The sequence below is a fragment of the Nothobranchius furzeri genome, chromosome 5, assembly GCF_043380555.1.
Source record: "Nothobranchius furzeri strain GRZ-AD chromosome 5, NfurGRZ-RIMD1, whole genome shotgun sequence".
Classification (NCBI taxonomy): Eukaryota; Metazoa; Chordata; class Actinopteri; order Cyprinodontiformes; family Nothobranchiidae; genus Nothobranchius; species Nothobranchius furzeri.
The window spans coordinates 44,324,410-44,385,627 of NC_091745.1; the positions used below are offsets into that span (position 1 = coordinate 44,324,410).

The 61,218-nt window shown below is 41.3% G+C and overlaps 1 long non-coding RNA gene across 1 annotated transcript; it reads left to right on the forward strand.

Moving 5' to 3' along the window:
* The first annotated feature begins 43,088 nt into the window (after positions 1–43,088).
* Positions 43,089–43,812, forward strand: LOC129163320 (uncharacterized). Its single transcript, XR_008563188.2, has 3 exons — positions 43,089–43,202; positions 43,386–43,479; positions 43,601–43,812. It is a non-coding gene; the product is annotated as an uncharacterized lncRNA (long non-coding RNA).
* The last annotated feature ends 17,406 nt before the right edge of the window (positions 43,813–61,218 follow it).

Here is a 61,218-nt window from a genome sequence, read left to right on the forward strand (position 1 = left end):
GGTTTCCAGTATGACATGGGAGCTTAGAGAGGGAGGCAAGTCAGGTTTGGCTGAGCGAGATGATCTGCGGGTGGAGGCGAGTGCTGGGAGCTGAGCACCAGGAGTCCAAGAGTTGAGCAGGCAGGTGAGCGTTGGAGAGCAGGCAGTCAGGGGAAGCGGCGTGGCTGGCAGACAGAGAGATCCAGAAGTTCCTTATTTCCTTGTGGTGAGCAGTCAGACGAACGAGGGTACCTGGGAGGAGGTCGGAGGAACAGGACAGGTGAGTACAAGCCTTAGCAGGCAGATCAGGAGGTAACAAGTTAGAAACTGGTCTAGAGCTGGCGAGATACTACCCAGTAAGAGCAATCATTCGACGCTGTTGAATTGTCACACCGCTCCTTAAATCCCCTGACCACTGATGAGGAGATCCGCAGCAGCTGCTCTCTGGGACACGCCCACCTGCAAACAGAAAAACTCAGGAGATGGAGGTTAGCTCAGCACAGACCATGACACTGCTCTTCAATCTCAACATGCCCCCCCTTGGGCCAGGTCATATAAAATAAAACACATTTCCTATCATAGTTATGCAGATGACACCCAGAGCTACCTAGCTCAATCACCTACTGACTGTGGTCCCCTAGACTCACTCTATCAGTGTTTGGAGCAAGTTAAGGATGGGATGTTGTCAAACTTCCTCCAGTTAAACAAAGACTGAAGTTATTGTCTTTGGGAAAAAGAAGGATAGGATGCAGGTTGTTACTCATCTTGGCTCCAGAGGTATAACGACAAAAACCCAGGTTAGAAATCTTAGTGTAATAAATTATTCAGACCTGAGCTTCACTGGTCCCATCAAGGCTATAACTATCTCAGCATTTTATCATCTTCATCAAATAGCAAGACTAAGAGGTCTCATGTCCAGACAAGACCTGGAGAAACTCCTTCACGCGTTCACCTACAGCCGGCTAGACTATTGCTACTGTTTATGACTGGTCTTCCCATAAAAGCTTTAAAGCAACTGTAGGTAATTCAGACTGCAGCTGCAAGGGCCAACATCTATATTTAGATATTTCTACACACATCAAAAACGATTGTGGTGTGCCTTTTCACAGACTCTTAGTTTTATGGGCTTTCCCCCAATCAGTCGTCAGAGATCAAGCTAATCAAAGTTTGCGCCATGGCGCCATTCCACCACTCAGCGCTATGACGATATTGGTGTGTCTGCAGAACCAGAAAACTGCTCGGTCTCCTCTCGTGTTTGCGGTCACATCTCTAAAACTAACAATGCTAGGTTTATGAAACTCTCACATCACAAGTTTGACTAGTTGTGCTAAATAAGGATACATGTGTTGTAAATGTTAAATTTGATGAAGTTGGTGACACCTTAGCGTGAAAATCAAAGCTGCCTTAACTGAACACGCCCTGAACAAGTAAAGAAATTATGAATATTTTTAGGTAAATTCTACTGTTTTTAGACATAATCTTAATGTTCATGGTAAAAATGATGATAACAATTATGATATAAATGATGTTGATTGTTCAAGAAAATTTCTAAAATATTTGTCAGGAATCTGTTTTCATAAAAAATATACTGTAATTTTTGTAGACTACTTTTGATTTATTTTGCATTAATCTAAAGTGATATAATCTTCTAAAATTAACTAGATTTTAATTCTAATGTGTCTTAAAATGATCTACAGTAATCAAAAATAATGTTTATTTAACATCATGCCTTTTATTTTTGGATTTCTTTTACCAGAACAAGGCCAGCGTCCATACATGAGCACTTCCTTTTCTCAGATTTTCTCTATGAAAATACATATTTTAGAAAATTGTAACAACAGAAGAATACTTTTGTTATAACCCACAACCCACTGGGGTTGAGATTTTACATTAGAAACTACTTCAATGAGTGTCCTATAACAGGTTAACAAGAACCAAGAGAGCCAAGCACATCACCCCGTTATTAAATCTCTACACTGGTCACCGGTACACCACAGACTGCGTCTACTAGTATATAAATCACTCAATGGCATGGGGCCAAAAACGTAATGTACTGTAACTGCTAAGGCTTTAACTGTGTCTTTTTATTTAATATTTATTTATATAATATTTTATTATTTTTACTGAATTTAGCATAACTTTATTTGTGTATCTCATTTTGAATATTTTAATTATAATTTTAAAATATGCTGTTTTGTTTTTACACTGATTTTAAAATGTGATGAATGTTTTCTGTTTTTGCTGTCCTCTTGCACCTAAAAAGCACATTGAATAGCCTCTGTGTATGGAATGTTCTATATAAATAAATCATTTTATTTTTTACTGTTTTTTTACCAACATTTATTCCATCAGCATATTTCTGTATATTAGAATCTAAATTTCCAAGAACTTTTTTTACATGGAAAGTTTTAAGTAATTGAATAAATTAAGTTTTGTTTAGTTACACTCGCCGACGGTGTCTGTTCATGATTAAAAAGAGCAGTAGCAATTTATTTTCAAAGCATTACACTGAGAAACTTATCATGCAAATCTGTGTGACAGATCTCTTCATAGAGGCAGAACAACAACACAGCAAACAAAACAAAGCTTATCAGAAACACAGCTTGTGAAGATGACATTCTGTCGCTAATTGAATGTGATGGCAGGACAGAAATAGAGGAATGTTGATCATTTGTCATACAAAAACAACTGTTATTATACATAATTCACTTTACACTCATTTTGTTATCGAGATTCAAACCGTATTACTCTCAGCATTATGCTTCTGAATATGCAAGAGTTGTCAATAATTTAACACGCCCGTGTTTATTTTCACCACGCCACAGCAAAAATGAATTTGTTTGAATTTTGTCTCAGTTTTGTTTATTTCTTCTTTGATTTTGTGAGTTTTCTTCTTCATGTTGAAAGTGTGTCATGTGGGGGGAAAAAACTCTTATTTGATCTTTTAAAAAACCAACATTTTTCCTGAGTGGAAATCAGAACGCATTTGGCTCGGAAATATCAAGCATCTTTTCTTAATAAACAACTTTTACTCCTGTAATACGAACCGTGGCACACCTGTTTAGCAGAGAAAACATGGGTTTGCCTCAAGATGGTAACATATTATACATAAGCAGACAAATGTGTATTTACCCTTACGGCTCATTAAAACAATGCTTCCTTTCACCTGGAAACTGGTTCAACCAAAAACTAGTCTATACCAGCATGCTTCTATTATGTATATATGGCAACTGCAGAGAGACTCTTAATCATTGCATTATGATCATACTTCAAACTAAGAGTTGAACTAGGGGGTTATAAAGCTTTTCATCAGCCCACCTAAGAGAAACAAGCATGTTACTGGTAGTTTGGTAACACGGTGTGTACCCAGGGGCGTCGGACTGGGGGGGAAAGGGTACTGTTTACCCAGGGCCCACTGCAGGGAGGGGCCCTGAGACAGCTTTGAATAAAAATGTTTTATTGTTGTTGTTTTTCCCCCCAACTTACTTAATGTCTTAATAAACTTCCCTTTACCTGGATAAAGAGGTTAAGAAACAGAATTTTGCCTTAAAAATAATAACTGAATAATCTCTGAGGCATCTATCACCCCTTAAAAATGTGCAAAGTGGTTTAGTCCACACCAGCGGCCAGGGGCTGCACAGCTGCATGTACAGCTAATGAGACATCGCAGATGCCGACAGCCAGAGCTGGAGGCAGGAGAGTCCGTCATGTATTTTCCCAAGAAAGGGAAATCTGGCTTCCAGAAAAGAAAAGAAAAGAAAAGAAGGAGAAGGAGGAAAAGTTAATTGAACAGAAGCAAGTAGAAGGATGGTGAGCAGCAGCAGCAGAACACAGTTTTAGCTGATACTAGCTAGCTCTCAGAAGCTGCATTCATGGTAGGTGTTCAGTGTTAAACGCCTTTAGTTTCACCATCAAGATCAAATATAAATTAATTAGTGTTATCAGTGAAAACACTAATTTATATATATATATATATATATATATATATATATATATATATATATATATATATATATATATATATTAATCAGAATTATTATCGCGGGCGGACGCCGCCAATTAATTCGCGGATCTCGCAGTAAAAACAGGTTCACTCTGTGTGGATATTTCAGCTCCTTCCCAGTCATGGACCAGGACAAACTTGGTATTGATGGATTTGTAGTAATCTCAGGAATGTGAAGCTGCCACTGTTTTTCGTATAGCAAGATGACACTGGTGTTAGAAGATTGTTATTGACTTGGTTAGATTTTTTAAGCCTATTTTAAATTTCTTTATATTTGATCTTGAAAACGGACAATCAGGCTGATAATTCAGGGATTATAAAATTTAGAGTACATTACATTCACAGAGAGAACCTGGTTTATTTCATGTCATATGTATTTAATATATCAATAGCAAAGCTTAACATCATGAACCATGACAGACATGACTGAAGAGCAGATGAAGATATCATGCCAGGCACTGATGAGAAAATATCACAAGGATCTCACAGCTGAATTTGAGAATGAGATGCTACACCTGAGAACAATAAATGGTGCCACATTTCCACACATTCGGTCTCCTCTTGAGCTGCTTAATGCCATCTATACGGGATGCAATTACAGAGCATTTTTGGAGAAGTTTGTATTGGACTGAGGATATTTTGCACACTACCTGTGACTGTTGCTGGGGGTGAACAGGCTTTTAGCAAACTGAAACTGATGAAAAATTATTTGAGATCAACAATGTCCCAGGATAGACTGAACAGCCTAGCTCTTCTTTCTATTGAAAGCCAATTAGCCAAAGGATTGGACTTTAAAGATCTCATAAGTGATTTTGCTAACATGAAGACCCGTCAGTGGGCATTTACTGGAAAATAAATTCCAGGATTTTTGTTTGAACACATTGTTGGCAAATAAAAATAATTATATGTGAAGTCTGGGCATTTCACTTTTATTATGCTGGCATTTGTATTTGCTCAATATAGAGGTTAAACTAAGATCATATTTATTATCTTGTCTTATAGCATGACAAAAAATGTGTAAGAGAGATATTAAGTAATTGAGCATGGGGGCCCACCTAGAAGACTTGTACCTAGGGCCCAGAATTTGGTGCTACGCCCCTGTGTGTACCACAGTGAACATGGACCAGAGAAATCAAAGGCAGAGGAGGAGTTCTCCACGCAACGTGATGTTTCTGTGTTTATTGTTACCAATATTACTTTAAAATGTACTAAGTTGAAGGGACAACTACAGCCAACCTTCCAATGTGTGGAATGAGAGGAAATGCAACCCCTGGTTGAGACGAAGGATGTTGGAGACGGCAGAGACAGTGCAAAGTGAAACCATCCGAAGCCATTCAAGCAGAACCCCAAGGTCAAGGTGCATTGCTTTTTTGACTGCACCATCTGTCACGTTTTAAACACATGGAGGAAAGAAGACTGTGGACAGAATAAAAAGCCGGACCAAGACTTGTCAACAAGCATTTTAGTGAATTACAAAGTTTCTCAGGGAATTTTCTTTGGACCGATCAGACAGAACTGGAGCTTGTAGCCAAATGAGATCAGCTCAATGTTCTCTAATGGAAAAGTCATTATTTAAAAGTAAAGGTTAGTCTTTTGTTATACAACATGAGAAACTTTAAATCCGTTTGATGAATTGACAGGACTTTAGATTTTAGGAGCCAGAGCTCAGCATCAGTCCCAGATCATGGGACCTCCAAACAGCCCAGTAGCAGCTAAAACGTGTCCCTCATGAGCCCAGATGTTGACCGAAGATAAAAGCAAGGATCTGTGAGTTGCTGTTGGGAGATTGTGCTCTTGAAACCTGAGACAACTTGAGAAATGTATTTTAAAAAAGTGTGCTAAAATACCTGCTGGAAATGGCAAACATCAGATTATGATCTTACAAATCACCTGTAGGTGGTTATTATTGCACAAGGTTCTGCCAGAAAGTGGAAAATTAGGGGTTCCCTGCTTCTGGTCCATGCCACCATCATTTATGTGAAATATTAAGCTGAATCAGTTATCAACAGAAAAGTCTGATTTGCATTAAATATAGAATAAACCACAAGGGATGCTTGGCCTTCATTTGGTTGAAGTGTGTCAACAGATTTGTCCATTTCTGTTTGTGGCCACATTGCTTGACTCATACTCTACCCTTATGCATCTGACACAAACCTCAGCGATCCACCAAACAACAGAAGGTGTATTGTTCTTCCACTGTACTCTGCCTGCTTCCAGTGATAACATCCAGCACACGCTAAGTTTAACTTGTTCGTTAGAACCTCAAAGCCTGACACATTTTACACACTAACTCAAACACTCCTTCACATCACTCTCCTTTTCCATCAAATGAAACAAGAAGTAGACATAGACTTGATAGCATCTGCCATGCAGCCACAGGTGGGCCCTGCTTGTTTTAGCACAAGGCCACATTTGTTTCCTGAATCGTGTGAAGCAGAGAGCAGGAGCTACCACAATGCAAACTCTTGTGTATTGTGGGTGTTTGCTGCATGGAGATGCATGTGTGCAGTGGATCTATGAAAGTGTTGCACCACGTCTGTGTTTGTTTAGCTGTTATGAGCCAGGGTGTTTTCAACACTCTGAAAATAAATAAGAAAGTTTTGCCTTTGTAGACATTTATGCTGAAACCTCTGCACTTTTAGATATGACTGATTACCTTGCTTCACAATCCATGACCTTCACAAATTTACATAACATTTCAGGACCAGAGCAAACCACCTTCAGTGAGACGGTGTCGGTACCAGATCTGCTCGGAGTCCTGTGCCTGCTGATGACATCACATTACGCCAAATCCACTCGGCTTTCACACATAAGTTGTGGAAATACATCATCAGTTGTGTTAATAAATCCATGTTTGTTAACTCCTAAATGTTTTCTTTATAATTGTAATTTGTTAATAAAACACCATATTATCTTTGTTTTGTAAAGAGTGTGTGCCATGGATTTTATCAAAATGTTTATCAACAACCCATTTCCTATAATGAAGAGAGAAGGAGACAATGAGCAGACAAGTCAGACATTTATAACTTTGCCAAAATGCACCGAACATCCGGTCACAGAGTTTATTTATAGAGAGGGGGGGGGAGAGAGAGAGATTGTGTGTGTGTGTGTGTGTGTGTGTGTGTGTGTGTGTGTGTGTGTGTGTGTGTGTGTGTGTGTGTGTGTGTGTGAGTGAGTGGCTTGTGTGGGTGTATCTGAATGAGTGAGCATGATCAAAGTGACATAGAGCAATACATTTACATTTAGTTGATTGAGTCAATGATCAAGAATTAATAAACATAAATTGTTCCATAACATTCCCTCCTGTTTATCCAAGTAGGATAACCAAACATAAGGAAGCAACAAAACAAAACAAAACCAAACGAGGAAAATAAAAATAAGTTAAATAATAAGGAATATTATACACTTCCATAACTTGTCATCATTAACTATGACAGCTACATCAATCACAAATCAAGTAACTCAAGACAAAAATGATAAGCATCAAAACAAGAAAAATAATAAGTAAAGTGATAAACACTACGATCAGATATGAAAGGTTCAGAATCAACACGATAAGGCAAACACAGCATGAGGTGCTGCAATCATATGTCTATTGCGGGTCGTAATCTCAATCCTGTTTACTTGTCCAAAGAATCATTCCATACATAGTGCAATACAAAAATCTGCAAAATAATAAGAACAAATAAGGTAATAAACACAATAATGTAAACACAACTGACAATTATATCTTACATCAGTTCACAGAGATAGAAAATTGAACCAGCTAAATCAACACAATTATAAACTTAAGAAAAACTATTTCATACATATTGAAATTAATTTACTGTGATGCACAATTCTACAATTTATGACAGTTCCTGTAAGGAGATTGGGAAAGGGTTAGCAAAACCATATAATACACAGAAAACATCAGTTTGGTGTATTGAAACATCAGGTGAATTTAGTTTAAAGCTCCAACTTGCAGGCCAATCTTTCTGTGAATGAGGAAAAATGAAGGTGTAATATTAAATTACGCAGCTCTAACTACGACAGAGCTGAGGCAAACCAGGCGTTCTTCATCAAAGGGCTTGTCCATGGACTGAGTCCCAGTTGGAGAATAGGGTTGAAAGTCAGAGACCTCTTCCGTTGATCAGGATGGTTTCAGTCTTACGCTGTTAAGTATCTTGAAGTCCAGGTCCGGAGCATAATAACGTAGTTTGGAACATGAAGCGCAAAGTTCAACTTCTCAATATGGAGACACCAGGGTCCTTCCGTGGCGTGTCGAGGCGGTTGTCCAATTGTCAGGGAGCTGATCTTGTCCCCGAAAAGTCCTACAGGTCCGTGGCCATGAAACCAGGCCTGAGATTTGGGTGCAGGTGCTTGAAGTGATTATCCTTTTCCAGCGTCTCTTCTTCACTGTATCCTGTTGTAGTTGTGTCCAAGGGGTCGTCAGCCAAGGTGGATGCAGGTTACGTTGTCCTGTAGGTGCGTGGTCAGGGAGAAGCCCCAATCCGTCATTTCAGTTCCAGTTCTAGTACCCCCTCAAATGCTGCTGTCTCAGTTGTTCCACCAGGTGCTGAGAGGCGGCCCAAGTGCAGGGCCATGAGTGCAGCCACCAACATCAACAATGTGGTGAACCCAGCAAGCTTGAAGCAGATCTTATCCTATCTTATCTTGATCTTATATTCACTGGTTTGAGAGAAGGCACCCTATGGTCCACCCCTTTGTAACCGGACTTCGTTGCTGCGCTAAAGCGGTTGGTTGATAAGCTTGCAGTGGGATAGATGAGTCCAAGTTGGCCTCTCAGCAATTTTCACAGCAGTGGGAGTGATGAGGAGTACTTCGAATGGACCTCTGGCTGCCCCATATGTTTCGCTTCAGCACCTTCATCAAAACCCAATTTCCTGGTTTCACGACCTGTGGCGAAAAAGCAAAAGAAAATTCTGGGAGATCGCTGTTGGTCTTAATTGTTTTCTGCAAAAATCCTTATCATCTAATATTTAAGGTAATTCCATCCAGGCAGTGTAATAATGTGAGGAAATCATCATCAGCCTTCCCTCCTCTTGAAGCATGAGGCAACTCAGGGCTCACCAGAAACAAAACATAAACAAAAGGGTCTGATACTGGCAAGCATTGTGCCAACCCGATGTTAAAAGTGGACGTCACATACATGTGAAAAAGTGATTTACATCACATAGGAGTAACAGGATAAATTGTAGGAAAAGAACTGTAGCATGAATTGTAATCTAATGAGATCAAAAGAATCAACCCATCTGGGTTGATTCTTTTGATCTTCATAAAAAGTAACTAATCACAAAGTAGACGTTACCGAAATCATGGACACAAAAGTAAGTCTAGGTAACTTCAACCATTAATGGGGAGATTTGCTTATAAGATTCATTTGTTAGGAATGTTCCAAAGTTATAAATGGACTAAACACGTGGTTCGTGTAGGAGCCTGACCTTTAAGAAGTTCAATGTCATATGATAACAGCAAACTAGATAAAGCATTGTATCTAGAAATCTCAAATGGATAATGTTTATAAAGATATTGGATAGTCTCTAATGGATAATGTTCAAAAATCTGCTCAAGGCAAGCGAACCAGATCAAGGTCCAAGATACAATAATGTAAAAAGACACAATCAGTACTTTTGAAAGTTCAGGACGTCATACATTATTCCATAATTTCCTAAGGATATGGTAATTTAGGTTAAAAAACAAAACATTTAACCGTCACTCATGCCTGTGGCATTCCATTACAGTTCGTATGATCTCCTATCAGGGGCAACTTGTACATTCTGCTTAAATATTATTTTGGTTTACTCTTATGGTCAAGGTATCATTGTTAGTCAGCAGACGCAATAGCATCAGATAGTTGGCATGACGTGGAGAAGGGTCAGGCCCCACTCTGTGTGTGAATAGGTCAGCGTAGCCTCCTTCTGTTTGGGTTATGGTAAGGAGACAGCGAAGTTCAGCTCAACAATCGAATCAACAAAACAATTGAAGCTCAACAATTAATTCACATTTATAAAATAAATTTAGGTGTGTAACAAGGATTTTTTAAACTATATCATGTTTTCTGAAATCAGAGTTATGAACGTAGGTAATTTCATACCGTCTGCCCTTAAAAAAAAGAAATATTTGGTCATTGACTAAATTTACTCAATTCAAATTTACATACATTTATTTGATGTGTTCAGCAATAAATATGTTCATTAAGTTATTTAAAATCTACCAACATATAAATGTTTCAGTCTGAAACTGCAAAATTTATTTCTCCCAATTCTAAAGTGAGCAAGGTCGGCCGAACATACTGTGTCAGCAGTATCCTACTCTTATCTCTACTGGTTCTGAAAGCATGAGCCGATGTTGGTGTTTACATTCCAAAGAGGACAGAAACCCTCAAATCAACTGTCCAACTGCTTCACACGTAGTTTCAAGTGTACAAACTCTGTTTTTAATTTAAAGCATTTAGTTTTTTTGTTTTATATTTTCATTCAGCAGTTATTTCTCAAAACCTTACTGATTTCTGCTTCAGCCTCTTGGCTGATAGAATATTGTCTTACTTGAGACCAAGGTCTGTTATCATATGTATGTTTTTCTGATACGACCTTGCTGTTTAACCCAGACACAGAGGAACGTGAAATTCCGTGTCAAAGCATTTAAAAGTTCCCAAGCTGGGAATACATGAATAATTAAACCAATTTAAAATTTTAAATGTGAATTCCCTACAACAGCTTTAATCTGCTGTCACATTTAATTTTACTTCCAAACTGTTTCTCCCCTTGTTCTGATCACAAAGCCCGCTAATTGGAGATCTGAACAAGTTCCTACATTGGACAGACGCCAGGAGATTCAGTTCATGACAACCAATATTTTAGTGTTCAAAATGCAGATTTTGAAATCAACAGGTACTGCCCACCAGATCACTTCCACCCGGGTGCGATTGTCGTCCACTGAACTCCCTTGTCTTGACTTTAAACGTCAGAAACGAAGATTTAAAACAAAAATAAGGAGATAAAATGCCATTTGACAATAGTCATTAGTTTTAGTTGGTCTTGGATTACTGTTTTGACCAAAATATACACTCTTAGCTTTTACTTGGGCACTCATTTACTACAAAGTTCTGATAAACAGTCAATGTATCAAATTGAGGGATTCCAGTAAACCGCTTCACTGCCAGCCACTAAAAGTGACACAGTTTATAGTTCAAATTGCGTTAACCACCAGAATACCAGGAATTAAATATTTGGCCAGTGCTTAACCTTTTAATGCATGGATTATGAAATCTTCAACCATGATTATTTAACAATTATTCTCATTCATCTTGGGGTGTGAATGAAACAAATTTACACAAATATTGTTTGTAACATTTAATAATTTGCAAATAATTTTTCTACATATTCACCTTAGTGGACAGCGTAAAGGGACTCAAGTGCAATAAAGTCTTCAGCAGCTGTGCTTAACAGCAAAAACAAATACATAACAATTATGATAATCTGTTCAAATTATGTTTTTAATTTTTATTCTCTAGCTGTACCCTTCAGGCCGCCTTGGTGGCTCAGACTCAGAGCACAGCTGCGGTTGTTTTGATTCTTTAGGCAGGCCTTGCCTCCTCTCTGTTTCACATTTTCAACCTTTTTTTTTCTCTCCACCATTCTGTGCTTCCTCGTAAGCATAATACATTTGTGACACGTCAGCGGTTATCAAAATCACGTTGTCCATCAATCCTCTTATAATCTTCAGATCATTTCCACATTTCCTGGACTTACATTTCCATCAGTGTACAATATTAACACAAAAAATATTTTGTGAGTTCTTTTTTCCCCATATAGATACCACACCATCTCTACTTCGGCATGAGGTCAAGATTCAGGCTTACGAATCCGTCCTCCAACTGTGTATCTACCCACAGCGGGACTCACTTATCAGCCAACCAGTTTAAAAGTCTGACCACCAACTTGAGACATGTGCAAATGAGTTGCAATATCCTTCTTTCTACAAGAATAAGCAAGTCCAGACACTCTCTCATCCATTCAAACAACAATTAAAGAAGACAACATCTAAGAACAAACAACAACACAGATAACTAGAACACATTTCTAATTCTCCGGCTAAAATGCTCAAAAACCCAAGCCAAATTACAGCATTCCCAGAATCTGTTTATCTTTCTCTCTGACCAAAACAGCATTCAAGGAACCTGTCAAAACCATCCTTTTCAAGGCGGACGTCACCATAATTTGAATCGCAACAGTTATCATACCGGTTTACAAAACCATCCTATTCACGGCGGACGACACCATCTATTTCTTACACCAGAGTTGTGTTTCTAATTTCGGCTAAAATGCAGAAAACCAAGCCAATATAGACAGCATTCAAAAGAACCCGTCAAAACCATCCTATTCACAGCCGACGGCACCACTTTATACTCTGGTCACCTAGGATTTTCTCTCGGTGCCACAAAGACAAACAACAAACTTGTCTTACCGAATCTCTCCACTCCGGTCTTGAGTAGTTTGTGGATACCCCCCCCCCCCCCCCCCCCCAGCAACGTCAAGATCCTCACACCGACCCCCCAGTGAAAGCACAGCACCGAAGGAGATTTAGGTTGTCGACAGTTTTCCGGCGTTAGCTCCTGGCGCCGCGAGGCGTTGGGACCCCAGCTTTCGAAGGACCAAATTATGTCATGGATTTTATCAATAGGTTTATCAATAACCCATTTCCTATAGCAAAGAGAGAAGGAGACCATGAGCAAAGTCAAACAGTTATAACTGTGGCAAAATGCACGAGGCAAAATGCACCGAACATCTTTTCACAGAGTTTATTTATAGAGAGGGGGAGCGAGAGAGAGAGAGAGGTTGTGTGTGTGTGTGTGTGTGTGTGTGTGTGTGTGTGTGTGTGTGTGTGTGTGGCTTGTGTGGGTGTGTCTGAATGAGTGAGCAAGATTAAAGAGGCATAGAGCAATACATTAACATTCAGTTGATTGAGTCAATAATGAAGAAATAATAAACATACATTTTTCCATAACAGTGTGAAACTACATAAAACCATCAGACTGCCAAAGATAACAGTTCTTATATGTGAAGCCATATTGCTGTGTATTCATGTGGAATTGGTCTGCAAATTTCCTTATTTGTTATGTAGATACATTCATTCATTCATTCATTCTTTTCAATAAAGTTATAATAATAATTATAAAGTTAAAATTTGTGGAAGTAAAACATCAGCAGTCAGCGGTTGAGTCGCATTGCTGTTATCCAGTCCGAGGCGTCTAAATATCTGGAAATAAAACTCCAAATCCTGTCGTCTGAATCTAATTTCTCCTCCAGCTGAAGTCTCCGTGCGGATACCAGCGCTTTTTAATATTGCTGGGTACAAAATACCAGGACAACATACAGAAATTTGAAAGTTATTTGTTTATTTATTTAGGGGGTGGGGGGTTAGACTTGACCATAATTGTAACATGTGAGTTTTGGACCTTAGGGTCTCATAGAAATGTCCACACACTCATGACAGCTGGATCTAGTGACTACATTTTGACTTCTTTACACCTGTTGCAGTATTGAAGGCTGGGGAACTACAGCGTGGTGAAACAAGCATGTTGTTAGATTGCCAGACTTACTATGGATTTGCTGTCACTGGGTCATGCATGGGGTCTGACTGACGGACCTGCTGGGGCCCGGGTAGGAGGCAGGGATGGGTGCTAAATGATATCTTGATTGCTGGATTTTTTTCATCTGCTTCTTTGTTTTTTTCTCTTCCCTATTTTACACACACACACACACACACACTCATATGCAAACCCACTTACAGAAATCACATTTAGAGGCTTCAGTGGGAAACGATGACATGATGGATTGGTTGTGTCAGAGTCAGAGCAGTTGGTATCAGCTTGGTGATGATAAGCTGCTCCGCTCCAGACCTTCCTGAGTCTTCTGCCTCTAACCCCACCTTGTAGCTTCTCTCCTGTTTTACCCCTCACACACTTTGTCAGTAACAGTGTGTGTCTTTCACACATGCTTTTGGGAGGAGTTGGAACTTTAATATGGACTCGCATATCTTCAAAGAGGGGGAATAGAATAAATGACAAAAGAAAACTGTCCTCCACGGTTACTTTGTGTTTGTATAAAATGTGTCTACATTCATGGTTAAAACAACTTCCGTCACCTAGAACACTCTGGGTCAACCTTAAGTTGAGTTACCTGCAAGAACTTGCCACTTGTCATCTGATATCCATCACATGACGTGACACCCTTGGTTTGGTTATTGATGGTGTTTATGCCAATCCTGCATTTATCTCTTTCGTGATCAGGAAGTCGATACCGCAGATGAGAAAAAGGGGTTGAAGTCAAATTTATTCAGTTACGCTTATGAGTGGCTTCATCTGTCTTTCAGGGTTGGTCTGAAAAAGTAGTCATATCACAACCATCACCTACAAACTTAAAGGCGTCTCCGCCCACTTCAGGTGCTCAAAAGTGATTATTTATTTTACAGAAAAATACTTTTTTTTTTTTTTGGGAGCCAGATTGTGTGCGCTCAGGATGTTCTGTACTGCTTCACACATGACTGTGATGGTTTTTAATGCAAAATTGATAATTGATGACATTTGAAAAAAAATGCATGGAACATTGGGAAGAGAAGTATGTGAATTGAAATTAAATTACACCTATATATATATATATATATATATATATATATATATATATATATATATATATATATATATATACATATATATATATATATATTTGTGTGTGTGTGTGTGTGTGTGCGTGTGCACGAAGATTATTTTATGAATAGTGTTATTGTTTACTCCGTCTGTTTACATGGAGGGGTGAAACTTAAAACATCTACTGGAACCAGCCTCCAGGGCTAAAATAAGTTCTCTCTGGCTACATATTTGTCTAAAACCTTTATTTCTGTGTATTTGCTGCTACTCTGAGTAAAGTTTATAATGACTGTTTTTTATTATTATTTTACAGTTGTACATGTGTCCTCCTCTTAGGTTCTCAGTTGTTCAGGTATCCATCTGAGTAAAAATGTACAGGCCTTTGTAAATAAATTAAGTAAGTTTGCCTGGTATTGTTTTCTCATTTGCCCAATTAGACTAGGAGTACTGTGCTCTCCCTAGATGCTAACTTGCTAAATGGGAAATTGCACCATAAAGATAAGGAAGTGACGGAGGATGTCTAGGGTCTCAGAGAGTTGTTTTCAGTAACGCTGTGCAACATCGCCTGAACAGAATTAATGAAGCCTCAGTGGCGAGGCCCTGATGCATTTTTAAACAGCTCCTTTTCATTTCTGCAATGACATTTTGATTGCCTTTGTTTCAGCAGCAACTATGAGAGCGAGAAAGGATGATAGATACAATGAAAAAGAGGAGAGAGCTGGAGCGATCACATCCCCTAAAAATAAACACATCAGTGTTCTGACAAACTCATTCCAACATCAGCTGTAAAGACACGCAACGGTTCTTGTGAGGATGAGGACAACACGTTTTGCAGAGAACTTTAAATTAACAGCAACTGATTAAATGATGCACAATGATTTCAAAGTTCCTCACTTGAGATTCAGATCCTCACACTATGTTTGTGGATTTTTCCAGGTTCCAGACAACCACAGCATAAATTCACTTACAGTAATTTCTGACTGAGAATGTGTTGGAGACCAAGTTGCTAATACATGAGGAAAATACAATTCAATTGTGACAGTTAAGACACACGGTGACAAGAAAATTTGTTTTATGGTTAAAAATTCTCTGCAGTTGTGTCATTTATAACAATTACTTTAAATATGGTGTTTGTTCCAGCAGGCAGAACCCTATGAGGTACCTATGAGATTTAATGCATTCAATCATAGAATGGGAGGCAGATCTTTTAGCTATCAGGCTCCTCTCTTGTGGAACCAGCTCCCAGTTTTTGTCCGTGAGGCAGACACTTTGTCTACTTTTAAGACTAGGCTTAAAACATTTTTATTTGATAGGGCCCATGGTTAAAATCTGATGTTAGCCCAGATCTGGACGAGTGGGGGAGTAGAGGGAGGTGGACAATACAGTCAGTAAGGACGGCTCTCCAACATGTCTCCATCTAAAAGGCTAGGTTATCCAGAGTTATCTGTAGTTATGCTGCTATAGGCTTAGACTGCTGTAGGACATACAGTCCACACTCTGCTACTTTCTTCTACCACTTCTCTCTAATTGCATTACTTCCTGCTATTTCAGCAGTTAGTTTTATTTTCTCTCTGTTTGTCTCCTCAGAAGAAGCTACAATGCTGCTGAGTTATGGTGCTGTCATGGTGGGGGCCATCGCCAAGCGCACTGCTGCTAACCACTCAAACATTCTCCCTTTCCTGATAATAACATTTTACTTTCTTTGACATTAAATGTGCTACTACTAGTTCACCTGTTTGATCATAGATTCACTAGGATAAAGACAATAAAGTTTATCTCTCACTAAATAGAATATTTACTAACAAACCACAATGTAACCGTAGAAACACTAATTGGTAGGGATGTCCCAATCAGTTTTTTTTGCCCTCGAGTCCGAGTCCGAGTCACTTGATTTTGAGATTCTGCCGATACCGAGTCCCGATCCGATACTTTTGATACATCAAAATAAAATAAAGAAAAGGAATAACCTGTTCTAGAATGTCCCTTATTTTTATTTAATTACCTTTTTATTTTAATGCTTGTGTCACCATTTCGTCGGACCAACCTAAAAGAACCATTTCCCGTTCCAGTAGGGTCGCTGGGTGGGACTTTTGGTTTACTAATGCTGACTGATTATAACTCAGCAGGAAATCATTATTTATATTATATATTAATCATAATTTAGCTGTATTAATAATTATATCAACAGACATTGCAATAAAGAACAGCATTTTTAAAATTGTAAAAGTTGCTGGTGAAATAAAATTGGAAAAAATTATCTGTCCACGCTACTGTATTTCACTCAGCTCCGTAGTCTCTTATAGAGCTTCATAAACTCTGTTGCTTTTTACGTCACACAGACGCTCTCCAGACCAGTAAAGTACATAGTGAAATACACAGGAAAATATGGCCTACTTTGACTGAAGTTAACATGTAAAATATTACATGCCTTTTGGCATTGACCAGAGACACCACTGTGATATGCTGACGTCTTAGGTGAGTCTTGAAAGAAGAAGATGAAGAAGAAGAAAAAATATTTTCTATAGTGCCTCTCAAGATAAAAATCACGAGGCATTTCTCAAAAACAAAAAAATGTAAAAATAGAAAAAATAATTTAGAAAAATGACTAAAAATATATTTAAAATGAGCAAAAAATAGACAATTGTGATTAAAAACTGTACCGAAAGAGAGTGAGTGAATAGATTGGAGGGAAATCAGAGGCAAATTCAGAATTAAAATATCTCAAAAAACAATCGTACAAAAAAAACTTTTTTTTTCCTCGTGTCCTGTCTGGCTGCGAAGCAAACAGATTTAATGTTTTGTTATTCCAACATTGTTGGGGGGGTTCCACAAAAATAAACAATCAATGATGAACAAGAGTCTGCTTCTAGAGCTGCAGTAAGCGAAAAACAGAAAGGGACACACAACGATACAACAGGAGCGAGCAATCACTGCGTCAACTTGATGAAGAAATATAAAATCAACATTGTTTTACTGAACAATCACACGATAATAAATCACAATACATTTAGTGCCAACCATAGCCTTAAGACGTGTTGAACGTGTCCAAGTCCATACTTATGAGAGCACCATGTGAGCACCTGTGTGTGTACACGCACTTATTTATGTAAGGTTTCTCTATAGGAGCATCCAATAGAGAGTGTGAGGGGCCACAGATCTACCCCCAAAAATGTGTAGGAGATGGAGGGACCTCCAAGCCCCAGAGATCCAGGAGCTGCCCCAGAGCGCAGGGAACCCAGGGAGACTGCAACCAGAAAAGCCCCTGCCCCCCTCGAGAGGCGCAGAGGACTGCCCAAGGGGGCCACAACCAGCAGCCAGCAGAGTCCCGGGAGATATCAGCGGCAAGCCCACAGGCCCACCCGCAGCCTCCCACCCACAAGCCGGCCGAGCCCAGAACTCAGCGACCCTGGACCCAGGGGTGACCAACCCCTCTGAGGACCCTACAGAGCCCAGGGACCCAGATCCCACGTGGAAGCCACCGGGATCGATCAGACAGATGCCAGAAATCTTAAACCTCTATAAGATGAAAACATCTTTCTGAATATTTCTGTAAAACCGTCCCAATACTATTCTGTTATAAAATAATCCATTCAAAACCATAGAATACCATTTGGCAATGCACATTGTGAATGGTCCAATGACCTACCCAATAAAAAGACACAGCTAAAGTAGATTTAGAGGACCCGTTGCCAGTGATATTTTAAAAGAAAAACAGAAGAGAAAATAAAGCTAAGGTCACTGATATTGCTGGGCACCAGTGAATAACAAGCACCGCAATCTCTGGTTACACATTGTTTTTACATTTTTTAATTGCATTTTCCCAGCTCTCATCAGGGGTGGCGACCTCAGAAAGCAGAGTAGGAGGTCAGTCTCCAGCAGCAGACTTTGAAGCCTGGGCACCTACCTCCCTCTCTCGCTCCATCCCCCACTACTTCACGAGGCCTTGAATTGCAAATTGTTTTAAAATACGCATAATGAGCATGGTGGCAAAATGTTGAGGCTCTTTGTATTTCCCTCACTCAGCCTTTAGCACAACTAAATGAGTTAAGATGGCTCAATTGAATTACAAACGATTATTTTCTTACTTGTAACCGGCGCATACATAATGAAAGAGAGAAAGACTGAGCAGAGGTTCCAGTGATTGTGACAGTGAGCATTGTGAACAGCCAGGCCCGTTCATCTGAATACACGTTATGATGCTACCTGAGATGATTGCTGAGTAAACTGCCAGCAAGTATGCAAGATGACAAAATACTTTAGTACTTGTTTCTTTGATAAGTGGCTTCTGTGAACACAATTTTTACATTTTAGTTTCTAAATTACTTCCAGATGTAAATACAACCGGTTTCTAAACCGTTGGATGTATTTAAAGGTATTGAACACTGGTTTAATCGTACATTTGCAGTGGTCTCTAGTAGGAATGAATGACTTGTAAGTCGTACTCGGGGGTGGGGCGGCAGATGAACCAGGAAGTACAAGTCAGCCAGAGGTGAAAGTGACACTTTTTAGAAGTCACACCATGCTGGCAAATCAGTGTAAAACTGCGACATGGCATTGTGACTCTACCACTGACTCTGTTGCTTTGCGACGTGGATGTTTTACCTCCACAAATAAGACGGAGGGAGGGATTCTGCTGTGTGGTGGAGTTGCTAATGCTAATGCTTAGCATCTGCTTGTCGACACGTTCTCTGCTGTTTCCTGGACGTTAAACCAACAACAGCCTTCCCTGTCGTGAGACAGGATGGGTGAGTCCATGAATGTTAAGTGACAGTGTGACGTAGATCGGTCAGGATTTTCTAATCCTAGAGTTTCACCGTCTGTTTTCTGTCAGAAGCTGATGCAGGAGATAGGTGTAGGAGACTATTTCCATGTTCAGCCTGCATGAAAAACTCAGTGACTGAAATAATAATTTAAAAGATGTTTTTCCAGTGTTCCACAGCTTTAAACTGAGGACATGAACTCATATTTTGTACCATTAAGGCTACATCATATTTAAATGAACAGACTCTTTCTTGATTTTCGTATTTGTTCTTCAAATACATAAAAGCAAAGCCATAGATTCCCATTTACACGGCCATGGTGTTTCAATGGCAGCAATCCAGTATGTTGTACAACGAAAATAAATAATATTTTTTTTATCTTTACCTTCAGACAATGGTCAGTAAGGTTTGCTTTCACAAAAAAATGTGCTTAAGATTTAATTAGATTTTAAGTTAAGGAGAAAACCAATCATAAGTGTGGGAATCATGCATCCAAAGAGCTGTAAATCTTCCACTCAAAGGCAACAAAGTCTAACTGAAACATGTGACAGCTGACCCTGGATAGACTGACTCGTTCCACAATCAGGAAATTTGAAAAATGCATATCCCAGCTTCCACAAAAAGCAGAACGAAAACTGGATAACACACATTTCTATTCAGAAATCACTCAGGTAACCACTCTTCCACCATGCTTGCAGATTTATCAATAAAACCAAACAGAGCCACATAAACCAAGCAGGTCAAACCCCTGTCACTGCAAGCTTATTGTCTGCTCTCCAGTTTTTTCCAAGTCTGCAGTAACAATGTCCTGCCGTTATCAGGGACTGACTCAACGCTCCCTTTGACACAAACACACTGGACAAGTTGGCTACACACTATTCAGAGAAGTGATTAAGCCGGTCTTTGGGAAAGCCACAGCAACATCATTGGTGGTTCAAAAGCCTTCTCTAAACCAAAAAGAGCATTAGAATACATTTCATGCTTGGCTCACTGAAAAGTGCAGAGCTGAAATTTACACCTTATTTGATGTCCGTCTCCCTGCTGTTAATTGGTAAAAGGATCCCTGACCCTTTTGATCTCCTCCACAATCCCCTAAATGCCCAAGTCTGCTAAACTGTTCAGCAGGAGATATACCCCGCAGTTGCCCAGCAATGTAAAGACTGTCTCTCGGTCCCTCTCTGTCCCTTCTTGCTTTTTTGAAAAACTCCATCCTATTCAGTTTTCTTGCCTTTGGTTTACATCCAGGCTGAGGAGAAATAAGAGATGACAGTTGTTACAGATATGCCGGTTTAATTACTTGTCAGCTTAAAGTCCATATCTCTGCTGCCCAACGCTGAAGCTTAACTTTTTTTCCCTAGTAGCTTAAAGCATGACCAGCCTCCAGTGCTTTAGTATTTAGCCATAAAACCCGGGAAATCTGAAAGATAAAAAAAACACGAACAGCTTTTCTAATTTTATGGGGGAGAGTGGGCAGTTTTCTATCACTGTTGGAACCGGCTTTCTCTCTGTTCCCCTCTGTGCAACGCTGACAGAAGAAGAGGGGGAAGAAGAGAGAATCTTGTAGAGAATGAAAGTACATCACATGAAGGGGTACATTGGTGTAGGATAAGCAGAATCTTTCTCATGGCTGCCGTGCCAAAGTTGACACTTTTAAGTCTGTTTGCAAATTGATAGATGCACTCAAGGCTGATTTTTCTCTCCCTTGGGAGGAGGGACTTCTGAAACTCAAATCCAGTTAAGGCTATTTAGGGAACAGGGTGCTTACTTTGCAAGCCTATCCCCTTATGTGACCATTCAGTCAACGGCTGGTCCAGTTTACCAAATCTAACACCTGCTGGATTATTATTAATGTAGGTGTGCCTGCAGACCAGCTGTAACCTCACAAATCTTTCTAGATGCACCATCAGACTAAAAAGAAATTACTTCACCAGTAATTTTCAGAAAGCAATGCCGTCAAAACCAGGGAGCCGTAGTCATGCATTTATGATTATTTATTTGGAACAGCAGTACTTCAGGAGGTTAGAGCGGGTTGTCCAGGAATCAGACGGTTGCAGGTTCGACCCGGCTCCGGCCAGGGAATGCTGCTGTTGTGTCCTTGGGCAAGATAATTAACCCACCTTGCCTGCTGTTGGTGGTCGGAGGGACCGGTGACGCCGTGTTCAGCAGGCCGCGCCTCTGTCAGTGCACCCCAGGGCAGCTGTGGCTACATCGCAGCTCATCCCCACCAGCGTATGAACGGGTGAATGACTAATTGTGTTGTGAAGCGCTTTGGGGGGTTGTAGAACCGCTATCCAATTACAGGCCATTAACCATTTATAATTGGCCAGGACGTGTCGTGTCCTTTTTACAAAAGATGCTATGATAGCGGTGCAGTTTTTGGTGGTCTGACCTCCGGCTCTGATGGAGAGAAGCTCTGCATCGCTCCAGTTTATCATCTCCACTGATTCTGTTTCCAAAAGCCAAACTTACTGCCCATGTTTACTTTCACTTTCAATATGAAAGCTGGCCGGAGCTCGGCAGTAACTCCCCACATGATCATGACACCACCCCCTGTTGCACCAAGGCGTAACATGCATTCACAAATCCAGCATTGCGGTAATATTGCATGGCGACATGAATGCCACAAAATTCCTGCAAGGCCGTGCCACCACGTTGCATTCACAAGACACTGTGGTGGCAGTATTTCGCTGATTGGCCAGCATGGTGTCACGTCCTCACCCCTCAGCCACCTCGCCGCCTGCAGAACCGCAGGCGGCGAGGTGGCTGAGGGGTGAGGACGTGACACCTCGCCACCTCGCCGCCTGCAGAACCGCAGGCTAAAACTCCATCTCCCAGCATTCTTCATTTCACACAGTTCCCACCACGTCATCATCATCACCCTCAAAAGCCAGAAGAAGACAACACACCAAACTCAGTCATCGATTCTTCAATCCATGTTCGAGCTTTGACGCTCCACTGCCTAACCACCTTAGTCCATCCACATAAAAGTAAGCCTTTTCCCTTACTTTCTGGGACACTATCACACCCCCGCTCTCCATCGGGCTTGCGCCAGTGTTCCTAGATTAACTGCGTGACATCAGCTCCCAACACTCTTCCATGTCTGAGTTCTCTAATCACGCTCTATCCCCGCAAATGCCACCGTTTGCCTGTGTGGCTCTCCTCTTATTACACATGGTGTGTCGTTTAAAAAGGGCTTTTGATTGGGTGCAACTGACTCTTGCTGCACTTTTATGTAAATAACAAGTTAGACCCTTTTCTAGGTCCTAAATCAGTGTTAAATATAAGTCAGATTGTGGGTCGTGTTTTTAGGGTCGTCGGTTGTGTAAGATAAAGCTGTTGGCTCATCACAGAGTGGCCTAGCGGCAGGGTGCCTGCCCTGGACTAGGAGATTGGGATTCAAATCCTGGTTAAGTCATACCAAATAGTTTAAAAGAGCAACCAAATGCCTCCCTGCCAAAGGGGTCGGATTGGGGGGTTAAATCACCAAATAGTTCCCGAGCGCAGCCACTGCTGCAGCTCACCCATCCCCACAGAGATGGGTCAAATGCGGAGAGGAATTTCACAAGTGTGTGATGACGACTAATGGGACTTAGTCTCAAATTGTTGATGTCACTTATTTATCCTATTCCTAATGCTGTTGTCACCTTTACAATTATAGGCTTAGTAAGTTTAAAACGGCATCATGATCACAAACAGTTAAATTATAACTACTTAAAAGAAGTCCACCATGTCTGTTCTAGACAGGAAGAATGTGGTGGAGGTTCTGCTGCAAACCCAACACACACGAGTGGGAAATGTGACCATTTGTCCTAAGAAGAATTACATTTAAGATATCTGAAGTGTTCACTGCGAGTAGTAAAAATGTTATTGTGGATATCTGGAGTATTAAAATGTATTTCCAACAACAGATTCATAGATATCTGCAACAAACATTCAATCTACCTGATAAACGTTAAAATGTCCACCTTGGTTTTGTTAAGGTTCTCAAATAAGTGCAGTTGTTGGAAACTACTAACTACTACTAACAAAATACCTGTTGGTATCTGTATTTTCAATTTGACTGGTAATAATACTATTGCTGGGGTGAATTAAATCATTACTTTGTAAAATAGGGTCATAACGAAGAGGTGTGGTATTTATATGGTCAACAGGAATAAAGACACATTCAGCATTTTATTGGAAGTTTCTATTTTTTAGTGTTCTAGTATTTCCTGCATTGAACAGCCAGAGGTTTGTGGTGAACAAATAGTTACTGAAATCCTAGAGCCAGAATCAGAAGATAATGCAGCAGATAGAGGTAGGAGACTATTTTCATGTTCAGCCTACTTGTTAAATACGGAGTCATATATCATTTTCAAAAATGAATAAGTAAAAATGGTTTCTCAGTGAGTCCGCTCTCTGTAATGTCTGTTGTGTTGTTAATCCAAAAAACTTGAAGAATGAAGGGATGAAATGTTTTTTTTTATCTGTACAGCGCCAAAAATACATGTCAGTATCTGTCTCTGGTTGCTAATAAGAGTATTATGATATTAGTAGAACAGCTGAAAAAAAGCACATTTGTTAACTGAAATATTGTAAAAACGTATCTGAAAACAGCTAAAATGAAACAAGTAAAACAAAAAGCGAGACTCGTCCACAAGCAGGAGGCTCTGTTACCCGAAGCATTAAGTTGCTCCGAATCCCATATTTCAGTGAATTGAGAAACATTTTACAGCGATCTGTTCTCAGTTATCGTATTTCCATACAGATGTTTGGCCTTTTGGTGGAAAAATGCAAAACATGATCATTTGTTAAAGGAGAGTAAAGTGTGTGTGTGCCAACTCTCTGTCCAACCAGCAGCCCTGTCACACTGTGTGTGTAACCCTGCCATATAAAACGGTATTGTCACATCGCTCTCTTGTCTCAGCGTGCCATCTCCATGCTGTAGTAACCTAGGCGTTCGCCCACAAATCGAGTTGGTGATCACCCTGCATTACAGAGCGCTAAGGTTTCATACAAAGTAATGGCAGTATTTTATAATCATCACTTCAATAGGTTTTAGAATGGACCATAAAGCAAAACAGTTTGCAGTACGCTCACACAAACCCTCCAACTGATGATTAAAAGCCAAGATGCATTGGCTGCTAACTCTATTTACAACCTCACATAATTCCAGTGTGACAGTACTATCAGAGATCAGAGTAAATACACTTAGCCTACTGATGCATACCCCAATAGTAAATGAAAGCAAGATGAGATAGAGGTCATACGACTGCAGAAACACCTTTTAAAACGCTTAATGTGCCTTAGCCGATGTCCACAGCATGTAGGTTATTACCATAATCGTATGAAAGCTAATTAATAAATACTTTGAATTATAAAGATGCCTCACGCTAACAGTCTGAGCCTCTGACCTTTGCAATGAGATCGCTTTCACAAATGAATGAAACACATCATCAGGCATATTTTGTGTTTTCAAACTTCTGTGAGTAAATATCAAAACATGTATCAAGTGTCAAACGTGCTTCATTTAGATGGGTTAGGGTTAGTTGTAGATAGCCACGTGATTAACCTCCGTGTTGAGAAACAGAGTTTTGGATAGACGTAAGACAAAAGCTGTTCGCAGAAGGACGGGCTTCAAAATGGATTTTGGTTCCTTGTTGTCGGTGAAGCTCTGATGAAGGCGGCAGCAGGGGATGAATGTCAGCAGCATAAGGTAAAACGTTGCTGCTCTGAGTGAGACAAGAACAGAAAAACACTGGGTTTGGTCGTTAGATAACTGTAACATCAGAAAATGAACATTACTTGATTAATCAGCAGAAATATTATGGATTCCTGAGAAAACGTGGTAAACCGAGGCGTCGCCACTGGTAGGTCCTACTGCACTGTAAAAACTGAGTTTTTTGGAACACTAAATTTCACCCAATAAAATCATCTAAAATGTGACCAAACATATTAGTTAAAAGCACAAATAAAGTAAAATGACTTAATTCTTCTTATTTTATTGAACTAACAAATAAAACAACTGTACGTGTTGGTCATCTGTTTACAGTTATGTGCTGTATAAGCTACAGTTACAGTATAACTTAACTTTACGGAGAAATGTTTCAGCATCATCGGTAGACTCATTCTGTCTCATTTTAACTTGTATTTCTCTGTTCTTTTTTAACACAGGAAAAAAGTTTTCCTTCACCGTACTGGCTAACGTTTCGGCTACTTCCTGTAGCCATCCTAATAAGGTAAAGGAAAACCTTTTTTTTGTCTGTGTTAAAAAAAAAACAAGACATACAATATTTCAGCATGTCTCAAAAAATCCTGAGCAACTGTGAATCAGTTCAGCTTCAGTAAAACAGAAATAAGCTATTTTTGTGTTGCATTTGGTTGAATAAATTCTTATTTACGCACGTATAGAATTGGGCCGCAGTACTCAGAAGGTAGAGCAGGCCTTCCGGTAACAAAGCATTGCAGGACTGATCCCAACTCCTGGAATGTGTGTCCCATTTATTTAATTATTACCAGTTAAAGGGACTTTACGGAGTTTTGAATTTGTATGCTCGCGATTGCCCCCTCAGGCCAAAAGCATAACGGCAGCTTCAATTGTAGGCTCGTGCACGAGGTGCGCATGGTGTACGTGCACACTCCTTAACGAAAATAACAGCTGAGACAGTCGCGTGTGTGTGTGTGTGTGTGTGTGTGTGTGTGTGTGTGTGTGTGTGTTAGGGCTGGGGGTAAACGATTATTTTTAAAACGATGATTCTGACGATTATTTTATCGAATAGTCGACTATTCTAATGACTATTTAGACAATTAATCTAATGATTATTTTTCTATTGCACAGTTAATAAAAACCAAAAAATCTCTAATAAATTCCTCAAAAAATGTTGATAAATTCTTACTGTAAGAGAATAAACGGTAACACTTTACAATAAGGTACGCAAAATTGTGCTTTGTTACTAGGGAACGACTTAGGTGGTAATGAGTAATTAAGCAGGGAAGAATAGGTAGTTAACCAGTAGTTACTGGTGAAAATGCTCATCAGTCTTTTTTCAGGGACTAATAGGTAGTTAACCAGTACTTGCTGGTAAAAACCCCAGCAGTCTTATTCAGACCGTAATAGGTAGTTATCCATTTGTGCTTCGTTACTAGGGAACGACTTAGGGGGTAATGAGTCGTGAAGCATGGAAGAATAGGTAGTTAACCAGTAGTTACTGGTGAAAATGCTCATCAGTCTTATTCAGGGATTAGTGGGCAGTTAGCCAGTACTTACTGGTAACCACCCAGCAGTCTTATTCAGGGACTAGTTATTTATGAAAGCAATAAGAAATGAATCCCAGATTAATGTAGTGCCTGTAGACGCTCTTTTATAAACCTCATGAAGGATGCAGATAATTTGCAACGTCAATCACTGTTTCATCTTGAGTTCACTCGTCTGTCACTTCGTCATCCATCGTCGGCATCCGTCCGTCTCGAGACAATGGAAAGTGAAGCCTCCTCCCAAGTACCTACTGAGGAATGAATCAGTACCTACTAGGTACATAAGCAATACCTACTGCTTTTGTGTACCCTAAAGTAAAGTGAAGCCTCCTCCCAAGTACCTACTGAGGAATGAATCAGTACCTACTAGGTACTTAAGTGTTACCTACTGCTTTTGTGTACCCTAAAGTAAAGTGAAGCCTCCTCCCAAGTACCTACTGAGCAATGAATCTGTACCTACTAGGTACATAAGCATTACCTACTGCTTGCATTATATAATCTTGACAAATAAATGATTTATTAAAATATATTAAAATACAACTAATATAAATAAATAATATTAAAATACAACACTGTAATTAAACATTTTTAAACTATGACTTGTTGAATGTATATCATGCCCAAAAACTACACAAGACAGATACAAATTGCAGAAAACAGTTTTTACTATAGACCACAGTTTTATTCACACACACACACACACACACACACACACACACACACACACACACACACACACACACACACACACACTATAATATAAACAAATTAAATGTTTCAGCTGGCTAAATAGAATGCTGCTGATCCCACTGAGTTTCGAACCAACATCAGCAAAGGGAAAATAAATTCATAATCACACAATCATGCCTCTGGACTACCAGAACCCACACACTAAAGAGCATTTTCGTTTTCGCATATATTTAAGCTTTGTCATGTACCAGGTTGTATATGTTTAATTGGAGCATAGAACGTAGCATTAACAATTCCAAACTAGTAACAACCGTAATTCATGTGGGTCAGCTTAGTTTAGGATTAAGTTAAAAAACAAAAAACAGAAGAAGTCAGTGGGCTAGGCTGAGTTTGCGTGAATGGGCGGGGCTGACTCTGGTGCAGCTCCACCTTTGTAGCTCTGCAGCGAGCACCCTCTCGGAAAAGGCGATGCAACTGTAAGTCACGTGACAGCCGGCTGCCAGGTCCTCGCATAAGGTCGTCGCCCTCAGCTCATAATGCCGCTTTTTCGGACCGTACGGACAAGTAAGAGAAAAAGACAGCCTCCACGGCGTGTCATGGAGGATGCAATTATGTGTGAGTATGTTATTTAAAATATAAAAGAGTAAATGTTTTGGTCCTCTTTTTATGCTAACACGTACACAGCACATTTAGCCACCAAGCTAACCTTAAGCTAAAAGAAGACTAACCTTTAGCATTGGGAAGTAAAGTTTACTCAGTTGCATACTCTTGAATGAGAGAGCATACTTTTAAGAATAGTGTTATTATACCGTACTTTTAACTTTTACTTGAATAATGTTTTTGTGAAGTATACATGAATGTCAGAGACAGCGATTATCCTTCTTGTTTCTACAGTGTTTTTATAACTCTTTCTCACTATTACTAGTCCATGTTGTATGTTGTATATTTTAATCCTGATATTTTTATACAAGAAATGATGGCATATTTAGGTTTTATTCACACCAGTAAGGTTCGTTGCTTCACTTTACCTGGTCTGGACTAAATACTGTTTTTATTTTAATATTTTAAATTTAGACGTGGTTCCTATGCAAGCTGCAAATAAATGCAGCAGGACCTGAGTTTCTTAACAAAAAGACACTGCTGAGCTCTGTAGTGAAAAGAAAAGAAAGATAACTATCTTTTCTATAGCACCCCTCAATATAAAAATCACAAAGCGCTTCACAAAAACAAAAATTAAAAATATAAAAAACATTTTGAAAAATGATTTTCAAATATGTTTAAAATGAGAACAAATAGAAAATTGGGATTTATACATGTGAAGAAAGAGAAAATGCATTTTTGTGATGTCTACAGAGAATATAATTTTCATTAACATGTTTAAATTTTAGTGTTCCTTTTGTAGCAGTACGAAATACCTGCTCCAAGTTTATTGGTTTAGAACAGTACGCCCTCCATACGTAGGAGGGCGCTCCGGCTATAAAAGGGGAGCTCCTCCGGTAAGGAAGTAATTTCAGGAAACGGCTGGTTTTAAGTATACCACTACGTGTTACCAACCCGTGTCCTTTGGCTGCGTTTTTGGGGTGATCGGCTCTGCTCCAACTGTGCTTGGGCAATTAATCAGTGTTGGGTGTGACATCATCGCTTGCCTTTGCTATACAAAACATTAGCAAACGGGAAAGATTGAATCCCCGTTGCTGCTGGGCAGGGAGATTTTTTGGGACCTCATGAATTAATTTAACTCACTGAAATTAATTCATGAGGTCCCAAAAAATGAGAGTTAACTAAACACAATTCAACTATAAATTTAAATAAATAAAAAGGTTAACAAGCAGGACTGAGGCTAGTGATGGAGGCAGGTAACGCGGGGCAGAGAAGCCCCAACACAAGAAAAATAATGAAGAACGTATAAAGGATTCACCCCTGGCAGTGAACATTCATACCAACGTGAGAAAACCAGCACCACCACACGCACACGGGACCACCACCTCCGAGGCCACACACCACACCTCCTGCCTCAGCCTGCACAAAGAAAAAAAAGATTAAAAACGGTATAAAATGTGTACAATATAAATCAGCTGTTCTTCCTTCTGGACTCCGGCCACGAGCCAGGGAACTTCCTTCAAACAGCTGATTTGAAATGTAGAAAAAGGAAACGAAACAAAACAGCGGCGCCTCCCGCTGGACCACGGAGAAATCTACCGGTCCTCTCACCGATGACCCCTGAGTAGAAGGGAACTCCCTGCCCAGCAGCAACGGGGATTCAATCTTTCCCGTTTGCTAATGTTTTGTATAGCAAAGGCAAGCGATGATGTCACACTTTGTTTAATACATTTTAAAGCTAGTGGTGCAGTCATTCGTCTTAAAAGGATATTTAACTTCTTTTTTTTATTTGTTGTCATTGCAGTCATAGCACCAGAGGAAGCCATCAACAGGTACAAGAAGGTGCTTATGGCGACACAGGATGGGAGTCTCCCAATGGTTGCAGCCTTCAGGAAAATTGGCGTAGACTGGAAAACTATTGCAGACACAGCTGCAATAGCTGAACTTGAATCAGTAAGTCCGGAGAGGTACGAAGAACTCAGGAACACCTACAGCCCAAAGGAAAGTTTAGCTTCCTTTGCTAAAAGATGCAAGGCGACAATTCAGTCTGCCAGTCTTGAGAAGGATGTCATTAAAATTAAGGATGCTGGAGTACTTCTTAATATGTTCCCAAAGTTTTTTTAACCAAAAAAAAAGTTTTTTTTTTTTCATCTCTAATGTGGATTACCTTGGACCTGTTCTGTTTAATTTTTTTTATATTGTTTTAGTGTTTTTACATGTTGATTTCATAGATTATAAAGGTGAAAGTAAATCTTTGAAAAGTTTGTTGTGTACCGTTCTCATTATTAAAAAAAAAGTACCCTAAACATTGAACATTTTGTTAGTGATTGATTTGAGCCAGGTAACTTTGTAACCTGCAGGATTTTGGTCATCCATCTCTGGAATATTACCACGCACAAGATGAAAGAAAATGCTGTGTGAATAAGCTCAATCTACTCATGGCAAATGTTCATATAACAACATAGTAAGTAATGGTTAAGTACCTAGTAGGTACAGATTCATTGCTCAGTAGGTACTTGGGAGGAGGCTTCACTTTACTTTAGGGTACACAAAAGCAGTAGGTAATGCTTATGTACCTAGTAGGTACTGATTCGTTCCTCAGTAGGTACTTGGGAGGAAGCTTCACTTTACTTTAGAGTAGGGCTGCAACAACGAATCGATAAATTCGATGAAAATCGATTACTAAAAGCGTTGGCAACGAATTGCGTCATCGATTCGTTGTGTTGCACAACTCTTCCAAAAGCGCCCCCCCCTTCCCACCCGCCGTTGCGCGCAGACCAGAGCAAGTCAGATCAGCGCGAGGGAGAGCCGCAGATCAGCGCGAGGGAGAGCCGCAGATCAGCGCGAGGGAGAGCCGCAGATCAGCGCAAGGGAGAGCCGGCAGATCAGCGCAAGGGAGAGCCGGCAGATCAGCGCGAGGGAGAGCCGCAGATCAGCGTGAGGGAGAGCCGGTAGCGGCAGATCAGCGCGAGGGAGAGCCGGCAGACTTGCGCTGCTGCGAACCGGTTCCGCATTGTTGCACAGCGATCCAGGCAGCTGCTTCCAGCGCACGGTCCATTCTCAAAGTGGCGCAACCAAAAAACTATAATTAGCACACGATCGTTCATGTCCGCACATGTTCTCTATTTTCTGTCTTATTTGTGCCTGAAGCTCGCTACTGCGGAGCTCATCACCTGTGCTGTGGTGATTTCACCTCACACAGCATCGAAAACGCGCTCTGCGCTTTTCGGTCAGGAGATCTCTTTGATCTGCTCAAAAGTAACTGATGAGGTGAAAAGGTAAGAATCCAGGCAACAGATTTTCTGGAGAGTTTAGAGGAGATGCAGGAAGATGAGAGACAGACAGGACAGGAAAATAGTTCAATAAAAACAAGAAAACAAAACAAAGTGTTGAAAAGTAAAATGTAGGTAGATTTATCACCACTACACGTTTTTACCAGTAAAAAACAATAAGTTATACACATGTAATATTTATACATCTGATACAATTCAGATCACCTTCAAAACTCAGTCACACACCCAGGGCCGTTTCAAGACATTTTGGGGGCCAAGGCAAAATGCCCCCCCCCCCCCCCCCCAATAACTGGGCTCCCCAGAAGCCTCTGTGTAATTCATGCCCTCTCCAGTAGTGTTAGTTATACAGTGTTTATAAAAGCCCCTCAGACATTACTGACATGTTCTAATATTATCAGATGAAAAACTAAATTATCAGACATGCTGTCTCATCTGCTTCTTTTATAAACTTGCAAAAAGTAACAAAACCATTTGAAAGCCACTATTTGTGGATTCTCAGAAAGTTTCCATGGAGTGTGTGACAACTTATTTTTTCATTGATCCTATCGTCTAATCTCACAGCTGAAACAAGCATCCTTAATAATCTGTGCACAGGAAGCTTACCGATGCTGTAGTAAAACAAAAGGTATTATAATTTATTATTAATAAAACCTTGTTGCAGCACTAAAGCAGAAAAATTAGATTTTGCATTAAATATGCAAAATATTTACATATGAATTGTTTTAGAGCCCTTTAATTGGCAGAATCTGATATTAATTTAGTTCTTACAAAAAATGGGTCCCAACATGGTTTGTGTGGCGTTGCCATAGTGTGACGTCATAGGCACAGATCCCTGTCCTCTTGTTTGGAAATGGAAATATGGTCACCCTACATTAAACAAACTGTCCACCCGGGCTTTTGCGCTGCACAGAGACGCTTCGCTGCCTACGACTGAACGTCAGTTGAGAGTCAGTCTCATGCAGACTAACCAATGAAGAGAGGGCCTCAAGTTAAGACCCTCTCCTCATTGGTCAGTCCACACGAGGTGGGTCAAAGGTTACTCTGGGCGGGTTACGTGTTGTCAGGCATTCAAGTATTGAGTATATTTACTGCATATTACAGTAAAATATTCTGTATGTGACCACATTATGGTGATCCTCGGGTCGTGATGATGGAGCCCTTGAATATTGTTGCCCAGGGTACAACAAAGTGTTAATCTGGCCCTGGTTCCGCCGTCACATTCCCGCAGAAACTGGTTGATCACACCGGGGCCAGACTACTAGCATGTGGTTTTACAACCACAATGTCCTCAGAAGCAAAAACGCTTTTAAAAGGGAGGGAGGAGTCCTAACTGTTGCTGCAGGCGTGTTGTGTGAGAGTGCAGTTATATACTGGTTAATATATTTTTGGGTTCAGTTGCTTTCATGTGGCCTAATGTGAGTCTATTTGGGATCATTGGAATGATCAGCAGCATTTCTTGATGTGACTTTATGGCAGTTGCCCAGGGCATCATCGCAAGGAGGATGGCATTCATTTACTTTTGTTTTATTTGGTATTTTTTCAGTCATTTTTGGAAATAGTGATCAATTTTGATTAATTCACAGCCTATGTTTAATTACATTTAAAATAAATGTCAACAGATGAGATCAAACAAAACAGATGAGAATTGCCCTTAAGCTGTTTAACTTGGACCAAGCATTTTAGGTCACAGATAGATGTAGCTTAGGGTCTCTGTCTACACACCTTATAAGACAATTTAGGTGATGGCATGTTGTTTTTCTGCTATTGAACTGTTTTCTAATAATGTTGTGTTTAATAAAGCGAATGAAGGAGAGAAATAACATTTCCCTAGCAGTTTTTAAAAATTTCCCCATGTAATCCGATTAATCGATTAATCGTGTCGAGACCCCATCCGATTAATCGATTATCCAAATAATCGTTTGTTGCAGCCCTACTTTAGAGTACACAAAAGCAGTAGGTAATACTTAAGTACCTACTGGGTACTGATTCATTCCTCAGTAGGTACTTGGAAGGAGGCTTCACTTTACTTTAGAGTACACAAAAGCAGTAGGTATTGCTTATGTACCTAGTAGGTACTGATTCATTCCTCAGTAGGTACTTGGGAGGAGGCTTCACTTTACTTTAGGGTACACAAAAGCAGTAGGTATTGCTTATGTACCTAGTAGGTACTGATTCATTCCTCAGTAGGTACTTGGGAGGAGGCTTCACTTTCCATTGTCTCGAGACGGATGGATGCCGACGATGGATGACGAAGTGACAGACGAGTGAACTCAAGATGAAACAGTGATTTGACGTTGCAAATTATCTGCATCCTTCATGAGGTTTATAAAAGAGCGTCTACAGGCACTACATTAATCTGGGATTCATTTCTTATTGCTTTCATAAATAACTAGTCCCTGAATAAGACTGCTGGGTGGTTACCAGTAAGTACTGGCTAATTGCCCACTAATCCCTGAATACGACTGATGAGCATTTTCACCAGTAACTACTGGTTAACTACCTATTCTTCCATGCTTCACGACTCATTACCCCCTAAGTCGTTCCCTGGTAACGAAGCACAAATAGATAACTACCTATTACGGTCTGAATAAGACTGCTGGGGTTTTTACCAGTAAGTACTGATTAACTATCTATTAGTCCATGAATAAAACTACTGGGTGTTTACCAGCAAGTACTGGTTAACTACCTATTAGTCCCTGAAAAAAGACTGATGAGTGTTTTCACCAGTAACTACTGGTTAACTACCTATTCTTCCCTGCTTAATTACTCATTACCACCTAAGTCGTTCCCTAGTAACGAAGCACAATTTTGCGTACCTTATTGTAAAGTGTTACCGAATAAACATACAGGCCTTCCATTTTGTATAACACTGCTTTTATTGTGTTGCGGTTGGTTATGTTCTGGTGACGTGTAGAACTTGGGAGTGCAGGCTGCTGCCTGAGAGGTGGTTGGAGACAGTGTCTCCATACTGCTTTGTTTTGGTCACTTATGTGCGTGAGGCGAGTGGTGTTACGACCCTTCCTGGGGAGTTTGGCTCATGTGCAAAAAGGAAGGGACAATAACGGGATTTAAAAGTTAAAATGATGATCAGGTTTATTAACAACTACAAAAAAACATAAACCTTTCCATCCACAGATTGGGAATAATAAACTAATTCTGCTTGTGGGGAATTAAAACAAAAGTACAAATAAGTAGGGATGTCCCACTGAGCAAAGATTACAGGGTTCTGGACCAAATATTAGAATCTACAAAGGTCCAACTCTAAACTGGGCGGTTAAACCAAACTCAAGGTGATATCTTAAACGAAACCAAAAACCCACAACACTCTAAATGTAATAAAAGGGAGATCTACACCACAAAAAAGATGAACTCTAAACCAAAACGTAACGCAAGAAGCTGTTAGCGAAAATGCTAACAGTAGCTTTACCAACGTTAAGTTCAAGTTACCAAGTTTCAATAAAAAAAACACCCAGCAGCAAACAGACCAGCATGGAGGAGAGACTGCTACCACCAAAACAGCTCTCCTAATGTCTGAAAGAAGCTCCTTTATGAAGGGAGAAACGCTCCCGGTGATTTTCTGCATCTGCGAGAGACGGAGCAGCGCATTTGACCCCGGAAGTTGTTGTCCGTTGCCGGGAGACGAAGGCGGGCAAAACAGGAAAGGGATCTAGTAGCGGACGGACATTGTTCCGGGTCTTCGGTATTTGGCGGAGATGTTAGTGAAGGTGGAGAAGAGAGCAAACTAGAGGAAAAACGGGCAGATTCCACCTCTATTTACAAACTCCTGGGAATGCAACAAGTGGGCGCGGTGCGTCGACTACCGGATCTGACGTCGACAAATTTTTAGAATCGAGCCGTCGACGTAATCGAGGCTTCGCTACAGCCCTAGTGTGTGTGTGTGTGTGTGTGTCCCAGAGGACAGAGGACAGGAGAACACGCAGCTAATTAATTAAATAATTTGGTTCTGTACTTTTCTCTTCAGCACAGCCAACAAAGGTTTATGATGGGTCAGTCCTCCTGCATGCTCAGATCATTCCCTTCCCTTGCTTGAAAAATTGTTCCAAAATGAAAGTTGAACCCACATCTTTTTTGCCTGTGAATTCAATGCCGTTCGGCGAGACTCTTACTGTAAGAAAATATACCATTAATGTAAAAAATAAACTCTAAATAAACTATGTTCACATCCAGTATCAAACCCAGGTCTTCCGCACAAGAGTCTGTGGTCTTACTAAGTGAGCTATGGCACCAATGGCATCATTTGAATTTGTAATATTTATGTCCTTGATGACAGCTGAAACAACGATCAAAGAACGGTTTCGAGCGAAAATGGCTATTTTGTTGCTAATTTGCAGGAAATATCTAGAAGAAAGCAGCTCAGCGTCCTCAGAAATGTAGCTAGGTTCATCACTAGGAGTTAGGAACAGCGACAAAGTCGCTGAGTTGGCACTGCCTCACTCTCTGCTGCTAAAGCTACGGATAGCAAATGCTACGGGCGATGCCTGAGCGTGAACGTGCATGAAGCAGCCTGCTCGACCCGAGCATCTCTCTTTTTCTGTGATTTTACAGAAAAACAGGCAATCACAGTAAAAATGCCAGGGCTCATTCTACAGGACTAGGGCATTGCAGGAAAATGTATGAATAAGACATTTATTATTTCTATACAAGTTTTGGCTGTCAAACTTCCATAATGCCCCTTTAAATTTTACCTTTACTTCCTTTAAGTATTTCTTCACTTTGAATGTAAGGTACAAGTTTCAAGCATATATGGGTCTGAATTAACTAGGCAAATGATTACCTCAGTTGGGTATTTTCTATAGGTTATTTTTTATAGTGTGTAGCCTAACGGTGTTTTATGTGATCCACTAGCTGGAAATAACTTTTGAACTGGCCCTGCTAAGGCTAATAATACAGTGAACTTATATAGCACTTTTTAGGACACTCAAAGACGCTTTCACACACTCTCACATTCACACACTGCTAGTGATGGTAAGCTACTTTGTAGCCACAGCCGCCCTGGGGAGGTCTGACAGAGGCAAGGCTGCCATTTGGCGCCATTGGTCCCTCTGACCACCACCAACACAGGCAAGTTGGGTGAAGTGTCTTGCCCAAGGACACAACAACAGAATACCCTTGCGGGAGCTGGAATCGAACCCATGTCCTGAGCTAGTGCTGACTAGCCGTTAGCTTATCTATCCAGTCACAATGAATCTACATTTCTTCAGACTTATTTTATTAAATGACCTATTTGCATCACGTGAGATAATAATAATCCAGCCATTTCATTGCAGATGTTTTGATTTGAAAGAGTGGAGAAAGCAAGGGTGGATTAACATGGGCTGCAATTTAGAAGTTCAACTCTAAAGAATCATTGCAGCATCCACAGCTGCAGAAATAGATGCAGGCTTTGTTTACACACTCTTTCACTGGGATCCACTTTAAACATCAAAACCTACTTCACATGAGTTCTATCTGTGGGATATCACTGTCTGCACCATATTTACACAGGTACAGTGAATGATTTCAAAGTTCAGTCAGTAACTCGGTGTAATTTCAGACAAATCAACTCAACTGAGGCTTAGAAAAAAGCACACACACATCTCAAGAATGTTAGTGTTTTTATCCTCTTTCCATGAAGTGAGTTGCAGAGGAGACCAGCAAGGGAATATCTTTTAATAACGCTTGGAGCAAAGATTTCCCATTTAGACATCGTTCAAACTGTTATTAACGGTATTGATTTGTGTTTGAGTGATTGGAAGCCAGAGGAGGGAGATGAAGTCAACCGTCGTGACCTCTCGCCTGGGGACGGAAACTTCCTGACACAGATCACGGCTGTCTGGCGTGTGAAAGCGCTGCTGCCTGACATCTTACATCGCTGGATATGGACTGAAGCACGATAACTCTCAGGGTTTGATACTGAGCATCACTTTCTTTCAGAAGGCGTTGCTTTTGTTGAAACCCACCTGCTGCCACTGCATGCAGGAGCACTCACTGAAACAAGGATTAGCTTGCTTAAAATGTTCTTCCTATTTTACTTTTCACCCCAAAGTTTATGTTTTCTGGCATTGTATATGGGTCACACGTGAAAATATGCTTCTCTGACTTTAATCTCTAGAATTTACAGGAAGACACAAGCTGTGACGGTTATCGTGTGGAAAGGATATTCTAGATTCAATAAATCAAATTGAATTAATTCATGATACAATAAATTTACACTAGAGCACTCCCTACACCACATTACACACACACACACACACACACACACACACACACACACACACACACACACACAGCTTATAAGAGAAGTAGTGAGGTGGCCATTGAACAAAAAAATTCAGAATCCATTTTTTGGCATTTCGCCATCTTTCTCTTTTTCTTCTGTATCCCATTAACTTGTAAAGCTTAGCATCCTAAATCTGTCCTTAATTATTTCTTGAACGTTCCTCAGAACCTCCCCCAGATTTGTAGCTTTGCCCACCCAAAAAAGTGCGTGTACCCGAAAAGACCCCGCAGAAGTGAAAATCATCTTAAAAAGGCAGATCTGAGCTGCTGGAGATCATAAAACTGGAGTGTGGGATGTCATTTGGCCATTACAGGCTTATCCAGAACGTGTATTCAATAAATTACCAAGCCACCAGTTTCAGAGAAGGCCAGATAAAAAACAATAAGAGTTTAAAACCAGCGTTCTTCTTAAACAGGACAAAAAATGGCAGACAAACAAACTGACATCATCAAATACTTTGAAAAAATTCTATTATTTACTAAAGATGTTTTCTTCCTGCTTAATTGACCTAAAAGGTAGCAGATGCACTCAGCGCTGAGTAAAAGTATCTGGCTCCTATGATGTTTTGCGTTTTTCTTTTTTGTCAAACTCAAAAAGAGAACCCGACATAACACAGAATCCAGTTTTATTGATTAGAGGGGAAATCGCTGTCCAAGCACACCTGAACAAGTGTGTTCAGTTCCACGAGGGCCCAAAGAAAACCAGACCTGTAGAACCTGTCTGACAACCTGAAGCTAAAAGATCCCAAAAAGCAACAAATCATGATCTTTTCCAATCAAATTCAAGACGTGAAGAACTGGGAACAACAGTGTTTATAAGCCAGGAACCCTGTTCTGCAGAACCTGGAAGACCTGCTGTAACTAATGGAACCATGAATTCTGCTTTCTACCAGGAAGTCCTGTAGTAGAAAACCTGACCTTTGACCTTAAACAGGTCACTCATGCTATAAAACTATCCCAAAAGGCTGAATTGAAATGACATCTGTCCACAGTGACGACAGACCTATTGCCAGTTACCACAAACCCTCGACTGCAGTTGTTGCCTCTCAGCCCTTCTTTCCACTGCAGCTGAAACGTACCACGCTGCATTTAGCCGCCATTATAGGGGACGAGTTCCTGTCCACCAGCAGCCGTGAGCTCGCTGGCAACACACCGCTATACTTTTGCTTCTGGTGGAAAGGTCAGTAACAGTTTGACAGGAGGAGCCTTTTGCCCCCAAATGCATTTATTTTTCTCGGGTTGCCTTTGTTTGGTGTGAAAATCTCATTGCTGACTTAAAATAATGAGAAACTTGTTGGGTAAAGAACTTTTTCACAGCAATGCCTTTTCCCCTTTTAGTTTTTTTGTTTCCATCTTGCTCATTGCGACCTTTCTGAAGCACATGCCTAACCATATAAAGTACATCACAGCAAACGTCTGTGGTTTTGACTTTCACGAGTTTACAGGCTGATAAAGATGTTAAAATCTGTTAGAAATTTTAAACGCACCGAAAAATAATTTCTGAGGTCAAAGGTTAAGCTCTTGATCTGTGCAGAAAGATGCTTTGAGGGCTGGAGAAAAAAAATTATCGTTAACTGAATACATGTTTACATTCAACCTTACCTTTCTGCCAAGCACACACCCTTTGAAGTCGTGTTTGTTCGGAAACACTCCCATCTTACTGAGTCCAGGAAATTCCCCACCGTACTAGTGCCCAGATTAAAGGTAGTAATCCAGACTAACCCCAGAAATTCAAAGAACAGACTAAGAACTAATATTTGAGCTCATGTCTCACAAGTGAGCCTATTGTTAGTTTGTGACTCATAAAACGCGGGCTGTCAGCTGGGATCTGCTCGTGATCGATGGAGCGATTTAGAGTCTAACTGCTGATCTTTTACAAACAAAACGAACGCCGCCTGAAAGAGTTCTCATGTAACGCTCGACATGGCCGTCCGCGTGAGCAGGTTGACCAACATGCTCGACGTTGACGCTTCTTTAACCTCAAGCGATCAACACACAGGGAGTGTGTGGTCGTGTCTGTTGCATGGATGGCCTTGCTTTAAATCAGCCCACAGCTCCGTGGAAGATGGTTCCAGATCATTCCTCGGAACGCTGCTGTCAAAGACGGGTGTGGTGAATGGAATGGTTCTGCAGGGCCTCGGTGTTTGTTAGGCCTCTTGTCTCAGACACAGACCCTTCACAAGAACCAGAGCTTGCAGCGGACCATGTGTCTCAGCGTTAAAACATAACCTTACCAGAAAACAATCAGGCCCCCGGGGGGGTTCCACCCTCCCTGTTCTCTTCCCAAATCCAACAGAAAAGCCTGATTGTTCTCCACCGAGGAACCTGGGACTGAGACGTTTTTGGGAGTAGCGGTGAAGGGCAGCCGACTGTGGCGGGCTTTCCAGTACATTAGGAGTATATGAAAGAGCGACTGACCGGGCTTAGATTGATACTGCTGTGTCTGCACAGGACAACATATGGGAAAGCTGTAATCCACTCTCTGTGCTGGAACTGCGGGTGTTTGTCTTGGGGATTTGAGTATACGAGAGACAAATATGAATGGTTGTGCAGTCCTGGAAATGATGCAGACAGCTGCTGCTATTTCGGCGATGTGTGCCATGATAAATAATTGTTTCCTATTTGCAATAACCTCTTTTTGAATCTTAGCTTAAAAGACACAAACCGTGTTTTGGTGGTTGAGCACGTGTGCTGCGTTTGCTCCGTCTGTGGCATGCATGTAAAACACAGCGTCTTTCCCTCGTCGCTCGTTTCCTCACATGCATCTTTTATAGTAGTTTTAGCTCTTTCCGTGGCACCGTTTCAGGTTCTCCGTGTTTAATGTTAAATGTTTTATTCTTTTCTGAGATCATGACAAATCCACTTTTTGAAACTGAACCAGCATGGAGCACAAAGTAAACACGTCTATTCAAGATCAACAGCATGTACGGAACAAGTGAACACGAGATGCCGAGCCCTCTAATGTTGCGTTTTGTGCTCTGTTTTCCCTCCAAAAGCAGAAATGTGGTGCAGCTAGAAGGAAGAATTGTTTTGGGCAATAGAAACAACCGAGTGTTGAAAATGCTTCAGAGCCGTTTTCCACTGAAAAGGGTTGTGTTGACATGCTCGATTCACTCTCAGAATAAACGACGGGGACCAGACCTCGAGAGTAAATACGATAAACCAGCTGTGAACCTGCATATTCAAACCGCCACATTTGACTCTAAATCTCTTTTCACGGAGGAGATTGTGCACATTTTCATACCGTTTATTAATTCCAAATCCCATTTGCGGAAAATGAATGGAGGTGAGCATAATTTTGCGTTTTGTCGAGTGTGATCGCATTGAACTGGAAGACTGAATTGTGTGTATTTATGTGCGGCTTTTTCAGAAGTGGTGTCCTGGTTTTTAAATCCCCGAGTCTCAAGTGGGCACATCACAAAACCAACACAGCAAAGCTGGCAGTCTTTGCTAGTCTGAGGCCCAGAATTTAATGAGCATGAATAATGAATACTACTCAACCACTGGTGACTGAGCAGGCTGCCAGTTATTAGGTCAATGAAGGCCTTGTTTAGCAGGGAACGCTCACTGTCTCACTGACTGATTGGACTCCCACCATCCACAGATCCTACCAGGTGGAAACAACTTTTTTAATGTGGTAATTCATCAAAAAGTGACTGACAATTCAAATGAAATCGTGTTCCATGGAGTTATGATCGAATGTGCGGAAAGTTGAATTTAGCTTGTGTGGAAATGTGAGGATGCCTAATTCTCGTCTGAGGTAAACTCAGCTAACATCCTAATATAAAACAGCACTGTTTCATTTCCTTCCTCTGCTGTATCTTCATGTAAAATGGCACGTCTTGATTCAGCTGAATCCACAACGTGTTGTCCTTTTTGTTAGAGATCCACGCGTTATCCGAGCTAGAGACTATGTAGGAAAAACACCAAACTCAAGTCATCTGGTCCTGCGGTGTCGACTCCCAAACAAGAACTGCGTTGCTGGTTGCAGTTTAAAGGATAAAGAGAGTGAAAGGAGAGCAAAGATCGGAGCAATGACGGGAAAAGAGTGGAGCGTGAGAGCACCCACCGAGATCCACAGCGTGCAGATCAAATGCTCTAAATCAGTCAATCAACACAGCTGTCATATCAACAACCGCAACACGGAACAATGAGATGATTAATTATTGACAATCTTTGTCTTTGTTGCTCTCCCACATCTTCTCCCTGTCTGTCTGTCTCAGCATCTTTCCGTTCCCCTCACCTCTTTTCCTTCACTGAGATTAGACGGCAGCTCCAACATGAAAGCTGCCGACCTGTGTTTGGGTCTGTCACAGGTGATTTTGCTGCCAGTGTGGCGGCTCCTCCTCTCAACGGGAAATCCTCTCCTGTGTCCCTGCCCATCCTTCCTGTCCTCTCTCTCCCTCTCTCTCTGCTTCTACGGCACCTGCTAGGTCGCCACGGGGACCCCTCAAATCTCCACTCATCCTCTGGCTCAACCAGGGTGTCGATGCTATCCAGCCCATGGCTTCGTGTGAAGAGCAGGAGTGAGACCCCTTGCTGTCAAACACTCCACAAGTTAACCGGGGTCTCTCTTCCCCCTCCGTCCTTCCTATCTCTGATCCTCCTGCTAACAGACACTTTTACTTTGCGTGAGGAAATGAAAAACTGTGAGTATTTATGTTTATTCCAGCGAGCGCACCTCAATATAAGCCGCACCAACAAAAAAAGGTTTTCTACACACACACGCCGCACTCGAATACAAGCCGCGGCCAGCAGCCACATGCAGGTCTCCGGCGCACAGCGCATGTACGGCCATTACATAAGATAATTAGACAGAAAGACGCTACATGGAGGTTTTGCGTTGTTGTTTAAATTCAACTAAACAAATTTTAAACGCGGGTGAACGTGCCTGCAAGTTTAGAAAACGGCACTGATAGCATTCAAATTTCTGGATATTTATAAAATAAAAACAGAACTGACACGTTATTACCGGTAATTTGCTTGCATGTTTAGAAGAAAAGAACAGCGCTGACACAGCATCAATAAGCCCCGGATGATTAGAAAATGAAAACTGCACACAAAGCATGCCTGGTTAGTAAATAAAACACACTTGCCTACCAGAAAAAGTCATTCGCTCTCATCTTCCTCTTGCGCACTAAAGCCATTTAAGTTCTCTTCTTCAGTGTCGGAGTTGAACAGCCTCAGAAGAGCTTCGTCACATACCTTTTCTGTGGCGATGTCAGTGTCGCTGTCATCATCCCCGGGTGAAGCTGGCTTGAATGAGTTCTTCCCGCTGCCGTCTCCATTGCTGAACCATGGATTCATTCATGCCAAGCTTACGTGCGGCAGCACTGTTTCCCTCCTTTACTGCCAGATCGATGGCCTTCAACTTAAATGCAGCAACATATGAACTCATGCGTGTAGTTACCATGATGAGGGGGTATGGATCTGAAACAAAGGCTGTGTCTCAATTCAGGGTCTGCATCCTACCTCGGCCGGATTCGTCGGCCGGTTACGTCACAGCGCCGCGACTCGGCCTGTCCCAATTCGAAGACTCCTTCAAATGCGGTCGACGAATGCGGCCTTCTTTTCGCCTGAATGAAGGATGGGTCGGGTGTATCCTTCAATAGGTAGCATTTCCCAAGATGCCTTGCGGGCCGGCCGGCCGAAAAACTTAAAAACAATGGCGGACAGTGAAGCGGGAGCTGTCGGAGAGGATTGCGCATATAAATGTAAGTATAAACTTGAAAACTGTCAGTTTAAGGACTTTTTGTGATACATGAACGTTATTTTAGTTAGAAATGTAACAGTAAAAGTGCTTGTATTGCGGTCTCGGCTCGTATGTTCGGCCGCGCTCGGTGTCGTACTTCTCCCACTACGTTTCCCCCTGATTTTAATAGAAGTTTGTATTTTAGGACCAAAAGAGAAAACCAGGGAATTTATTAAGCTTAGGGCGGAGATGGACCACATGATCACCGGAGCAAAGTATTCGGCGGCTGTGGCATGGAGGTACAATAACATCTCATATTTTAAAAACTCGTTTGAGTATATTTTTTTCTGCGAAAACATGAAAGGAATAACCCGTTGTCCTCTTTTCTCTTCCTGTTTCTTTTCTTACATGTTTGTTAAGACTATTCTGGAGAAAATGGGCATCCAGGGGAAGGTGCCAGCGATGAGCTTCTGGAGCTGATCTGGGAGGACATGAGGCTGCAGAGCAGCAGAGAGCACAGGAGAGAAGGAAGAACTTTGACAGCTTTTTACTTTGCTAGAAAAAAATGGTTAATGAAGATTAAACATGTACATGTAAAAGAAATATCTAAATAAAATCAGTTCTGCATTAAACTCTTGAATTTTATTTTTGTTTACAAATGAGAATTGTTTACTAGAGGGTATCCGCTGGGTCTTGAAAAGTTTTAAAAGGTAATAAATCGGTTTTGGTCAAATTAAGACCCTTAGAAAGTATTAAAAACTATTATCACATCTTTGCTCAGGCTCAGCTAGTCTAAAGTATTTTCTCTGAATTAGCTCTCCAACAGTCAAGGAAATGATTAACCCCCAGAGACCCACGGTTGTAGTATCACAACATCAGATTTAAGTCTACAAAAATAAACCTTCCCCATTTTTTTTCTTTTTAAAACCACATTTACATTGCTAATAGGTCCTATTCAGTTCTGCAACACTATTGGCTGTTAAAATGTGTAAATAGGCCCGTTTATCTGGCCTCCTAGAACAACATGTGAAAGGTTAAAAATATTTTGCAGTTGTTTTCTAAATTTGGGTTTCTGGGGGTTAAAAAGCTAAATAAAACGTCGAGCTCCATCGTTTAAGGTTCCTTCTGCCCAGCGGTTCCACGGTTGCTAGGCGACGGAACGTTCGCCGAGGGAGTTCATGAAGGCTAGGCCTGTCCAAATTCACAGCCGTTAACATCCGGTCTACCCGGCCAACGGAGGACGCAGCCCACGTCGGCCGGGTGGGCTGGGTCCTTCGAAGGATGCAGACCCTGAATTGAGACACAGCCAAATTCTTCGTCGTGCGGGCTGCTTGCATGTGCTAAATTAAAATGAACACTTTCTTCGATTTCCACTTTTGACTTCCACCTGTTTCACTTTCTGCTAAAGCGCCCCCTGCAGGTGAAGGAAAATCTTCAGTAAAGCCGCACCTCATTATAAGCCACACGGTTCAAAGCATGGGGAAAAAGCAGCGGCTTATTGTCCGTAAAATACGGTATGTGTAGTGACTATAAAAATAGTGACTGTTTTGGTATCTTTATATCTAATTGTGGATTTTTTGTAGAAATTATTCAAATGTTTTCTGTGCTCTGAAGGAAACAATCCCATAATAGAAAAAACATCCCAGCTCTAAATGGAGTAAACAAGAAGAACACAAAATGCTAAACTGCTTTATTCATCTTTCCTTGTGCAGTTTTAAATAAACAATACATTTTAATCAACAACTGTGGTGATTTTTTTTCCTGCAGAAAAAAGCACAAATTGCAGTGTTTGCCATGTTTTTCACTGATACATGACATCCTGTCACAAACATGGTGCCGTGTACCCTGGTGGAACAGCGTCCCATCCAGGTATCAGCCCCTTTCCTGTCTGAGGCCATATGTTTCTGCTTTTTCTGCAAGTAAAATCACATTTGCAACAACCACCGGTGGTTGTTTACAGAAGTTAAAGCTCCTTTGATACATCCCTGCTTATGTTTGCATGCTTTTTGGCCCCATAGATAATACATGAGCTTGCTCGCTTTTTCATTTTTTTCCCCTTTCCCTTAACGAAGGGGAGATGCTGCCATATGCATGAAAGAATAAACGAAGACCTGAACTGACAGCACCATCTGCCAAACACAGTTGACGTCAGAAGAATGGCCCCCACTCAACATTTTGCCCGACTCTCAGGAGGATGCCACATTGTCATCAGTGCTAATACTAAATATTAATAATATGTTGACCCCAAAGTGTTTAGAAATCACTGATGCAGACACATATTGCCCTTCTGAATGACATATGCAGATGTCAGGTGAGCACCACTGGACCGGGCTGCTCAGCGTGCACACACACGAACATGCGGCGTGGTGTTCTCCAGGAGCTCAGAGACAACACAACTTCCTCTTGGACTGTCATGAATATTGCATTATCCCACATACCTTCACAGTTCCTTTTTTGTGACTCTTTCAGACGCTTACGTTCACACCAAATCACTAGAGACTAACTGAAGGTGCAGAAAACAACGATTATCGCAGTGAAGACTAGAACCGCCACCAAACCGTCACCACTAGAACGGTCCTAAGCCAAAATTTAAAGACTGCATTTATAGGTAAACAATTCACCTTTTACATTTATAATTTCAGATAGTATTTAATTAGCTAAATAATGTTATTTTTTCCATAAAAAAAACAACTATCAAACTCTGGTCATTTTTTATGCCTCTGTGTCATTTTCTCTCTCTCCCTCGTGTCTGTTTAGTAGAACCGAAAGCAAAACTTGTCGTTTTTTTAACACCTTAGTCTGAAAACTGAAATGCACCTTCAGCCTTCATTAACGTTTACAGGAGTGGAACCAGACCAAAGCCCCAGGTTTGTCAGCTCCATTTTTCTTTTCTAAGTCCAACAGACCGGACCGGCACTCTGAAGTTGCAAATGCGGTGTTCTGGCCACAGAGGGCGGTGGGGGTCTGAATGACATTGCATTAACCCTGTGAAGGGTCATTTTAGCACATACTGGCTCAAGAAAAATATTTGAAAATATGAAAAAGTTGCAAAGTATCCCTCTAGACATGACAATTGCTAAACAGTCAGAATGACTGCCATGGCGGTTCTAGTGTTAACTTACCCCAGTCCAACATTTACTTAGAAAAAATGCACCTAACAATGATAGAAGTGCCTCTATGCTTACTTTTGCAACTGTAAACATTTGCAGTCAATCTTACAGTTTTTCTGAGGTTTTTGCACATGAAATATAAATGTGCATTTACACATCCAGTTATGAAAACGCACTGACATCTGTAAGAGTTGCTGATGGACTTTTCAGACCTGACACACACTATCTCTCCAGACACTGGATGTATTTCACCTTGGCATCTGCTGCGATCGCTTCTGTTTTCCTCCCATACATCTTTATTGGTTTGTAACTGATGGGGACACCGCGGGATGTCACTTGATGAGAGGCACCGTGTCAGTGAGACTGATTTATTTCCCAGCATTTGCTCCGCTGTCGTGCCAACTGACCCAGTCCGGCCCGCCTCCCGCCCCGGCTGGCCACGCTCACGGGCCCCAACAGCCTCAACAGCTCTGCTTACCCTCAGAATAGGACTCATCCCACCAGTGTGCAGTAACTTTAGATGTAAAACACGACCCCCTCGAGTAGTTTCACAGGTATCTGACTGAATTTCGCTGGAGCTGCGAATGGATGAAGCAATGACTGATTTTACATGCCATCAGCTTAATCCAGTTTCTGCTGATGTTTGGTCGATGAGTTATTGCTGCACGAACAACCCAGCACATTCACTTTAATCCTCAGATCACAAGTCGGTTTATTTGGATGGCGCGTTTAAGATGTTTGACGAAACAGTAAAAATAAAAGGTAATATTTCAATGTAATTGGCCTGGACAGCACTGGAAACGTGTTCTTAAGTTACTAAAGTCTTCCTGTAACCGATGAGCAAATGGAATATTCCACCACATGCTACAGACGAAAGAACAACACACACATTTATTATAAGAAAATATAAAAATGAATAAAAAAATAATTCAGGAAACAACATTCCATAAACCCCAACCCTAACATAAAACACAAACAAATAAAAAGTGGGTAAAACCTCCAATTTAACTGAACAGGTGTTGTTTTTTGTCATGTTGTAATGGTTTCTTACGGTGAGGGTTTTCGTATTTTCTGAACTGCTCTTGTGTTTGCTCAGATGAGCAGTGTTTGTTTGGTTGTTAAACTTTTGTTTAGATGTTTAGATAAGAGATTTTTTCTGTTTGTTTTGTTTATTTTTAGGTTCCTCTGCACAGGTTTCTGAAATAATGTGTTTCTGTTACAGTAAATGTTTTTGTTTGTAAAATATGTTTGTGCTGTTTTATGCGCATCCTTGTTCAAACTCTTCTGTTGCTATTTTCTACAGTTTTCTTCAGTATTTTTGCTTGTTCTCTCACAACGTGGCTGTGTTTTAGAAAAAGAAACTGTTTTGTTTTTTTTCTGTTTCACTGCAGCTTTTTCCTAAAACACACATTTTTTTTTGACGTCGTAGTTTTCTGAACAGTTGTTTTGTTATTTTTTTCTAAAATGCTTTTCTATTTTTCCTCTTCCTTTTCTAAATGTTTGTGCTGCAAGAGTGAATTTCCCCACTGTGGGAATAATAGTCTATTTTATTCTATTATTTTCCATCAGTTTTAAAATGTTAAACATTATTTTTTAAAGTAAAGCAACACTGTTTTTTATGCATTGCATTTCAGCATCTTTGTAATCCCGAAAACCTCCACAGCCGGACTATCTGACACCCTCGGTGGCATCTGACCGAATCTTCCTTTATACAGGGTATCCGCGGGTCCTTAAAAAGTCTTAAAAAGTCTTAAATTGGCTTTTCCAAATTTAAGGCCTTAAAAATCCTTAAAAATGACAAATAATCCTTAAATAGTTTCCAGAGGTCTTAAATTACCAAAGACCCAATAAGCAAGATTCTTTTATTTCTATAAAATTTTCGTGAATTTCTAGTTGGTGTTCAGCATTTTTTGTGTATGATGTTGGCGTAAGTGGAGCCGTTCACATGCAGTTGGTTGTGAAAGGGGGCTATTTTTAGATGAGCACATTAGCTGGTTAAGCTAGTGGGAGCTTGCGCCATGGGGAAGTGCAAGTTTAATGGCAACTGGATGGCTAATCCCACGTTCGCGACGTGGTTAGCACCGTTTCCAGGCAATAGCTGGAAATTATAGCTTAAATGTAATTCTAAAAATAGCTTAAATTTGGTCAAAGTGGCCTTAAAAAAGGTCTTAAAAAGTCTTAAATTTGGCTCCCTTAAACCTGCAGATACCCTGTTTATAGCATAAATAGAAACCATCAGAACTCTAGAAGTGTTTGACACGAGTTGTCGGAGCGCTGTGGCAGTTGCGTTCAGTCTGCCGCTCAGGAAGCAGCCCAGTTAACATAAGCTTCCTAAGCGTTTCTACTGAGCTCCCATTGATTGCAGCCACTCACGTGGCTGAAATGCATTCGCTGGCAGACGGCAGTGGCAGACACAAAAGCATGGACGGGTGTCAGCTTTTAATTGTAACTGTCTTGCAGAATGGGTGTTGTTTTAATATCCTGTATAGATTTTTATGTAATACACTTACTTGTGCAAGGCAGCCTCAAGCAAGAATCAATTCAGCCCAACGGATCCCGTCCTCCTCCCCTTTTGTTAAAAGCCAATCTTGTTTTAATGATGCATGAAGAAATATTCAAGCATTGACATTCTGCTGTCAGGTTTCTTTAGAAAAATCAGTTAAGATCATACAGCTTTGACCCAGTTATCCAGTTAATGCTTATTAGGGATGTAATATGATTTACTGTCAGTATTTATAATTCTGTGCATCTCATCCCATTAGCCCTGTAACCGTTCCGTGGAGCGCCGTACGACGGTCAGTTCTAGGAAGCTCCAGTCACTGGGAGCAGATAAAGTGGAGGGGAAAGAAGTAATGACATTGAATGGGATTGGTGGGCAGGTTAAAAGCAAGCCCTTGAGGGATTCTCTTTCTCCACTGCTTCTAAGGTGTTTTCCCCTGCTCCAACCACGGCCTCCGATCAAACTACAACACCTGTCACATTTATTACAATCCAACAGATTACCCTCTGCATGACTCATCGACCTGTTGCGCTGTGATTTGTCATTTGATTTATCACATCTTTCAAAACCATCTCTGCCTTTCTGTGTAAAATTCAGTTGTTTCAATAGAAATCTCGGATATTTTTTCCCCCCTTGAAACGTGAACACCTTCGAGTTATTCTTGCAAAAAAAGAGTGAAAATTTTTCGACATTAAGTTTTTTCTTCTTCTCTTGATGTGGTGACAGCTCCAGTTGTTAAAACTAATTGTCATGTTGTAAAGCGGGCGTTCGACTCGCAGCTTCTGAACTCAACTCAAACCTGACAACGGCGAACCCAGGAAGCTGTGTTGCCGCTCTGAAGAGCAGAGACCGCTCTGACGTCTGGAGAAACTGGCACAAAAACTGGATCGTCTTCACAAGTTTGTGCTTAAAGCGTATTTTTTGTTGAACACAGCATGCAAAAAGAAAGAAAGACCTTTCTAAATGTATGCCATGGTTTCCACAAATATATGCATAGGAAGGCCTCAGAGTGCATTTAGTATTTTAACTTGCACATCGTGTGTGATATTCGTGTTTCCGTAACATTTGAAGACTGTCTTTGCACGCCTTTCTCAAAAAGGCATGGGAATATAAAAAACATATTTTTGAGTTCACTGTTCAGATTTCCAGGGAAAAGCTTGTCACCTCCCAAACCCAGAGTAGAAAATTTACTTCCTGATCTTTGAACTTTGGGCCATGCTGAATTCACTTGTAGAGCAGAAAGCCCCAAAATTCTAAAACATCAGGTGTTTTATCTCCTGACTAACAGATCACACTAATTTATGGTCTTTGTAGTTTTGCAGGTCTACACTTAGAAGGATCAGATACCAGTGTATCACTGAGTGCACCTGTCATACATGCCTGGCTCCAGTATGCTGTGTGCACAATTGAAGGGATACTAGGCACATTTTTCAGACTTTTAAATCATTTTCTTGAGCCCGTATGTGCAACAATGACCCATTACAGGGTTAATTAGATGTCACGCAGACTCCCACCATCCTCTGTGGCCAGATTACGGCATTTGCAACTTCAGAGTGCCAGTCCGGTCTGTTGGATTTAGAAACAAAATGAGACGACCTGGTGCTGCATTCTGCTTCCAGCATGTTTCCTGCATGTTTCAGATCATGAACACAGATGATTTGCTTAATTCAGTGATGGATCACTCCTGTAGACATTAAGGAAGGCTGGGGAGACGTTTCAGCAGTTTGATTAAGGTGTTAAAAAGAATAACGCTTAGCGAGAAGATACGTTTAGCTTTTGGTTTCACTAAACGGACACTAGGGGGTGCTAAAAACAAGCCAAAACTGCCGAGTCGTTCTTTAAAGAGCAAGTTCACTGAGAAACCATCTTTTACTTATTATTTTAAAAACTCTGGTTTTTTTATTCAGGCTGCACATGAAAATAGTCTCCTACACCTATCTCCTGCATCAGCTTCTGATAGAAAATAGACGGTGAAACTCTAGGATTAGAAAAGCCTGACAGATCTACGTCACACTGTCACTTAGCATTCATGGACTCACCCATCTTGACTCTTGATGGGGAAGGCTGTTGTTGGTTTAGCGTCTAGGAAACAGCCGAGAACGTCTGGATTAGTAGAAGCTAATCATTAGCATTAGCAACTCCACCACACGGCAGAACTCCTCCATTATTTGTGGGGATAAAATGTCAGCGTTGCAGAGCAAACAGAGGCAGAGCTGTGTCGCTGTTAGCCTGTCAGAGGCGGTATGTCCAAAAATCAGGAAATCCTGCCGCCTGAAGCTGCTTTCTCCTCCAGCTGAATTCCATGTTCCGGTTAGAGACCACTGCAGACGTATTAAAAGTCTGCGTAAAGTTGACCTTTAGCTGTTGGGCTTTAGGTGTCAGAAGCTGCTACAGGGCTGAAGCTCTTTCGAATTATTTGACGACATCAGCTATTTTTAATTTTGTTATTTCTTCAACTTAAAAAGGGAACAAATCCTCCGACCAACACACTACAGTCTTAAACATCGCACCAGACCTTTTGCAACATGTTTGAACTTTTCATTCAAAAATTTTAATGTTAGTAATTTGTTTTCCCCAGAGTAACAAATTCAGAAAAATACAAAGCGCACCGCTCAGTATAGCCGACATGGTTGTTGCTAATCGTGGTTTTCAGAGGTAAAACAAAGAAAAGCTGTGGCAAAGTGTACAAGGGGCGACTGTTGTTTCCATTTAGCATAAACAAACTCAATTACAATGCTTACAACCGGGGAATATAAAACTTGCATATTTTAGCTAACCTGTGTGCATGACTCCCTAACCACACTCCACTTCATAAGCATTCCCTGGTGCTTTGTCTTTTGCTTTTACCTCTCCAGCTATAAGCCCAAACAAGCCCACATCCCTCCCAACCTATCTAAACGGATATCTACTATCCGCTGGCACAAAGGCATCATCTGCGTGTGTGTACAGAGCAGCAGAAGCCACTTTGGATCCTGAATCTCAATGGGCTCATCGTGCCTCCGACGCCCATCTGTTCCGAGCCAGCCAGCGAGCCACTAAGCAGCAAACTTTGATCCCCATGTAGATTTTTTTCCAAACCCATCCGGATTTGCCTGCTCCTCGGGAGCCATTGTGAGGTTGCCCTGGAGTACAAATTCTAGATTCATTATGAGTGTGGGCGGCAACCTTTCTATTCCCCAAAGCACGCATGTATGCAGACAACATATTGGTATTTGGTAGCATAAAAGCCTAAGCCCATTGTTCATTGTTGGTTCGTATATCACAAGTAGATCTCTGAGGCAGAAAGTGGAAAATTATCTTATGATAAAAAAAGCAGTTGTTCACCAGTAGGGGTGCACTTTTGTACAAGAATCAATCACACTTGACCTTTACACCTATTTGATTCATCCTGTTCCTGTTGACTTGTTTTATTTAATCAGAAAAAGCTTCATGTGTTTAGTTACTTTTCCTTCATCTGGAAATGACCACATGTTGTACAACATGGCTTTTTCTACTCTTTGAACTTTCTTCAACATTACAAATTCATAGTCAAACGTGCAGTTTTATGGTTTACCCTAAAACTAATTGAAGAACAAATGAGAAAACATATATATGTTTTAAAGAAACTTGCATCGGGATTCTTTATAAATAAACTATTTGAAAAGAACATAAACTCCAGGTGGCAAAGCACTTTCTGACAGATAAGCATTAATTCTAAAAAAAAAAAAACACATTATTAAGTAGAAAAACTGAGTGATATAAAAAGTATCTTGCACAGTGACACATTTTTAGGGATGTGGCAGCAACATTAGCATTGGTCATTAGTGGCACACACATCCTGGCGGTGTCTGCTACGCAGACCCTATTTGGTTAACTGTGTGACAGGCTTGTTCAGGACACCAGAAACAGCTGTCCTGGCCTGTGTGAGCCGAAATAATTAGGCCTGTCATCTCTGCGCTCTGATTTTCCCCTCAGCCCGCTCCACAAAATGCTAATATTTTGCTTTCATTGTCACATTCACCTTGACTCGGATATTGCCTCGGCGCATAACTGGATGAGATGACTCCAAATATGCATTGTTCGTTCTAATAAATTTGCTTCCTCTGTACCTCGTGGCAGGACCCATCAGATAAAGTCTCCCAGAGTGTCATCAATCATGGCCAGGGATGACAGACGGCTCTCGCCTTCATTTGTTACATAGAGGAACATGCTTAATTATTTGTACTGTAATTAGTTGGGAAAATGTCAGGAAATGTCAACTCTCTGTTCGCTGTGGAAGGGCTCTGCTTGAAAGCCACAATGACTGAAGTGTCATTAATGCCACGTAACAAGACGAGGATCAGCTGGGGGAAGAGGTTGGAGGAAGGGGGGGAGGCGTTAGCTTCTTAGAATGTAATCATGGAGAGAGTTAGAGGGAGACACAAATCAGCGGCGCTAGCTGGAATGATGGGCATCTTATTAGCCAAGCAGCCAGCCGGCTGCATTTTCAACCCCCCATTCCCGATTGCACACACACACACTCACGCTTTTCTCACACTTGCACGAAATAAAGGCAGCAAGTGGGGAAGAGAAATGAAGTCAAGTAAACAATTCCAGCTTCCCACTTGCTGTCAAACCAGCCGTACTCCGCTATGTTATACCGCCTGTCATAAACAGGCATTACGCGGGATTCAAAAACAACGGAGAGGCTTCTCGTTTGAGCCGTCGGTGCCAAAGCACAACTTTTACAGTGCAATTAATCACGAGTCACCCAATTGTTATCACTTAAGCAGTTAACACAGTATATCTGTCACAACAATAATGGCTTTGGTCATTTTCCCCTGAAGCACAGCCCGTAATTACATCACACTACCTCCCCTTAATTATACCAAAATAATTATTTACTGCAGAATTAGTCGACAAAGTCATTAAATAACCTTCACAGCATATTATATCAGCACTAATTATTGCATTCGAGCGTCTGTGAAATACATATTTCATAGGATGTTTGCTTTAGCGACAATTGGCTAATGTGTGCGGACAGGCCGCTTGAACACTTATCCAAAGGTAATTTACACTTGTTTGAGGAGAGGAGGGAGCGGGAAAAGGGAAACAGGAATCCCACGAGGGACAGCTTTTGTTTTGGAGGGAAATATGTAGCATTATGACATCCCGCGGGGTTTCCGCCAACCATTTGTCTTTTCGGGGTCCTCGCAGTGGGAGCGTGGCAGAGCAAGCCTCAGCCTGCTACCTTTCCCACCGACAGGCACTGATGGTCATCCAAGAAGCTCCTTAATTAGCCTGCAATCTGGCAACAACCCGTGTTCCTGAGATGTGGCAGCCCTGTTTAAATATGAGGCCAGATGCAGTCCCACCTTCACCGTGTCATCTCATTGTCCTAGGAGGCCGGGGGGAGAGAGAGAGGGAAAGCATGCAACATCCCACAACGCAGCATGTGTTACGAGACGATGTGCTTATTGTTTAGTGTTTATTCTCCCTTTCCTTGTTTCCTCTCTGCTTTGTGTCATTCAGCGGGTGCTCCTTTCCCCGCTCTGACACATCCAGCTGAAAGAGACCCAAGGTGACCTCCAAAAGGGATGCGCTTAAGAGTAATGATGCCGAAAAGAGCCCTCAAATGTTAAAAATGCAGAAAAAGCAAACACTTATGAACTTTTAGATAATCTGTTATTATACTGAAAGTTTAGGATTACGAAAAAAACGTTCGGTTTACAAAGCGCCGCCGATCAATCTAATCCTGTTGGTTTTTAAGTAAATCCAAAGCCAGAAAACTACAAACAGCAGCTTAAAATCTGACCTCCTCATAGTGAGACACAATGTAATGCTTGATGTTAGACTAATCTGTGATTCAGTGTGTAGAGCAAGGGCAGGCATTATCCAAAATGGTGTAAACACGCTCCAAGGCCTTCTAAATTTCCATACTTATAATAGTTTTACTTGAGAACACATAAATACTGGATATGGTGCTACGCTAACAACAACCTCCATTCAGTTTGTCTGCTAGCGTGCTTTACAGCCGGATTTAGGCTGTCACAGCACGCCAACTTTGTGTTGCTGCGCTTACAGAAAATGTGGATGAGCTCAGAGGACGGAGGACTTTCTTAGAGACGAGAAGGAACGGCTCTTTTCACGGCGCGTCTGCAGCTTTTGCTCAAATGCGGTGTCATCGCCGAGGAAGTCGAGTTAGACTTCAGCCCCCTTCACCGACTGGAGTTTATGATTTTACACCAAAGGGGAGGAAAAAAATCTTTCGGCAGACGGAGTGACAAGTTCGTGAAGTTGAAAACCGCGTGGGTTATTTTAAGATTTTACTCCATTGTTGCCTCTGACTAAAGACAACACACACCTCATGCACGTGATTTCAAATATAGCCTTTCCATCTGGATCATCTATGGATTGATCTGCGTAAATTGCCCATACATCACCGCGTGTCACGCAGATTCATCAACAGCGACAAATGGCATCAACTTGAATGCAAAGTTTGCATCTTGAAACCTCATTTATTTGGTGCTGCGCGTGGAGAGGGAAGATAATCTAATCAATTTTCAGCGGCAAAACAAAAAAAGACATGCGAGAGGTGCAGGATCGAACACAACATTAAGGAATATTTGAGAAATATCCAATTGTCTGAGCAAATGTAAAACGCCAAAGCCTCTTAGAACACGCTAAGTCTTTATTCAGTAAAACATTATCATGCATATTTCATAAAGGGAGATTACCACAGCAGAATTGTGTCTTTCTGTTGTATGTCTTTATAATTACACCTTGAAGCCATGGCTGGATGTTTTTTTTTCTCTTCCCTTTTCCTCCATATTCATGAAAAGCAGACTTGTAATTTGATAAAGAGACGCTTGTGTTCTCAACTTCATTCAAACAGCATCATGGCGCCGTATTAAAGTGGGCATCTGTGTTCTCGCGGCATTAATCTCTTCAAGCACATTCCAGCTGCTGTGATGTGCGAGAGGGAGATAAGTCTTAAACAGTCTAAAGCTAAGCAAACCAGACAACTCCATTATTGGCTTCATAATTGCTTAATTAAACTTTTGTCACTAATCATTATGAGGGCAATAGAGCTGTTATTCAGGCTTTCTGTCGAGCAGGGAAAAAAAAAATCAATAAACTGAGTTGGGGAGCTGATCTCCCCCCTTCTCCTCACTACCATCTCCCCCTTCAGTCTCTCTCTCTCTCCCGTCACTCTTTTTGTCCTCGGCAAATGAAATTCATTGCTGCCGGTTAGTGATCTGTAGGTCTGGAGCTCGACTGATATGAGCTGTCATCACCATTTGAATTGAGGGGTATTCAGTAGCACATGAATATGAACAAATGGCAAACATAAATCTCTTGCATGAAGTACACCTTCCATCCCTTTATTATGGAACAATTGACCCATCTAAAATGAATTCTAATGCCAGGGAAAGCATTTAGATTTAAATTACACCGCGGGTCCCCCGGACCTGAAAGATGACGGCATAAAAAAGATTAATATGCTAATTATTTTTTTCCTCCCCTCGCTTTATTCCTCTTTTCGACATTTGCGTGGGGTTATTGTGAGCCTTGTAAATAAGATGACTGTTTTGTCAAGGAATGGTTGTGAGGTTCCTTTCCCTAAAGTGGGCCTTAGATCACTGACACGCATCTAGCTGTGACATTATCTTTATTGTATTTTTATGAGCCTGTGGATTTTTTTATCTACGCTAAAAGTACTTCATAACACATATGTTCAGGTGTGTGTGTGTGTGTGTGTGTGTGTGTGTGTGTGTGTGTGTGTTTGGCATCCAAATAAACTGCCTTACTGCTGCTGACCCAGAAAGACCATCAGACAGAAGACGACGCATCTCGCAGGTTCTCCTTTTGAGCGACGCGCTCAGCGTCCCTCTGGAACGGCGAGAAGAACCCTTAGATGGTCATTACAAGGCCCACTGCTCGCTCCAAAATTCTGCCAAGTGATCACAGTTTAAATAATGTTGGTGTTTTATATCTGTTAATTGGCCTGGCTCTGAAAAGCAACTTTTAGCTTTGAATGTGTTGCCATAGACAGCCAATTGGCAAGAGTGCAATGGGGGCAAAAGCCTCATTTCACAATTTGCAGGCACTTTAAAGTTGGCTAAGCCGCTCTGATCATTTGAAAAATGTCCAAAACATTAGAAGAGAACAGGGTCTTTATGACTGTGCATCACCATGAGAATACTTGAGGAGATGGTGCATGTGCACTTCACCTTGTAATTTCAAAAGGACCGCACGCCACTACTGAATCCAAACCAAATTCAGCTGCTTGTTGTAGTTTACATGTGGAGAAAGCAGCTGAATTCCACTTGTGTGAAATTTGGTCTCAACTTTATAAATCATGTGTGGAAGACATGAATCTTTATTGAGAGTCAGATGTTGCTTATGGCAAGCAACCCCCCAGAATGTGTCCAAATTCAAACATGACTCCTCAAACATGACTAATGACAATTAGACAGTTTTAATTAAACTCATCGCTAAAGACCAGCTGTTGGCATTTCCTGTGCTGCCTCCCTACTGTTGATCTGCTGTTAATCAAATAAAAAAGCAAATCTCATTCAACAGGAAAGAGGTGGGAAGCGTCCACCAGGTTGATAGTGGGTCTTGGCAGGGGCGGCGTTAGGCCCGGCTACTTGGGCTCAAGCCCCGAATGTTTTATGAAAAGCCCCAGATCTAAAATGTGGAAGTAACATGCAGTACCAAAGTCCAACAGAGAGGGAGCAGCTGGCACTAGTTTGTATACAGCCTGCCTGAGCCTCCACCACTGAAGAAGAAGCCCTTCAGCAGCCGGCTTCTTCTACAGTCTCTGCCTGAAACGCAAATGTAAAGATGGACATAAGGACGTTTTTTAGACCAAAAGTACGGCGACAGAACCCCAGCTTTGATGAGACTGGAGTTGACTCAGGTTTGTGAGTCTTACTTGAAAATATTTGTGATTTGTAATATATATGATGTTGACTAGTGCGTGTCACATGTGTGTGTGTGTGTGTGTGCGTGTGTGTGTGTGTGTGTGTGTGTGTGTGTGTGTGTGTGTGTGTGTGTTAAGCCCCGGATCTTCTTCAGTCCTAAATACGCCCCTGGGTCTTGGCCTAAAGTTCATGAGCGACTGCTGGATGATTTGAGAGAGGGACCAGGCCTTTGTCTGCAGTAATGAGTGAGCTGCTCCTGTACGTGGTGACAAAAACACAAGCTTTGACATATCGGTCTGTCTGCCTTTCTACTGTCAACTATATTTTTTTAAACCATAACTACCCGAGCAAGATCCTAGCAACAAGTGACAAGAATGAGCTTCCTCAACTGGATGGCCAATGTCGGATTTCCCCAGGCCTTCCACGTGACGCAGACGCGGTGCGTAACACAAGAGATGCGCTTTTCCCACAAGTTCAGCAACACGGACCTTCCAACGGCGAGCGTTTTAGACGTGAAATGGTAACAAAGGTGTTCTACGCAGCTGATCCCAAGACGTTGAGAATAGCAAGATCACACATGATATAGGTAGTTCATGCTATAATAGGCAAGGAGAAAGGTAGTAGCATGGGCGGCGCCAGGCGGTAGCTAGGGGTTGCTACACGACAAGGTCAGGCCAAGCAATGGTTTAACGATGCTGCTCTTCAGTCCGCCGACGGGGGCAGCAACCCCAACCACTCATGAAGTACCTCTACAGCACCTGTAGGAAAAAATCCTGGCCCTGCTGCTGGGTGGCAGCAAGTATCTCTTCTGTCTACTTTAGACATGTAGGTGGCACAGATAATGGCATACTTATGTTACTAATTAGGCAACTGGAAATCTGGAAACTTTATTTTGAAAGTTCAGTTTGGAGGAGTTTGGGGTATAGAGCCACTGGTTCTCCTCATCAAAAGGAGGCAGCTGAGGTGGCTCAAGCATCTAATTACGATGCCTTCTTATCACCTTTCTCTGCAGGTTCTCCAGGCACGTCCCAGCGGGAGGAGACCTGCTGGAGGGACTAGATCAGACCTGGGCATTTTACGGCCCGCGGGCCACATCCGGCCCTTTGGTTGACTTTGACCGGCCCGCGTAAGGTTAATTGGAAATTACAAAATAAATGTATTTTCTCATTTTACCTCATGCATGGGCTAAGGCTGCATTGCTTTTATTTTGAAGTTGTTTTTTACGTGCACGATGACGCAATACGTATAGCAACAAGTGCCCGCGGTTGACATGGTGATTGTAGCCTGAGAAATGTCCGCTCATGCAAAAAAAAAAAAAAAAAAAAGAAAGATGCCGAATGCAGGATTTTCAACAAAAATTGGACTGCTAAGTATTTTTTTTACTGAAGTCGGAGGTAAAGCCGTGTGTTTGGTTTGCGGGGAGGAGATTGCCGTGTTTAAGGACTACAATTTGAGTCGGCATTACGACAAGAAACACTCGGAAAAATACAAGAACTTGTCTGATGCTGAGAGGGCACGGACATCCGAAGCTTTGCTAGCAAAGTTGCAAAAGCAGCAAGGCTGTTTTACTAAGCTTCACACATCCAGGGATGCAGCAACCAGGACCAGCTTTGTGATATCCCACAAAATAGCTAAAAACAGCAAGCCGTTTTCGGAGGGAGAGTTTGTCAAAGAGTGCATGGTGGACTCTGCCGCACTAATATGCCCTGAAAAAAAAGGCGCATTTGAGCAAATCCCGCTGTCCAGGCGAACCGTGACCAGGAGGATCGAGGACATTGCGGGGAACCTGGAGCTTCAGCTGCAACGTGAAGTGGCAAGTTTGGACTTTTTCTCATTAGACGGGAGCTGTGATGTCCGGGACACAGCCCAGCTGCTCGTATTTGTCTGGGGATAACGGACTTCAAGCTCACAGAGGAGCGGGCAGCAATGCGGTCGATGAAAGGGACAACGACAGGGAGTGATCTTTTTACAGAGGTAAATGCGTGCACGGACACTCTGGGATTGAAATGGGAGAGACTGTCAGGTGTCACAACAGACGGTTGTCCAAATCTTAAGCCGGGCGTACACTGTAAGACTTTTTCACTTTTTTGAGCCGATTTTCCAGTCGTGCGAGAAGCCACGACATCGGGGCGAGTTTTGCGCCGAGCGGTCGTGTAGTGTACAGGGGGTTACGAGAGGCGATTAACACCACGTGACCAGCTACCGATCGGCAGTCGTGAGGTCGCACTCTGGTGTGTTTAATATTTCGCTCGTCCCTCGTGAGGGTATCGCACTGTTGAAGCGGCGCTGCGAGCAGCTGCGACCCAAAAAGTATCAGAACCGCTCACGGCGCATGCGCGCGCAATCCTGCATCAACGCCGGTCGCTCGCTATTTCCCTAATAACACACGCTGTTCGTTTTTGTTTCTACACGTTTTTTTTACTCACAAAGATTGTCAAGAAAGCGTGTTTGTCGTGTTCATGTCAAATTAAACTGATCACAAAACACAGATTTACTGTCTTTATTTCGTTTTCCTCATCAAACCCCCATAAATCCCTGTGTGTCCTGCAGCACTCCCGAAGGACAACAGGCAAGACAAAAAAGTCCAACGTGTTGAGTAAAAACTGCTATTTTTAGCATATTTTTAGGGCCGACGTGTTGCTACCAGACGTACAGTGTGAGCAGTCAGGTCGCATACAAGAACTGGGTCGTGCAGTGTGAGCACACGACTCGTGAGATCTGCTCTGCGAGGAAGTCGTACAGTTTGAGCTGAAGCTGAGTGCTGCGAGTGAAAAAGTCGCACAGTGTCCGCCCAGCTTCAGCCTGGGGAAAGTGCTGAAGAGGGTTTGGGACTCGAAAGCAGAGATTCAGGATCTCTGCTGGATTTCTACTCTTCTCTTAAGGAGGACTTTCCAAACCTGAAGAGACATGCTCAGAAGATGTTGGTTCTCTTCAGCTCTACCTACATTTGTGAACAAACATTTTCAATGATGAAGTTTACAAAATCCAGGTATAGATCCTCTCTCACTGATGATCATTTGTCAGCTGTGCTTCGCTAATCCACCTCAGACATTCAACCTGACTTTGATGCACTCGTTAAAGCCCAGCAGAGACTAGATTTCTCTCACTGAATAAGAAAAAAATCACTTAAAAACACAAAATAAGGTGTTTGGACCACAAATGTAGGCAACTAGCAGTGAACTGGGACACTTTTTTAAAACCTCTTTCTCAAGATCACAGTTCAGTGATTTTATTTTACAGACAATGCTGTGTGTCTGTAGAATGCTAAGAACCTCTTTCCAACAATATTTGAAACTCAGAATGTGTTTTGGAGTGAATGTGACTGAAACTGTTAACTAATATAAGTCACAAATGTTTAACAAAAACCAAATGCGCACTTTGTTTACCATTGCCTTGGGAAATTTGAATAAATCACATTTTTGTAAGACAACCTCACTTTTTCCTTTTTGCTCATTTATAACATATAGTCTACTCTTACCAGCTTGAAGAAACAATGGTATTTACTGCTTTTTATAAAGAAATACCATTAATATTATGCAT